Below are 70,785 nucleotides of genomic sequence, written 5' to 3' on the forward strand. Positions count from 1 at the left end.
GACATATTGGAACCAAAGCCCATGTGTCTGAGGATTCTGTCAGGGTCATCCTTACCTCCGTAGTTTCCATAAAGGCAGAAGGAGAAGGGAGGCTATCAGGAAGGTGACCATGCCAGCAATTAAAATAAAATTTGGGAAAAGTCTCTTTTCCTGGCACAAATCTAAAGCAAAACAGAATGAGGGCTGTAAGTTATCAAGATAATTTCAACATAATACTAGATCACACTCCAAACCCTGCCACCCACATTTTTTTTTTCCTTTATAAATGTCAGGGTCAGCAAATCTTGATTTTGGTGTGAAATATCCTGGAAAGAGAGATGGTGACACTGGACAGGCAAACATCAGGGAGGAGGGAGTGTAGATTTAACTCACTGCCAGGGGGTATTTGAGGATATCAGGGCTTTCTTTGGTCTATCCATATCTATCATCTATCTATCTATCTATCATCTATCTACCTATCTGTCTATCATCTATCAATCTATCATCTATCACCTATCTATTTACCTACCTACCTATCTACTTATCTATCTACGATATATATCTGTCTACCTACCTATCCATCTATCTGGCTATCTATCACCTATCATCCATCTATGTCTATCTATCTATATATGTCATCTATCTATCATCATCTATCATCTATCAATCTATCCATCTATCACCTATTTATCTATAGATCTCTCTATGCACCTGTACCTATATCCATGGAACCACATTCATAAATGACACATTATTCTTGCTATGAAATGAAAATTAGTCCAATAATGATGGAATCTAGAAGAGGAATTGCTTCCACCGTGACCTCTGGAGCAGGACTTGGGGTCATCCGTGTTTTCAGGTGCCCCATTCCACCCTCCCCCCAACGTAGGGTGCCGGACCATGTTGTGCAGCGATGCTGCGTGACATTACCTGTTAGCTTGCCCCTCTGCTGGCGTATCACCTCTGACCAGTCACTTGGGTATGTGTCAGAGCCGTAGCTGGACTCCAGCGTTTTCACTCTGGCCCGAAAGAAATAACACTTCTCAGCATCCAAACTGTCGAGCGTGACATTGCAGGTTTTTGCCTCCTTGGACTAGAGGGAAAAACAGACACGATGACCTGTGATTGACCCAGACTTTTTCATCTTCTACCAGGGATTCACACAAGATCCCTCCTGGCAGGATTTCCCTGTCTTGTTTCACTTCCTCTCTCTGCCCAGATACTTATCCTCCAAACAGCAGCAAAAACAAATGTGGCAGCACCTCTACACCTCCCTCCAAAAAGGAAAAAAAATTCGTTATGACAAACATGATGACAGACGCTTTTGAAGAATTACTAAGTTCTTTCTTTAAAAAAAAGTAATTTTTTAAAATAGAAGTATAGTTGCTGTACAGTATCATATGTTATGGGTGTACAATATAGTGGTTCACAATTTTTAAGGGTTATACTTCATTTACAGTTATTATAAAATATTGGCTATACTTCCCAAGTAACTTTTTTTATGAATATAAAAGTAATGTAGGGCTTCCCTGGTGGCGCAGTGGTTGAGAGTCCGCCTGCCGATGCAGGGGACACGGTTCGTGCCCCGGTCCGGGAAGATCCCACATGCCGCGGAGCGGCTGGGCCCGTGAGCCATGGCCGCTGAGCCTGCGCGTCCGGAGCCTGTGCTCCGCAATGGGAGAGGCCGCAACAGTGAGAGGCCCGCGTCCCGCAAAAAAAAAAAAAAAAAAAAAGTAATGTATGCTGTGGCTTCCCTGCTGGTACAGTGGTTAAGAATCCGCCTGCCAGTGCAGGGGACATGGGTTCGAGCCCTGGTCTGGGAAGATCCCACATGCCACGGAGCAACTAAGCCCGTGCGCCACAGCTACTGAGCCTGCGCTCTAGAGCCCGCAAGCCACAACTACTGAGCCCACGTGCCACAACTACTGAAACCCGTGCGCCTAGAGCCCGTGCTCCGCAACAAGAGAAGCCACCGCAATGAGAAGCCCGTGCGCTGCAACAAAGAGTAGCCTCCGCTTGCCGCAACTAGAGAAACCCCACACGCAGCAACAAAGACCCAACACAGCCCCAAAATTAATTAATTAATTAATTTAAAAAGAAAGAAAAGTAATGCATGCTTACATTTGAGACTTTAGAAAACACACACAAACACACACACACACACACACATACACACACACAAAGGCAAAATAAGACACTTAAAACCTGTCTTTATTCTAGCTCCAAAATACAATCACCATTAACAAATTGATATCATTTCTCTCCTTCCGGTGGTATGGTATTCATTGAACACAATATTTAATGTACGCATTGCTTCTTATCACTAAATATTCTTCAAAATACCTTTTGATGGCTCTTAAATATTTTATTATAAATGTACCATAATTTGTTTGACTATTCTCCTGCTGTATGCCACATAGGTGGTCCCTAAGTCCATGTATTTATTTTAGATAATGCTTCGATAGACGTCTTTGTGCGTACAGCCTCATCCACATTTTGAATTATTCCCTGAGGATTGATTTCTGCAAAGGGAATTGATTGATCACAACAAGGACAGAGGTCTTAAAGTTTCCTGGTGTTCAACATCATTAAAAATGATCACATTTTATGATCAGCTATTTAAGAGAACTCCAGTATCCCTCTATTTTTTTTTTAATTTTAATTTATTTATATTATTTATTTTTGGCTGTGTTGGGCCTTCGTTGCTACGCACGGGCTTTCTCTAGTTGCGGTGAGTGGGGGCTACTCTTTGTTGAGGTGGGCGGGCTTCTCATTGCGGTGGCTTCTCTTGTTGCAGAGCACGGGCTCTAGGCACGTGGGCTTCAGTAGATGCAGCACGTGGGCTCAGTAGTTGTGGCTCCCGGGCTTAGTTGCTCCATGGCACGTGGGATCTTCCCTGACCTGGGCTCGATCCCATGTCCCCTGCATTGGCAGGCAGATTCTTAACCACTGCGCCACCAGGGAAGCCAAGTATCCCTCTATTTTAATGTGTATTTCTTTGGCGAGCAGCGATTCTGTTCTACTGATTCCAGCCATTTGTCCATCTTCTCCCTTCTTGGATGAGTGCTCCCTGCTTCTGTCACATACACCGGGCTCCACAATCACATGACCAAGTCCTTAAAATAAATCTCAATATCTTTGTCTCTGTGTCTCTCCACCTTTCTCCACCGTTCGCATCTTGGGGATACTTACGTACACCTGGCCTGAGAAGACGTCCCTGCCCTCACCTGCCACTCGGCGTCAAAGGTACTCTTGTGCTGGATTTCATACACGAGACCTTTGTACCACAGGTCAGAGCAAGTCACTGTCACTGCTCCCTGATGCCACTGGAAGCTCAGATCACTCAGGGATCTGGGTTTCACTAAGAAGGAGAAATACCACAATGACTAACACCTCTACCAACATAAACATTCCACATCTCTGAAATTACAATGGTAACTGGGCTTGGATTCACTTTCCTCTCACTGTTCCAATCCTTCCTCTAATACCTTATGAGATGTGGGGTTTCCTTGTCTTTAGTACATTGACGATAGAACTTTTAGCCAGCTCTCCAAGGACCCTTAGGTGTCTCATGGAAAGAGCTCTCTGAAATTGCTTGAAAAACTTTTCTGTATCTGTTATGGGATGAATTGTGTCCCACCAGAAAAAGACACTTTGAAGTCCTGGACCCTAGCACCTCAGAATCTTTGGAAAGAGGATCATTACGGGTGTAATTGTTTAAGATAAGATGAGGTCATCCTGGAGTAGCGTGAGCCCTAATCCAGTATGACTGGTGTCCTTATCAGAAGAGAAGAGACACAGACACAGAGGAGAAGCCACGTGCAGAGACGGGAGGGAGGCGGCCGCAAGCCCAGGGACGCCCAAGGTTACGAGCAGCTCCCAAGAATTGAGGGAGAGCAGATTCTCCCTCAGAACTTCCAGAAGGAACCAACCCTACCCACATCTCGACTGTAGAATTTCTGGTGTCCAGAACTGGAAGATAATGTTTATTTTAAGCAACCCAATTTCTGATAATTTTTTATGGCAGCCCGAGGAGACTTATACAATGTCTATGAGGGATTGTTTTCAGTAGGGGGTCCATAGCTCTCGTGGGATTCTGAGATGGACCTGTGACATCCCATCCCTCAAAACAGGGGTGGGGGGAAAAAAGAAACTCTGCCTCACAGAAATCCAGACGAAAACATGAATCTTTGGAGAGAGGGTTTCACTACCTTTGTATGATATATCCTAATCCAAAATGGACAGTCAACCCTCAAGGTACTAAAGCACGTACGGTAACTGCTGATCCACAGACTCTTGCTAAGAAGGGAGTGTGTTCCATTCCTGATGGAAAAATATAGAACTTCATCTTTTTCTACTTCCAAGAGGCACCCGGCAGTGTAACCTTGTTGAAGGGTATACTTGGAGCATGGTCTGTATGTCTCATTACTGCTTAACCTGTGATTTAAAAAGAGAAAAATTCAGCTATGTAGCATCTTAAAAATAACAACTTAAGGGCCGTTCCTTTGCTCCATGACTCTGTCACTGACTCAGATTGGGTACCACGTCACTCACTTCAATGACCCCCTCCCCTTACAAAACTACAGCAAGACCTGTCGAAACAGAAAAGTACCCCTCTCTCAAATGATTACACCCCTTGAATGGATCTTGTAGGACTCGAATTGTGGCCCTCCAAATGGCATGCCTACGTATCTGTACTAACCCCGGAACCTGGGAACAGGACCTCATTAGGAAACAGGATCTTTGCAGATGTGATGAAGTGACGGGTCTGAGATGAGTTCCTCCTGGAGGAGGGTGGCCCTACATCCCATGACAGGGTCCTTCTAAGAGACAGAAGACGAGAGACACGGACACACAGGAGAAGAACCGGGAAGACAGAGGCAGAGACGGGAGGGACGCGGCCACAAGCCCAGGGACGCCTGGAGCCCCCAGAAGCTGGAAGAGGCGGGAAGGACCCTCCCCTGGAGCCTCTGGAGGGGGCGTGGCCCTGGGACACCTTGACCTCAGACATCTGGTCTCCAGGATGGGGGAGGATGAATTTTCCTTGTTTTAAGCTGCCCAGTTTGGGGTACTTTGTTGCGGCCGCCCTAGGAAAGTAATTGACCTGCAGAGTAACCCAGCCCTTGACTCAAAGAGGCATTTTTATTTTATATTGGAGTAGAGCTGATTAACAGTGCTGTGATAGCTTCAGGTGCACAGAGAGATGAGTCAGCCACGCACATACGTGTATCCAGTCTCCCCTCCCATCCAGGCTGCCACATAACACTGAGCAGAGTCCCCTGTATTACACAGTAGGTCCTTGTTGGTTATCCTTTTTTAAAAAATAAAATTTATTTATTTATTTTTGGCTGCGTTGGGTCTTTGTTGCTGCGCGTGGGCTTTTCTCTAGTTGCGGTGAGCGGGCTTCTCATTGCGGTGGCTTCTCTTGTTGTGGAGCACGGGCTCTAGGCACGTGGGCTTCAGTAGTTGCGGCTCACGAGCTCAGTAACTGTGGCTCGCGGGCTCTAGAGCGCAGGCTCAGTAGTTGTGGCGCACAGGCTTAGTTGCTCCGGGGGATGTGGGATCTTCCTGGACCAGGGCTCAAACCCGTGTCCCCTGCATTGGCAGGCGGATTCTTAACCACTGCACCACCAGGGAAGTCCCTGGTTATCCTTTTTAAATGTAGCAGTGTGTACATGTCAATCCCAAACTCCCTAACTATCCCTTCCAGGAGACACTTTTAATAGGGATGTCCCAAGATTGGGTATATCTTTGAGGCTTCCCTGCAATATTAAGAAGAAGCCTATAGGACCGAGTGTGAGACCAGCTTATACTCCATCCTTAAGATCTCAAACCCAAGCAGTGACGAGACGAAGAATTATCTCCTTTATGATTAAATAAATGGATACGGGACTTCCCTTGTGGTTAAGAATCTGCCTACCAATGCAGGGGACACGGGTTCGAGCCCTGGTCTGGGAAGATCCCACATGCCCCGGAGCAACTAAGCCCGTGAGCCACAACTCCTGAGCCTGCGCTCTAGAGCCCGCGAACCACAACTACTGAAGCCCACATGCCTAGAGTCCGTGCTCCGCAACAAGAGAAGCCACCGCAATGAGAAGCCCGCGCACCGCAACAAAGAGTAGCCCCTGCTCGCTGCAACTAGAGAAAGCCTGTGCGCAGCAAGGAAGACCCAACGCAGCCAAAAATAAATTAATTCATTAAAAAAAAGAAAAAAGATATAATCAAATATCTATTTAAAAAAAAAAAAGGATCTAGGTGGTTTCGAGCCTGAGTCAGTCATCACTCCGTTAGAAGGTCTGGGAGCTGTGGCTGCAGCTGTGGTGAGGCCTGAGAGCTAGAGGGCACACACATTCACACTTGCACCTTCTGATCCTTCACACGTTCACGTCCTGGGCCTCCCAGCTGTTGACATCTTAGAAGAGGAAATATTTTAGCCATAGGCATGGTTTTCCCTTCCTCAGGGCACTTACCTTTGGAGGAATGTCAAATTAGTCCCGGGGTATTCACTTGCATTCCATGTAACCTTCACAGTTTCAAAATTAAAGTTGATGATTTGAAGCTGCAATGTTTCTCCTGGGTAAAAAGACACAAATAGAGTAGACTTTGAGGCAATGCTGGAAAGAGCTTGAAATTTGTAAAATGATGTCAGCACTCATGTTATAAGAATGATATAGTGCTTTTTAAAAAAATTTGATGATATATTTTATATAACCCTATATATCCAGAATATTATCATTTCAACATGATATCTATATCTATCTATCCATCTATCTATCTACCTCTATTATCTATCTCTATTATCTATCTATGTATCTATCATCATCATCTAGCTATTATTTATCTACTATCTATTTATGTATCTATCTTCTATATCGTCTATCTACCTATCTATCATCTATCTTGTCATCATCTGTTACCTATGTCATCTATCTGTAATTATCAACAAGATATTTTATATTCTTACTATGTGTCCAGAATCTGTTATGTGTTTCATACTTATAATACAAGAATGATAGAGTGCTTTAAAGGGACAGAGAAAACCAAGATTCTCACAAACAAACCGGTCATGACTTATGTCAGTAAGAACTGCAGGATCTATGAAGGTCGGTGAGAAAACTCAATCACTTTGAGAGACAACAGTCAGTGCAAGATTACAACTGACTTTCTTCTCTCGTTGGCAAGAGGTAATGATTATCGGTTAGTGTGAAGAGTAAACAGTGAGTGCCGACTGTGTGTCCAATGGCACCATGTTTTGTGGGCACACAGAGAGGAACTGGACACTGTCCCCCATCCACCAAAGTCGCTGTCTTACTCAGAACACCACACATGACGAGTCGAGGAAAAGCTCAAGGTCAAGTGAGTCCTTCAATGTTTGCTTTAGACGCTACTTAGGCTCCACACCCGTCAGAATGGCCATCATCAAAAAGACCACAAATAATAAATGTTGGCGAGGGTGTGGAGAAAAGGGAACCCTGGTACACTGTTGGTAGGGATGCAAATTGGTGCAGCCACTGTGGAAAACACTACGGCAGTTTCTCTAAAAGATAAAAATAGAGCTGCCATAGAATCCAGCGATTCCACTCCTGGGCATTTATCACAAAAAAACAAAAACTCTAATTTGAAAAGACACATGCACGCCAATGTTCATAGCAGTACTACTTGCAATAGACAAGACACGGAAGCAACTCAAATGTCCATCAACAGAGGAATGGATAAAGAAGATGTGGTGCGTATGTACAATGGAATACTACTCAGCCATGAAAAAGAATGAAATCATGCCATTGGCAGCAACATGGATGGACCTAGAGATGATCAGACTAGGTGAAGTAAGTCAGAGAAAGACAAATATCACATGGTATCCCTTAAATGTGGGATCTAAAATATGACACAAACTAGTGAATGTAACAAAACAGAAGCAGACTCACAGATACAAAAACAAACTAGCGGTTACAAGTGGGGAGAGGGAAGGGGGCGAGTGGCAAGATAGGGGTAGAGGATTAAGAGGTACAAACTATTATGTATAAAATAAATAAGCTACAAGGATATATTGTATAACACAGGGGATATAGCCAATATTTCATAATAACTATACATGGAGTATAATCTTTAGAAAATTGTGAATCCCTATGTTGTATACCTGAAACATATATAATATTATAAGTCAACTATATCTCAATTTTAAAACTCATAATATATATTTTTTATAAATTTATTTATTTATTTGTTTGTTTTATTTATTTATTGGCTGCGTTGGGTCATCGTAGCTGCGCGCGGGCTTCCTCTAGGTGCGGCGAGTGGCAGCTACACTTGATGGCGGTGCACGGGCTTCTCATTGTGGTGACTTCTCTTGTTGCGGAGCACGGGCTCTAGGGACACAGGCTTCAGTAGTTGTGGCACGTGGGCTCAGTAGTTGTGGCTCTCAGGCTCTAGAGCACAGGCTCAGTAGTTGCGGCACACGGGCTTAGTTGCTCCACGGCATGTGGGATCTTCCTGGACCAGGGCTCAAATCCGTGTCCCCTGCACTGGCAGGTGGGTTCTTAACCACTGTGCCACCAGAGCAGGGCAGTCCCAAAACTCATTTTATATATATATATATATATTTTTTTTTTTTTTTTTTTTTGCGGTACGCGGACCTCTCACTGTTGTGGCCTCTCCCGTTGCAGAGCACAGGCTCCGGACGCGCAGGCTCAGCGGCCATGGCTCACGGGCCCAGCCGCTCCGCGGCATGTGGGATCTTCCCGGACCAGGGCACGAACCCGTGTGCCCTGCATCGGCAGGCGGACCCTCAACCACTGTGCCACCAGGGAAGCCCTCATAATACATTTTAAAAAATAAATAAATAAAATGTGTACGTTTTTTCTTCATCCCTTTGATATATATGTAGAGACTTTTAGAAGTTTGTGAGCTTTTGCCAGATTTGGGACCTAGGCATATCTTTCTCAAGGGAGCCAACTCTTTGAAGAGCAAACATAAACGGTGTGGTGCCCCATTTCCGTGAGGGGCTAAGAGTCTGGCTCCAAGTCATCAAAGCACCTTCAGTCATAAAGACAGGAGTTAATTTTTCCCTTGGAGAAAGCCAGTGATCTGACCCAGGGGGTCCCTCCAACTGGAAGGTGAGTTTAGGAAGAATTATGGTTACAAATGGTGCTGGGACGTCCTCCCGTTTGAGAAGGCGGGTGCAGTGGCTGGTGTCCACCTTGCTCTAGAAGAGGGTTTGTGTCTTGTCAACCTCTTTCTCAAAAGGCATGTGCATCAGAGCGCAGTCTTGTTCAACGCTTATTCAGTCATGAAATCGTGTCTCTCTTATCTCTACCTTGGTGGAGAAGAATTCTGGGTTGGCGAGAAATGCCAGTTTTGATTCTATTTCTCCAGTACCATCAGAAACACCTCCATCTCTCCAGAAATTACCTGCCAACCTGGGCCATCGGTGGTTAACAATCCTGGTGGCACCATTGCCACTGAGAGATACCATCTCATTCCTGTGATTTCACTGTTCCCACCTGAATGTCGGCTCCTGAACGGAAAGAACTCAGGGCCATCAGGACCCATTGTTGCTTAGAAAGTATGTGCTGATTTTATGGGATATTATGAACTTATTCGGAAATTTTAAGAGATGAAGGTGTAAATGGCAAAGTGTACCAGGACAGCCCTGGTGACAAAGGTTGTCTGTACCAAGGCAAGGGTGGGGGTGGGGTCTCTGGGTGTCGATTTCCTCGTGCTTCTTTTGACACCGGTTCACAAGGGTTCACAAGGGTTAGGCGTGTTCGGGGCAAATGTGCATTGTCACTAGCCCCAACAGAAACACAGTAGCCTTATGTGGAAATGCGACCTGAATCCCCAGTGGAGTCGTGAAGTCTGAATCTGTTGGTTCAAAATGGATCGACGGGGTGGAAATGGCCCCGGAGGGACCTCTCTGCGCAGCTCCGGAACCTCGGGTGGGATGGGGGGAGGCTTTCCTGAGACTGTGCCCAGTGGGACCGCAGGTGTTCACACACCTGTGATGATGGCCTCGGGCGAAAGAAAAGCAGGCAAACCACAAAGGTCTTTCATAAAGCAAGTTCTGCATTCTCCAGGAAGTTCCTACAAAGCCCGGCTTCACAGAGGGATGAGAACCGCCTCGGGTGGGACCCTCTGTGCATCCACAACCTTAACCCCTACTTCTGCCCACGGATGTGCTTCAAGTGGGTCAGAGTCTAGAACTGGTCTAAAGGGCTCTTTCTTCACTCAAACTCCACGTGCGCAGTGGTGGCAGGTAGAGGGGGGCTGTCAGAAGGAAGCTATGGGTCTCAAGGAATCTGTGGCCACAGGGAGCTCTGATCTCAGCCAAATCTCTCCTCCCTCTGCCTTCTGTCGCTGGCAGATGGAGTCCTCGATTCGGCCGCGTGAAAACAGAGCACCGGGCATTGCACAGAGCTAGGGAATTATGTGGGTGCCAGCCCTGGGGACACCCCACATCCAGGCTCTCTCACCCTCCTCACTGTGTCCACTTGATACCCAGTTTGCAACCCCAGGGCTGCAGCAAAGAAGGCCCCTAGGGACCCTTCCAAACCAGGTAGGCGAGAGGCCAGCTCGGACGTGGACGGTCAAGCATGGGGTGATGCCTGGGGACGGTTCAGAAGCTACATGTCCCGAGCGTGCCACCACCAGCTCCCATCCGGGCCTCCCTTGAGCTGGAAAGCAAATCGAAGCTGTCTAGTGCAAGAGGGGACCAGATACCTCCCGTCCGCCCCCTCCTGTTGCTGCCTTTTGACAAAGCTCGTAAGGTGATCATGCAGCCTGGAAAAGCCCCAGGAACCAGGCTGTGCGGACAGAGAGCGAAGGTGACGCTGATAGTCGTTCTCAGAAGGCGCGGCCAGCCGTGGGATTCAAGGGTGACCCCGCGGACAGCGGGTGACTGGGGAGGCTCTTGTCTTTCTCGGGGGCCCTGTGGCGGCATGATCTCACCACGGGAAGGGAAATGTTAATTTAAACAAAAGCCTTTCACCTCTCTGGAGGCAGACAGAACAGCAAAGCAGCCCAGATTCTCAGTTCTGCAGACAAGGGCTCTTCTATTGATTCTTTTCCATTCAGACCTAATCCTGAGCTCAGTCAAGAGTGCGTCCTGGGACTTCCCTGGTGGCGCAGTGGTTGAGAGTCCGCCTGCCGATGCAGGGGACACGGGTTCAAGCCCTGGTCTGGGAGGATCCCACATGCCGTGGAGCGGCTGGGCCCGTGAGCCACAACTACTGAGCCTGCACTCCGCAACAAGAGAGGCCGCGATAGTGAGAGGCTCACTCACCGCGATGAAGAGTGGCCCCCGCTTGCCACAACTAGAGAAAACCCTCGCACAGAAACGAAGACCCAACATAGCCATAAATTAATTAATTTTAAAAAATAATTAAAAAAAAAAAAAGAGTGGGTCCTTTGCAACAGGCAAATGGAGCTTTGCCCGAGACTCAGGAACCTGTGTAAGCCCTTGTCACTTTGACAAAGAAAACACTGCAGTTGCAAACGACACCATAAAAAGAAAAGAGCAGAGGTGTTCAAAGAAAGGGCATTTCAGGCAGACAAATGGCTACATTCACCAGCGTTGACTTACTCAGCTCCGTTTCTTCTGAAGCCATCAAATGTCCCAGCAGGAAGAGAGCTGAGGCTGCCCAGGGCAGAAAGATACGCCTCATGCCTGAAGGAGGAGACAGCAGTGAGCAGAAGGTCAGTGCGTCAGCTCCTCGTACAGAGGCCACCCCGTCTTTAAAATGTGGAAAAGAAACTCGGGAAATGACTACAGGAAACAGCCATGCTATATTTTAAAAGATGACTCTTGTCAAAAAAAAAAAAAAGTGCAGGATCATTTTTTCAGCCCCGCCGAGCACTTTTGCAGCCCCGCCGGATACATCTCACTTGAAACATTATCAGATACGATCTACACCCAGGATTCTCACCCTCTGGTGGGTCGTGAGAATCCTGCCTTTGGAGGTCGAGGTCCAAGCGCGGTCCTGCAGCCCTCATCTCGCTGAGGCTTCCTGGCTGCTCACCCAGAAGCAGGGACACTTGGTCCCCCTCCCAATGGCCTCAAGCCAAGCAGGGGACAGCATGGTATCCATAAAGGACAAAGTTTGGGGACTTGCAGAAGCCCAAGGAGAATCGTTTCCCAGATGTTACCAGGGAGATTTGTAGGTGGGCTTTTTCCCACAGAAGCAAGCCTGGAGTGATCCCCAGTAGCCAGTTTATGGCCCCCGTGTCTGCCTCCAAATGTGCCCCCGGGAGTGGGTGACTCTAACGAAACATAACATCCACCGTGATAACTGTGCTTGTAAAATCATGTCAAAACTACAAAGCCCTTTCACAGATAACCACTGACAGAATCTGTGGGCAGCGGGAGATGGGCAGAGTAAACACCAATTGCTCCATTGTGGAGTTAAGAACTCAGTTTCCCAGAAGCAGACAGTGGCCGATTGACTTCCAGTGGCGTATTGCAGGGCAAGCTGAGATTCAGGTCTTCCTGGCCCCAGATCAGGGGTGCTTCCACCGTGGGCATCCTTCCGGAGATCAGAGGTCCAACACTGCTGTCCCTGGGCTGAAATCCAGGTGTGGGCAGGGCTGGCTCCTTCTGGAGGCTCCAGGGGAGAATCTGTCTTCTTGCCTTTCCAGCTTCTAGAGGCGCCCTCAGCTCATGTCCCCACGTGACACCAACCTCTGCTTCTCTGACTCTGAACCTTCTGCTTCCTTCTTGCAAGTAAGGGCCCTTGTGCCCACCTGGATAACTCAGGACACTCTTTCCATTTCCAGATTCTATTTTTTGGCCATGCTAGGGCAGCTTGAGGGATCTTGGTTCCCTGACCAGGGATTGAACCCAGGCCCCCTGCAGTGAAAGCACAGAGTCTTAACCACTGGACCACCGGGGAAGTCCCCATCTCCAGATTCTTTTTTTTTTTTTTTTTGCGGTACACGGGCCTCTCGCTGTTGTGGCCTCTCCCGTTGCGGAGCACAGGCTCCGGACGCGCAGGCTCAGCAGCCATGGCTCACGGGCCCAGCCGCTCCGCGGCACATGGGATCTTCCCAGACGGGGGCATGAACCCGCGTCCCCTGCATCGGCAGGCGGACTCCCAACCACTGCGCCACCAGGGAAGCGCCATCTCCAGATTCTTAATCACATCTGCAAAAGGTCTTTTGTCCTGTAAGGTAACATATTTGCAGTTGCCAGGAACTAGGATGTGGACACCTTTGGGGACATTAGTCTGTCTACTACCCAGGGATTACAACATGGAAACCTTAGTGTGATAGATGATAGATTGACAGACACAGACATGCATATATACTCATGTACATTGTTGACAGATTGATGATAGATAAGTAGATAGATGATAGTGAGATAGATGGCAGGTAGATGATAGATAGATAGATAGATAGATAGATAGATAGATAGATAGATGATAGATAGATAGATAGATAGATAGATAGATAGATAGATAGATGATAGATAATTGATAGAAAGTCTCTCATGCTAGGTCAGGGCTTCTCAGCCTCAGCACTCCTGACATCTGGGGCTGGGTGGCTCTCTGATGTGAGGCATCCCGGGCCCTGTGGGGTGCGGAGCAGCTTCCCTGGTCTCCACCCACCAGGTGCCAGGAGCTCCCCTCTCCCCATCCTCCCGCCCCAAGCCAGGACAGCCAAAGGGCTCCAGGCATCCCCAAGCTTCTCTTTGGTGGGGGGGGACCCTTATCCCTTCATCTCCCCCCACTGCTCCCTCCTTCCCGCCATCCAGGGCAGCTAGAGCTTCTAGCTCTTTTCCAGAGCAGAACTTGCCCTGAAGGAACTGTTCATTTCAGAAATTTTACCTACAAAAGGAAATACTCAGGCAGACCACACGGGGAGAAAAGGCCTGGGAGGCCACTCTGAGGTCGGAGAAGAAAGCCAAGCCTCACCGTGGCGCTTCTGCAGCAGGGATGGGGATCCTGTGAGATTAGGATTTTATGGGAACAGAGATGAGTGGTCCCCGAAGATGGGTTCGCACAGCTCCCCGGGTCAATGACGTGAAAGAGTGTTTGCCCTTCGGGAGGACCAAAGAGGCACAGAGAGAGGCTCGGAATCCGCGGTGCTCTCTCGCACTCCCTGGAAAACTGTGACAGGCTGTCCCCCCATGTTTTGACGGCTCTGAGACGCTGGACCGCTCCGAGAAGGGTGACCCGGTGGGAAAAGCATGATAGCCGGGTTGTGCTACCTCGGCGAACTGCATGGGAAGGTTTTACGTTCTCTGGTCCTGCCCTTCACGGGCGCATAAACCTGGGCGGGTGGGGGGGGGGGGGGAGAAAATGGGCAGGCGAGCCGTCCCCTCCCTTCTGGATTCCAGAACGGAAACAAACTGCACGTGAATCTCGGAGGCCACGGTCATCTCTCGTGGAGATGACACATCAAACCGCATGCCGTCTCCTTCCCACTGTCCGCCCTCTGCGCTCAAAGCCACAAACGGGTACTGTGCTGTGTGTTATTCTCGGTATCAGATGTGTAGGGTGAGTCAGCAAGCGAGAAAAGCAAAGAGGAGGGAGGTTATAAAACGTGGGTGTGAACGGAGCTGAAAATGTCAGTGTTTCTGTTATTTCTTCTATTCTGCCCACTCCCCCTGCATGTGGGAATGATTTTGGTGACCTATGGATGTAGCACAAAACACCCCAAAGCTGAGAGGCATCCATGAACAGCAGCTTGTCGTGTCTCCTGATTCACAGACTGGTTGGGACTCAGATGCTCAGATGCTCCATTCGGTGTCGGCTGGATCCACTGTCAACGGGAGGATTGATTGAGTGGGAATGTTCTAGAAGCTTCGCTCACACACCTGGCCTCTGGACTGAGTAGTAGCTGACAGCTTGACCGGTCCCTTCCCTGACCGGAAGACTTGACCGCATGGAACGTTCCACAAGGTCCGGTCACTTCCGCTATCTTTGATTGGCCAAAGCAAGCCACGGGCCAGCCCAGACTCAAGCGACAACGAACCCCCTTGGCAGGAGCTGGAAAGAATTCACACCCATCCAGATTTCTCCACAGTAGCGATCTCTGCCTGATCAGGTTCCACGTGATTTCCATAAAAGACAGTTCTTTCTTACGTGAAGTCAAGATATGATGGGTTCGGAGCAATGATAATGAACCACGGCGTTGGTTCCACCAGCCTTAAATGTCAAGCTTCTGCCGAACCGAATCGTGTCAGAATGTGCCCCGTGACACGACCTCTCACCTCTCCTCCGGCACCGGTCTGTTCCTGAATCTGCCCGGCGCTGCTGGATGTAATGTCAAAAAGGCACGGGGGGGGGGGGGGGGGGCAGCCGAACGCCGTAAGCTGCGTGCTTTGCTCTCAGATTAATCTCAGCGAAAGCGTGTTGGGGTTTACTGTGTACTGAGAACTATTGCATGACAGAAGGGTTTCCCCGCTCAGCAGACAGCAGAGGCCTGGGAGCGATGAACGTAGCACAGCGGCATTTTTACAGCACAGAACCACGTGGGAAGCTCTTTGCTATTTCATTTGTTTGAGGAGAGATCTGAAGATGGGCAGCTGTACTGATCCAGAACCTTGGAAACGGAGGGACTGGCTTTGGAGGGGGCGTGAGTGGAACTCAGGGGGCCTACGCATCTGGATCTGGGAGAAGGATGCCTTGTCCGCGTGTGGTTACGTGAACAGCTCTGTCCGAGGACGGGCCAGCAGACGCCATCGGTGTAGAGCATGGACCAGTGCACAGTGCTTACTTGTATCACAAGCCAAAGGAAGCTCACTTCTTAATTGCATGGTGTGTTCTCGGCCAGAGAGTTACAACGTTGAGTCCAAGGGCCTGCCTCTGCCGGGTAACGCTCGCTTCTAAACAAGTGCGTCTTGCAAGAGCTGACGTTTTTGTAGCCCATCCCAGCCTCCTGTCTTGCCCCGCTCCATCCCACCTATCCCCAAACCCAGCCTGGCTTCGCACAGAATTACCAGGAAGGGGTGGAGGAAGTGACCAATGACATGGGCAAAAATGGGGGAACCAGAGCAGTTCTCCTGGGCTTCTCCTAGAACGAGGAAATACAATTCGGCTAAGGAAAAGGTCTTTATGTGTGATGTGATGTGATAAAGTCTCATAAATGAAATAACGAGTTCAACACTAGCTAAGTGGAGGCCGAATTAAATGTAACGTGTTGGCATAATCGTGCGATGATGATGGGCTTAGTGGGACTCTGTTGGTCTGTGTCTACACATCCCGGGTGCGTATGGTGTCCACCCTGTGTCTGACACGCGGAAAGTGTATGATCCTGAAAGCTGACAGAGGGACAAATGGAGGAACATATGGATGGATGAATGTGTGGCTGGCTGGCTGGGTGAATGGACAGATGGGTGTAGAATCATGGAAGAATCACCCAGTCTGGGTTCTCAAGGTCCCTGAAAGGTGTTATTGTGGATTGAATCTCCCCCTGAATACATATTGAAGCTCTAACCCCCAGAACCTATGCCTATGACCTTATTTGGAAATAGGGTCTTTGCAGATTTCAAGTTAAGATGAAATTTTGAGTAGGCCCTAATCCAATATGACTTGTGTCCTGCTAAAACGGGACCTTGGACATGCCAACAAACATACAAAGGGAGGAGCATGTAAAGACACAGGGAGAAGGTGGCCATCTACAAGCCAAGAAACCCCTGAGGCTCCTAGAATTAGCAGAGAGGACGTTAAAAAGATTCACCCTCACGGCCCTCAAAAGGAACCCACCCTGCTGACACTTTGATTTTGCACTTCCGGCGTCCAGAACTGTCAGACAGTAAGCCCCCCCTGCCTATCCCCCCCAACCCACCTGCCATCTGTGGTGCTTTGTTACGGTTGTACCAGGAAACTCATACAGATGTCACCCTAAGTCTGGTAGGGGCAACAAGCTTGTTATGGACAGAACATTCCATCTCGTGTCCGAATGGCTACAATGCACAGAAAGTCCACCTGTTGCCCCGACCCAGCCCGTGCTCTGACCACACAGAAAACCCATCTCTGTGTGAGCCCCGTTCAGATAACTGAGGATGGCCAACGCTACCTTGATCTCCAGGTTAAACGAGCCTCATTCTTTCATGAGCTCCTAGACGCTTCGGTAGCCAGATGTCCTGGCAATGAGCCCTCAGATTCAAGATGGTGGGTGACCCTCCATAGAGGTCATTCACGTGGCTGAACAGTAATATGGGAAAGGGAATAAATCCATCACAGGGAGGGGGACAGGAGGGGCAGGCACTAGCGGAGCACAGGGTTCTATAGGATTCTGGGCTAAGAAAGAGGATTGACTCTTACAGGGATGAAAACATCCAAGTGGGGGAAGGTGAAACTGTAGGGGAAGGGAGAAAAAAAATCTTTTTCCTCTATCCTCTTAGGTTCTGTTCCTAGGCCCCTGCAAATTAAACTGACAGAAGATAGGCGAAGAGGAAAGAAGAAAGAAGTTACACATGCAGCGTGTATACGTGGGGGAGAAACTCAATGATCAGTAACTCAAAGGGATGGTTAGAATTTGGGGTTTATATACCTAACTTAGCAGATTATGGGGAGGTGGAGAAAGGACACTTAGGGGAAAACAAACGTCTTTTGAAAAGATAAGTGGGTTTTCAGGTGAACTAACAGATCAGAAAATGTGGGATAATGTTTGTGTACACAGATATGAGTGACCTTTCCACCTCCTTCCTGGCCATAAACTCCCCTGGAGAAGGGGCTGGGGGTGGATTTTATTACATTTTCCCTTCTGGGAGTAGATCCTCCCTGAAGGGAAATTTGTGGAGCCCTATTTCTCAGAAACTGCTACTTTTGTTCAGACAGGGAAGCTCCAAGAAGAGGTTTTTTTTTTTCCCCTGCATCTGTTGAATTTCAACTGTCTTCAGGTTAAAATAATCTTGATACCAAAGTGGCCTATTTGGGGTGTGGCATGTTCAAATCTCCTTCACAGGCCTGGGTCGAGGATTCTCCAGGAAGTTTGGGAGCCCCTTTGCCTGCAGGAGCCTGGGTAAGGCATAAGGCGGAAGCAGATGTTAGGAGAAGGATGGAGACCCAGCAAGACCGAAGAATCCACACCAGCTCCTGGACCCACCAACCCAGTGTCTTGGCCTGAAGTGGGGCTGATCAGCCAGCACAGCTCGCCTGGAACACCGGAAAAAGGGAATCAGCTGTCATGCTTCCCCAAAAAGCCTGTATAAACATACTCTTTAAAAATATATATATATTTATATTATTTTTATTTTCGGCTGTGTTGAGTCTCTGTTGCTGCGTGCGGGCTTTCTCTAGTTGTGGCGAGCGGGGGCTACTCTTCATTGCGGTGCGCAGGCTTCTCATTGCGGTGGCTTCTCTCGTTGAGGAGCACGGGCTCTAGGCGCGTGGGCTTCAGTAGTTGTGGCCATGGGCTTAGTTGCTCCGCAACATGTGGGATCTTCCCAGACCAGGGCTCGAACCCGTGTTCCCTGCACTGGCAGGCGGATTCCCAACCACTGTGCCCCCAGGGAAGCCCCTGTACAGGCATAACCTTTAGAGTTCTGGGTTAGCCCAGAGAAGAACTGGCAAAGAGAAAGAGGGGCTGCAGGTGTGGAGGGGTGACTGACAAAGTCCAGGACCTTTTCTCTGGGATGCTGTCTAGATTTGGGGTTCTAAGCCTTGCCTAGGATGTGGAGTAATTCTCCAGGGATAGTAACGCATCACCCCAGTTTGCCAGAGACTGAGTGGTTAACATCCAGGGCTCTGCAATCTGGGGTCACAGTTCCCTTCTTAGTCCTTTCACCCCTCAGCCACAGGCTTAGAGACCACACTACATCTCTGACCTGTGGGCCCATCTCTGACCCTGAGCGCAAGGGTGTCATCGGGGCCGTGCCTGGCCTCGGGAGCCCTTGAAGGCTCTTCCTAGGACACCAAATACCCCTGTGCTGGCACAGTTGTTCCAAGGACGGGGCAAGGCCAGCACTTAATATCCTGGGCATCACCGACCCCATGGTCCATCTCTGTAGCACCTTTCCTGTGTTCCTAAAGGAATGGATCCTTTATAGGGCGATATTGGATGAACTAAACAGTCTGAGAGGACCAGAACCCAGGCTGGGTCCTTGGAAAGGGATCTCTACCTTCTCAGGTGTGGATGCCTCTAAACAGGATAACTTTGTCTGTGAAAAGGAGCGAAGCCCTGACACAGGCTACCACGTGGGTGGACCTTGAACACAAGATGCTCCGTGAGAGAAGCAGACCCAGAAGGACACACAGTGTGTGATTCCGTTGGTAGGAGGCGTCCAGAACGGGCCAATCCGTAGAGACAAGAAAGGAGATTCATGGTTGTCGGGGGGCTGGGGGAGGGGGAGGGGGAGTGACTTTTCATGGGGGCGGGGTCTCCTTGGGGGGATGAGAAGGTTTGATAGAGGTGATGTTTGCACAACACTGTGAACGTCCTAAAGGCTTCTGAGCTGTTTACCTGAAATGGTTAAAACGGTCAGTTTTACGTTACGTGCATTTTACACGAATGAAAACCTAAGGATATGGTGTTTTGGCTTTCTCTTTGATTTCTCCTTTCCCGGCTTCTTGGTCTAACTCTGTAACGGAGCCAAACTCGGGTCCTGTGCGCAGTAAAGCCAATCTCCTTCACCCCTGTGGCGAAGGAAAGTACAGCTTTACTGCAGGGCCCAGCAAGGAGAACAGGGCTGGTGCTCAAAAACCCGACCGCCCCGAAGGGCTTCGGCAAGGCGTTTTTAAAGGCGGAGCACGGTAGGCGTGTCCCAGGATGTGTGATCAGCTCCTGCACAGTTCTCTGATTGGCTGACGGGGAGGGACCAGGACAGGGTCCCGGGGGTTCGCGTCATCAGTCCTCAGGCGCCAGGAGGTCTGGGGGCTGCGTGTTCGTGATCACAGAGATTTAATTTAATTTATTTTTTCTTCATGGATGGCCCGTTGTCTACTACCTTCTACTGAGGCACCCGCCCTTTCCCCACCGTGTGGCCCTCTCTGCCATAAACAGAGTTTCTGTTTATGTAAGAAGGTGTTTCTGTTCTGTTAGTGTGTTTACCTATTCATAACCCTAATCTCGATATTCAGGACGGCACTCCTCTACCTCTCCCCAGTTTTTTCTTCTTAAAAATGTCTTGGGCTTCCCTGGGGACGCAGTGGTTGAGAGTCCGCCCGCCGATGCAGGGGACGCGGGTTCGTGTCCCGGTCCGGGAGGATCCCACATGCCGCAGAGCGGCTGGGTCCGTGAGCCATGGCCGCTGAGCCTGCGCGTCCGGAGCCTGTGCTCTACAACGGGAGAGGCCACAGCAGTGAGAGGCCCGCGTACCACACACACACAAAAATGTCTTAATCCTTTTTTCTGGGCTTCCCTGGTGGCACAGTGGTTAAGAATCCACCTGCCAATGCAGGGGACACGGGTTTGAGCCCTGATCCGGGAAGATCCCAGCAACTAAGCTCCCATGCGCCACAACTACTGAGCCTGCGCTCTAGAGCCCGTGCGCCACAACTACTGAAGCCCGCGCGCCACAACTACTGAAGCCCACACACCTAGAATCCATGCTCTGCAACAAGAGAAGCCACCGCAGTGAGAAGCCCGCGCACCGCAAGGAAGAGTAGACCCCGCTCGCCGCAGCTAGAGAAAGCCCACGCGCGGCAACGAAGACCCAACGCAGCCAAACATAAATAAATAAATTTAAAAAGAGAAAGTAGATGGTGGGTCCAGGAGCTGGGGGAGGGTGACGGGGAGTGAGTGTTTCATGGGGACAGAGTCTCAGTGTGGGAAGATGAACAAGTTCTGGAGACGGACGGTGGGGATGGTTACACAAGGTGAATGTATTTGGTGTCCCTGAACTGTGCATGTAAAAATGGTTAAGATGGGAAATTTTATGTTGTGTGTTTTTATCACAATTAAAAATAAATTTTTACAAGTATACGTTCTGCCTCTGAAATATAAGAGTCTTCTTTTAGAGAAAGGACCCAAGGTTGGAAGGAAGGGCCAACAGTAGGAAAAGCTGGCAACCCTAAAGTCTCTGACGTTTGTAAAACAGCGGAAAAGTGACTTTATAGGTCACGCCTGAGGTACAATTGGCCCTTATTTGGCATTGAGCTTTGTGTGACATTAAGCCACATTCAGCCACGGTATCTTTCCACTCCTACTTCTCGTGGCTCCTGCTTCCCTTTTGTAGCAAATGTCTTTTGGGATTGACCGCAGGGAGCTGGGCGGGGATGCCTTTGTGGGCGTGTGTGGGATGTGTTGACTACTTTCCAGTCACAGCCGCGTCTAACTCTGTGGTCGCTAGCCAGCCCAGTGGTGTGTCGTCTATGAATATCCCTACCACCCACGGTCCTGACTCACCGGCCCATGATGGGAGGGGCCAGGGGTCAATGGTAGCCGCGCATCTCTGTGTCAGGGCACACGCACCAGGAGCACGTGTGAAGATGCAGAGCAGCGAGCCCAGAGCCGGTCCGTGGAAAGATGCCCCAGAGCCGTACCCAGCAGCCCGTCCATCAGAGTTTCAGACCTCGTTCCCGGACGCTGGGACATTGGGGAATCTGTCAGCGTTTCGCAATGAGCCCCTGCTTGTGCCCCCTTGCTCTGTTCCAAATTCACGTTTGCTTTCCTGTCGCATGTTCACTGCTTGGACCTGCCCACCCCCCACCCCCCGCCACTGTGCAGTTTGATGCTCTAAAATGCATGAAAATTAACGTCCCTTTTCCCAGGAAATCACATCTTTTCTCCGCTGTTGTTTTGATCCTTACGTGGGTCTTTCCTTCTCCCTGACGTGGCAGCCAGCACCCATAATATTCCTCTGTCAGCTTTCAGCAGGCTCCGCGCGGCCACAGAGACGTCTCGGCCCTTTGCCTGCTTTATTAGCATTACAAGTGGGCACGCACAAAAAGAAAACCTGTAAGCTCTTCTTCCAAAACATCAGGAGACACACTTCGGAATGCATTTCAACGTTCGTGTACAGACGTGATCGACATTACAGCCGAAGATGGCAATAACTGTGAACTAAGCGTCGGCCTCCTGACACCGAAATTCTCTACCCTGAAAATGGCTGCCTTACCCCAAGAAACAGTCCTCCAGGGGATCGCCCCCGAGGCTGACTTAGTGAAACCAGCTTTTGTAACCTTTGGAAGCACACGGAGAACTTAATCGAAGGGCTCAGAAAGGGCTTTCTGGAATCCCGGGGCGGCCCTACAAACTTTTGCTCTCCTGGTTTGGAAAAGTTGGGAGGCTGTGTTCCTACTACCCACCCCCCACCCCCAACACACACACACAGCCCTCCCCAGCTTGGTCCTGGGACTGTTTGCAGGGCCCGGCAGCTGCAAGCTCCTTGGAGCTCCTTGGAGCCGACGACCCAGGTGCATCTAAGCAGGTATGAACCATGAAACGCCAACGGTTATTGACCAGAGTTAAGCGCCTAGAAAGGCTGCAGACATTACCTTGGGTTCAAGTGATCCCTTGATTCCTCAACGCGGGATTTCTAAAACCTCCGGGGGCCGTGCAATGATGCCCCGAGACTGGGGGAGAAAACGTGACCTTTGCGTTTCCAGACTGTGCCTTAGATAGGATGGCAGGTGGAAAATGGGGGCAATTACACTGAACTTGCTGCTGACGTATTTCTGCCCCCTCACCCAAAACGCCTGCAGCCCTGGTACCCACATCCCTGTGGCTTCCGGGACTTGGGCTGCCAGATCTCTTGTCCATTTCATTTACATGGAAGCACCCCGGGTGGAAAACGCAGTCAAGGTTGTGTAAAAGAACCCAATATGTGTGTCTGGCAAAGGGAGACATGGATTTCTCTGGTTTTGCCTCCTCCGATTATTATTTTTCTTTTTTAGTGAGCAAACAAAGCAGTCCCTGACATTCTCTGTCAATGCTTTGTCCACATCTCAGAAGCGTTTCACTGTCCCCCAGGAAGGACCTTGAAATCCCACAGAGCAGCCCTCTCGGGGAACACAGTAAGTGGTTAATAATCCACCACCGGGGATCCTGAAACAACAGAGTGCGTCTCTGTAACCACGTCTAGGACACAGGAATCTATCCTCCGCTTTGGTTTCACAGAAATAGAAACTCTGCAAAGAAGCTGGGCAGGAAATACAGAATTCAGGAGAGGCGAAAGCTAATTTGGGATAAGCAGAGATTCTCAAACAGTGAGGTGCGTCTGAATCACGCGGAGAGGAGGTCTGGGGAAAATGCAGGTTCCGAGCAGTGGATCTGGCTGGGACCTGAGGCTCTGCGTTTTTAACCTGCCCCGTGGGATGCTGACGCTTCTGGTCCCGGGACCCCTCGATCCCTGCTCTGCTCGTCCCCTGGAAAAGGGAGGTCCTAAAAGGTTTATGGGATGGAGGGAAAGAAGGATTGAAGGCAAAGTGAGTGGTGGTCTCTAAATTCCGCTTAGACCTCAGCACCTTGTGGAGAATACAGTTTTATCTTCCACCCACAGTGGGTGTCGGCAGCATCCCTACCCCAGGCTCTAGACCGAGGAGATTTTTCAAGCAGAGACGCTGAGTTGCTGACACACAGCCCCCCTCCCCGTAGAAAAGCTCCATCTCTCCCATCCTGGAAGTTGTCAGCAAGCCTCAGGGACTGTGGATAACTGATGGAAATTTGGGGTGAATGGGGAACCCCCGGGGTGACTGATAGAAATGTGGGGTGAGCCTGAGGGTCTCTGGGGTGAGGGATGGATATCTGAGGTGATCGGGGCGGGGGGGTGGTCTCTGGAGTAAGCCCGGGCATCGTCAGAAATCGGGTAACCCTAAAGCTGCCTGTGTCCAGCAGACGCAGGATCGAAAGTGCAAGAAGGCTGAAAATTTATCTTTGTTCCCTCTTCCGCGACAAGATTCAAAAACAAGAAACACAAGAGGAAGCCAACAACAAACACCTTATCACAGCCCAGTGATAAAACGAAGCCGCGGGTGTGTGAGCTGGGGGCGGGGCGCAGCCGGAGGGCACAGAGCGAAGGGCCACGCAGACCCCCCGACACAGCCGCGCACCTGCCGAGGCCGTCACCGCGCCTCTCAAAGCTTCGCACTCTTGAGGGGTGTGGGGCGCTCTCTCCATTGTGGACCCCTCCCCCGTCACCCCGCAATCTCTCGTGCATCTGACCTCTGCCCACGGGTTACCTGCTTTTCCAGGAACAGAAGCTCCACTCAGACACAGCCCAGGGGGCTGGGAGGGAGTTTCCGAAACTGCAGCGACAATGGAGATAAGCCCGAGAGATAAGCCTGCTGTTCTCCCATTTTAATTTAAAAAACAAAAAACCCAAAACGATTACCGAGCCTGTTATGCAGCCCCCCTGCAGGTGAGGTAGTGCCTGGTGTGGAAGAAAAAATGCAAATGAGAGAAGGAGGCCTCTTTGGTTGGGCCCGGTGGCCTCTCCCGGGCTCCAAATTTGGGCGAGAGCTTCCCTCCGGGCCCTCAGGTTGTCACATACCAGCCCCTTGCGGCGCGGTGTCTGGCTGAGGTTGGAAACCCGAAAACGGAACGGCCAACGATTTCTCTCCTGGGTTGCATCACAGGCAACCCCGGGAAAAATCGTTTCTGCATTCGAAAGAGAGTCTGGGGGCTTCTGAGAAGCCCACCGGTCCAGCATGACCCCTGTGCCCAGTGGTACCTCTCCCACGAGGGAGGGGCACTTCCCAATCCCCCACTGCTTACGCCGAGCCATCCACGATGGGGCACCACCCCTGCTTTGCCAAAGATGGGTTTCTGAGTCCCGTGACGAGGGAGGCCCCCTTCACTGCCCGCCGCTCTTCAGACCCCAGCGCGCCTGGACCGGGTTTGCAGAGAGCGCTACTGACCCCTAGTGACCAAAACTTCCCAATCAAGGCGCAAACCCCAGGACAGGATGCCACCCTGCTCCCTGGCGGGCAGCTTGACAACATTTACCATTTCTTGGGACCAAGAGCACCCTAAATATGATGGTCCTCCTGAAGGTGTTGCCCAGAGCGCCTGCCCCCAAGCTTCACCCTGAACCCCTGAGCCGTCCGTCCACAGGGACCAGGGTCTACCCATGGCGGGGTGAGTGTCATCAGAAACAGACCGATTCCCAGTAGAAGCCCAGTTCTCAGCGTCCCCTGGAAGACTTTGGGGTTGAATAATTAAGGGGTGACAGGTAAGTATTTCAAAAGATGCAACTCCCAAAAAAAACCCCTATATTTTCACTGATCCCCAAACTAGAGAGACCTTTCCAATGAGGGGAGGGCAGCAACGAGACAGTTGGGCAAGAAAGATTCAGGGGGGTCGCCCTGGGGTCTGAGCTGTCCACCCTTGCATGGAGGGGTGCAGAGGGAACACCGGACGTAAAGGTCAGCGGTGTCCTTCCACTGGAATTCTAAGACGCATCCGTACCTGAATTTGTCTCTTCTTTTAAGGATGCTGGTCCAGTCGGATGAAGGACCCACCCTAGGGGTCTCATCGCAACTCACTACATCTGCAAAAACTCTATTTCCCAGTGCTGTCAAAGTCACAGGTACCAGGGAGTCAGATTTCAGTATATCTTTGGGGGGACAATTAAACCCACACCAGGGGACATTGGCCAGAGCAGCTCTGACCACCCACCCAGCCACCGAAGCATCCAGGTGCTTCCGGCACCTTCTGACTCAGCAAATCCTGAGCTACAAGGAAGGCCTTTGCACTCGGGTCCTGCTGGGCGGAACTTGGGAGGGTAGGTCTGTGCTGAAACCTCTTTACCTTGCTGGGCTAGGAGCCCGGCTGGCTAGCATCGGGTCCTGGGGTTTGTGCTTTCGTTGGGAAGTTTTGGTCACTAGGGGTCAGTAGCGCTCTCTGCAAACCAGGTGCAGGAGAGCTGGGCTCAAAAGTGAAACTGAAGTTTGAATTGGGCATCGCGGTGGTCGGGGGTGGGAGTGGTGAGGGAGGCCGAGCTGAGAGCCTGGGGTGCACAGTCCAACAGCCGGGAGGCCCCAGGGCGAGGAGGGACGTCTGGAGCCCCGGAATGTCTCATGAGGGCAGCTCAGAGGTGGCCCAGGACCACTGTGCAGTGTCCGAGCCGTCCCCCAGGAGCGACCCCTCCAAGGGACCCAGAGTAATGGGCCAGCAGCAGATTTAAGTCCTGCCTCTCAGGAAGTTGGAGAGAAATGTAGCTCAAAGGCGGGACCTGAAAGTAAGGAGGTCACATTTTCCATCAGGCATCCTGGAGGGTGTGGGTCCCAGTTGGTTTTGTTTTGGGATTTCTGACTGTGTGTCCAGCACGTTCTCCTAACGGGCTGGGCAGGGGATGCTGTCCTCTGGGTCCTGCCCTGTCTTTCTTCGGTCCAAACTATGCGCTACGTGGTTTTGACTCTGTCTTGCCATGTTGGTTGATGTATTTTCTTGTTCTTTTCATCTCTGGTGAGCGTTTTCAGCTCTTTCTGTAAAATAGGGCAGAAGGCTGGGATGAAGAGTCTTAACGTTTTTAAGAACGGGTCTTGCTTATGTCTACCGACCTTAAACTTTATATATATATATTTTTTCAGATTATTTTCCATTATAGGTTATTGCAAGATATGAATAGTTCCCTGTGCTATATGGTAATTCCTTTTTTTAAATATTTTATATAAGATATTGAGTAGAGTTCCCCATGGTATACAGTAGGTCCTGTTGTTTATCTATTTTATGTACAGTGGTGTGTATCTGTTAATCCCAAACTCCTAATTCATCCCTCCCCTCCCTTTCCCCTTTGGTACCCATAAGTTTGTGTTCTAGGTCTGGGAGTGTGTTTCTGTTTTGTAGATAAGTTCCTTTGTATCATTTTCTTTAGAGTCCGTGTATAAGTGATATCGTATGCTATTTGTCTGTGTCTGACTTCACTTAGTATGATCACCTCTAGGTCCATCCGTGTCGCTGCCGATGACATCATTGCATTCTTTTTCATGGCTGAGTAATATTCCCTTGTATATACGTACCGCATCTTCTTTATCCATTTGTCTGTCGATGGACATTGAGGTTGCTTCTGAGGGTGGGTCTTTAATCCAGTATAACCGGTGTCATTATAAGAAGAGAAGACACAGAGACACTCATAGGAGAAGCCATGTGATGATGGAGCAGCGATGTGCTCCCAGGACACTGGTCAGCTGATCTTCAAGGTGCAGGAGATGCTATGGGGGTTTGCTGGCTGCTGGCCTGAGGAGCAAGTGTAACGGCAGAGGCCCACCACGCTCCGTGGGGTGAGGGCAGAAGGAAAGGATTCTGTGTGCTCTGTGCAATCTGACATGTTCTGTGTCTTGGGTGCATCTTCCAGGGAGAGGAAGAAGCTTCTCCTTGCTTCAGCACACCTGAGAAGAGACCAAGGCACGGAAGAATCTTGGTCGAGAGGTAAACAGGGGCCGGAGATGCAAGTGAGGCCCCAGGGTTCTTCCAGTGCATTGGTCCTGGCAGAATCCTCCTTTGCCTTGCTGGTCAGGGCAGGGCGGAAGTTTCCAGAACACCTTAATCGGTGTCACCTTTGTATCTGTCATCTAGAAAGCCAAGGAGATGGTGGACACCATGTTCATTCCTTCAGGGAAAACCTCAGGGACTCATCCTACAATTTTATTTCTTCTCTGATCAAGTCTCGCCTTCCAGGTAGAACCCTAGTTTACATGAGGAGACACATAAAGTTGTCTGCCAATTCCTGAAGCCGGGTTAGTGATGGGTGCTCTCTGCTCCTGGGGTGGCCCGATTTACCTCCATAAGGAAAAGCAGTTGCAAAAGCTTAAGGTCCACACACACCCCAATGTTCATTGTAGCATTATTTACAATAGCCAAGACATGGAAACAACCCATCGACAGAGGAGTGGATAAAGAAGATGTGATACGTATACACAATGGAATATTACTCAGTCATGAAAAAGTATGAAATAATGCCATTTGCAGCAACATGGGTGGACCTAGAGATGATCATACTGAGTGAAGTAAGTCAGAAAGAGAAAGACAAATACCCTATGATATCACTTATATGTGGAATCTGAAAAATAGTACAAATGAATTTATTTACGAAACAGAAATACTCCTAGCCACAGAAAACACACTTACGGTTACCAAAGGCGAAAGGGGGTGGGGGAGGGATAAATCAGGAGTTTGGGATTAGCAGATACACACCGCTATATATAAAATAGACAACCAACAAGGACCTACTGGAGAGCACAGGGAACTCTACTCAATATCCTGTAATAACCTATAATGAAAATGAATCTGAAAAAAAATACGTATGTATAACCGAATCACTTTGCTCTACACCTGAAACTCATACAATATTGGTAGTCAACTATACTTCAATTAAAAAAAAATAATAAAATAGGGGCTTCCCCGGTAGTCTAGCGGTTAGGACTCCGCACTTCCACTGCAGGGGGCACGGGTTCGATCCCTTGTCAGGGAACTAGGATCTCACATGCCACGTGTCAAAATTCATCACAATAATAAAATAAATAAAACTAAAATAAAAACTAAACAACACAAGCCTAGGCGTTTAAGAAGAGCAGCCCAGGGCTTCCCCGGTGGCGCAGCGGTTGAGAGTCCGCCCGCCGATGCAGGGGACGCGGGTTCGTGCCCCGGTCCGGGAGGATCCCACACGCCGCGGAGCGGCTGGGCCCGTGAGCCATGGCCGCTGAGCCTGCGCGTCCGGAGCCTAAAAAAAAAAAAGAAAAGCAGCCCAGCCCAGCCTTCTTGTGGCCTGAAGACACTCCTTCTGGAAGTTCGGACGAGGTGGAGCTATTTGGAAATGTGTCTCCAAGTACCTGCTTCCATTTCTGGGAACAGAGATGCTACAACTTGCCGGGCTACACCCTCCCCAGAAAGTTCACTCACAGAGGTCCTGCTTCTAAGTAGCTCCTGCCCTCACGTCTGTTTTTCTCTGGAAGAGTGGCTGACTTGCTTTTCCCACCCCCCCTTTCTCTGCCCAGGAGGAGAGTCTGGGGAAGCAGGAAAAGCGTGACTCTGGGGGGGGGGGGCGGGGCAGGTGTCGGCAAAGGGATAGACTCACCCAGCACCTGGGGCGCGCTTCTCAGCCTCACCCCACGGGCATATGCGGCGGGAGGACTCTCTGATGTGGGGCGTCCTGGGCACTGCGGGGTGTGCAGCCGCTTCCCACCACGTGCCAGGAGCACCTCCTCTCCCAGCTGTGACAACCAGAAATGTCCCCAGACATCACCAAGTGTCCCCTGGGGGTAGGAAAGCAAAATTCCCACCCCCCCATTGGGAACGTCAGCAAACCTGTCTAAAGAGCACATTCCACGGGACGTGGGGCGTGAGGGCAGGTCTGGTGTGAAATAGCGTAAAGCAGAATTTAATCCTGCAGGAAGGCAGGTTTGACGTGGAAAAGGAAGACGGAAGACGGGTCCTCACCCGTCTGCCGTCACGACTGTGATCTCCGGCTCTGTGTATCAGCAACTGGGCTTTAGACGCGGGAAGCTCTTTGCGAGCTGGGGGCCCCATGAAGCTCCCCAATGTCGGCGGGGGGAAGGGGAGCGTCCACACTGGGTGGTAAGTACACCCCCAGCATCCGTCCCTGTTGAAGGCACACCGTGGGATCCTGTTGCCAGGTGATGCGATGGACACAGGCTCCCCACCAGCGCCTGGCACATCAATGTTCTTATAGGGGGAGCGTCAGGCTTCAGTGGGTGTGGGTGTCTCACAGCCAGGGCGTGGGCAGAACTGGCTGCAGGCCCGTGCGTCACCGCCGTGGCCCTGTTGGTTAACCAGTGTCAGGGGAACTGCTGCAGGGAGTGACGCCAGTAAAAACCATCCCAACGTAGACACTCAGCGCGTCATCATTTCTGTTACAGCTGTGACTTCCAGACTGGCTGCCCCAAACGTGCTTTAGGAAAAGCTGCTTTGCGGGGCGGTGTTTTCTTTGATTTTTTTTTTTTTTTTTTTTTTTCGGTACGCGGGCCTCTCACTGCTGTGGCCTCTCCCGTTGCGGAGCACAGGCTCTGGACGCGCGTACCCAGCGGCCATGGCTCACGGGCCCAGCCGCTCTGTGGCACGTGGGATCTTCCCGGACCGGGGCACGAACCCGCGTCCCCTGCATCAGCAGGCGGACTCCCAACCACTGCGCCACCAGGGAAGCCCTCCCCGAAGCCCGTTTACAAGAGCGTCCAAAAGAACAAAGGACATCCGTTTTCACTGATGAGTAATTTTACCCATAAACACATAAATAAGGTCAGTTTAACCAAAGAGTGCAAGATCTATACCCTGAAACCTGCGAAGCTTTGCTGAAAGGGACGAGAAGACCCAAATAAATAGAAAGATATCCTGTGTTCCATCAGAAGCCTTAGTCTTCTTAAGACACTCTGAAATTGTACACGTGGTCTTCAGATTTAATGCAATCCCTTTAAAAAGCCCAGTTGCCTTGTTTTGCAGAAATTGACCAGCTAATCCTAAAATTCACACAGAAATGCAAGGGATCCAGAAGACCCAAAATATTCTCGAAAAACAGAAGGAGTGAGGGCGTGGTCTGCTTCCTTGGCGCCAGTGATGGCTGCTGAGTCCCCAGCCTTGGTGGCCTGTCCCCGGGCCCTGGGGTGCTTCCAACCCACCCCATCCTGATGCCTGGAGCAGTACTGGACCGGAGGGCTGGAGCTGTTGGGAACAGTTTAACCTTTCCTCCTCCTTTGTGAGCTCCTGGAAGGCTGGAGTGTGCCCATCCAGGTCCACATTCAGCTCTCAGAATGTGACCTATGACAAAGGTTACACTTACCTTTTAATAAAGGGTAAAATGTACTGTGTCAGAATAAAACAAAACAAAACACCCAAGCCCCAAACAGAGAAAGTGAAAACGAGAACACACAGTGCATCGTGCTAAAGTGACAGTCTAATGGTGAGAAGCCCTGCGAAGTTGGTGGTCGCTAGAGAGGACTCTGGCGCCCACACCCCCGCCCCACCCTGCATGCTCTCCCCAGGCTGTCCCAGAAGGACCCTTACAAGACACCCAAGACCAGGCAGCATCTCCTTTACTCTCCTTCCCCTTGTCCACGCCCTGGTGGAAACTCTGAGCGAATCTGAAAAAGCCAGGGAAAAGCACAGAAGATGAAAACCAGACCGAGAGAGTGTCGTACAGAGTGAACTAAGAAAGAGAAACACAGATAGGTGGAGTCTAGAAAGATGATACGGGTGAACTTAACTGGCAAAGCAGAAATAGAGACACAGACGTAGAGAACAGATGTATGCATACCAAGGGGGAGAGGTGGATGCGATGAACTGGGAGATTGGGATGGACATCTGTACACTACTATGTATAAAACAGATAACTAATGAGAACCTACTGTATAGTGCAGGGAACTCTACGTGATCCGTGGTGACCTAAATGGGAAGGAAATCCAAAAAAGAGGGGATATATGTATACGTACAGCTGATGCACTTTGCTGTACAGTACAAACTAACACAACAGTGTAAAGCAACTATACTCTAATAAAAATTAATTTAAAAAAAAGATGAACACCAGGGGGTCCCGAGAAACATCACGGTGTCGCTTGTCCAGACCTTTAGTTATTCACCTTCTCTTGTGTGTGTCATGCTTGACCAGACATAGCGGCCTGTACGAGGGTAAACAGGTAGTGTGTCGGGGTCCCTGAGAGCACCCTCGGGTTCTACGATTCACTAGAAGGACCTACGGAAATCAGCAAGACCGTTATATACACAGCTCTGGTTTCATACGGCAAAGGGATACAGACTGAAATCATCAAAGGCAAAAGATGCAGGGAGCAGGGTCCAGGAGGGACTAGGCTTCTCAGTGTCGGCTCCCTGTGGGCTTGTCTGGACAGGGCTTACTTCTCCCAGCAGTGACGCCTGATGACAGGCATGGGGTATTGGTCAATGGGAAAGTTCAGCCAGCCTTGGCGTCCAGGCTTTTTATTGGGGTCGGTCACATAGCACGGAGCGTCCACGGCTCGGGTGGGACGCCTTCGTGGAGCTGTGTGTCCTGCAGAGCGGGTGGCCTGCCCAGGTTACAGGTGCTGACCTGAGTTACTCAGCCCCTCCCGAGGTCTGGATACGGCGCGACCCACAGTCCCATCATAACTTACACTGGAGCACAGACCACTGGGTGTGACCCAAGACTCTCGGCGAACAAGGCAGGATGTGCCAGGGCTTCACAGGTGACCTGCCAGGAACTGGTCAAAGGTCAGACCTTTCTTTGCAGTGGGCCGGGTGTGGACCACCCAGGGCTGCTGAGGTAACCCTTTACTACCCAAGTATGTTCATTCTGGAGCCACTCAAATCCTGTAAGAATCAGGAAGAGGAGTCCTGCCCGGAAGGAAGCTCAGATTTTCAGATCTCTCCCTTGAGGCCGAGCCCTACATCCAACTCCCTGATGGACGCCTCCCCCTCGGGGCTCATCAGGGAAGCCACTTAAACATGGCAGGACTGAGCCTTCCCCCAGCTCCATCCTCTCTGCCAGTACCTCCTCTTGCCCTAACTCTGATTAATACCAGCATTCCTGCATTTCTGAAGCCCCGGAGCCCCAGTGAGCTTGGGAGACATCATCTCTCCCTCACACCCAGGATGTAGTCCCCATGAAACCCCACACCCACTCTTGTCCACCACCTCATGTGACGGACCCTCCTTGGGGACATCCGGTGCTGCATTTGTGTCCCCAGCCCCCATGACCCTTCTGTTCAGCCTTGCCTCGTCATGAGCTGGAAGGCCACTTCCTACCCCCTCTGGCTGGTTTTAAATCCCTGGGATACTCAGGAAGGTTCCGATGAATTGAATTGAACAGAACTGGGTTGGTTGTGGATGTGAGCAAGGAGGTGTTCTCCACCGAAGACGTGAAGACCCACCATGGTGTCCACTCTGAGAAGACCTGGTGATCTATCTGGCCCAACTCTTAGGAGGATGACCTTCTCCACGTCCATGATGAAAATGGGCAGTGACACGAGAGGCCCACCTGGTAGCTGGTCTGGGCAGCCTCATGAGCCACCTGCTTGGACTTTAAGGAGGGTGACCTTCTCTGTATCTATGGTGAAGGGGGGCAACTCCACCACGAAGGTTTCCCAATTCCTTGTAATGAGAAACACCACAGATGGGGGAGGAAATCAAGGAGGAAAAAAAAAAAAAGGAAGATATTGAGCTGAAATGTTCTTGTCGCGCAATCTGGGCACTTGCTTTCGGACGAGGAAGAGACTTAGTTGTCAGATCGGCCAGATGTGGGAGCGTCAGGCAGCAGCATGGAGGAACACAGGTTGGCAGGGGCGAGCGTGGTACGGTGGGCTAGTCCGGTCCCCTTGATCCTGGGGTCCTCCAAAGTGTCAAGTCACCAGGGGACCTTTTCCTGCCTCTGTTGCTGCTCCGGGCAGCTGGCACTCCAGGTGGGCGAGAACTTGAGGGTGGGCAATAAAAACTGCTGGTGAAGGGCACCCAGGTGAAGATGGTTATTGGTGATGGGTGCGTCTCGTAGCACGTGAAGCTGCATTTTAAGGTCTGAATGAGTCCCAGGGACCCAGCCAGCTTGCAGTGGGAGTGTGTGGAGTTCTTTGTACAAGCCTGTGCTTGGGACGTGGCTTGGATTTAGTCCAAAGGCTCGGGTGGGACGCCTTCGTGGAGCTGTGTGTCCTGCAGAGCGGGTGGCCTGCCCAGGTTGCAGGTGCTGTTGAAGAGGGTGGCATTGCATTCTGTGTCTGTGGGTTGCCCGATCACAGTGATACGTGGCACCCCCGGAACCACAGCAAGATCAGAATGCCAGCTTGTGCCAGGGTCCCCCACGGACCCACGCCCCTGCAAGGTGTTTCCTGTGTGCCTTGAATTTGAGAGATGTTGTTCTGAGACAAGGTCTCAGCACCTTCTTTCCAGCTGACATCTGTGTAAAGCTGAAATCTTTCAAAGAGGAAAGAAAACCCAGCCTGGTGAAAACCAGAAGAAGAGGGAAAGTGGGTACAAAAGGCAAAATATGGCACGATTCCATTTATAGGAAACAACCAGAGGGGCAAATCCACAGAGACAGAAAGTGGGTTCACGGTGTCTGGGGGCTGGGGGCGTGGACTGGGGAGTGACAGCTCATGCAGACAGGGTCTCCTTCTGGAGGGATGAGAAGGTTCTGGAACCAGATAGAGGTGGTGGGATACACAACATGATGAATGTCCTAAGTGCTGCTGAGCTGTACGTTTTAAAGGGCGAATTTTATACCATGAGAATTTTGCCGCGACTTTAAAAACAATCAAGGCAACAAATAAAGTAAAAGAATGAGATTTCACTGGGCTTTGGTCTTCCGGCCACTTCTGTGAAGGTACCGGGAGCTGCCTCGTAGGACGGGGGTGAGAATTGAACCAGGCTCTGTCTGCACACGATACATCATAGCACTGATTATCTCATGCTCTGCGTTAACTGTCCTCTGGAGGTTTCTCACCACCCTCGACCAAGACCCAGGGGCTGCGATGAACTGCTGATTTAAAGCAGCAACCTTTGGGCGGATTTCTGTGTCCCTTTGTGGTGTGTGAGAACTTGGCTGTTTTTTTCTAAGTCAAGTTTACAGAAGTTTCTGGTTTTGCCCCATCACAGTGAGCAAGAAGCCAAGGCAGTTTCGTTTCAGAGGAAGCTGAATGGGGAACTGCGCTGTAGGGTGTCGATCAGTCTAAGATAGTGTGTATCCTTGGGTACCCGCTGCGTGTCCACCCCCCTTCCCGAGGCGGGTACGATGCGAGGCACTAAAGAGGAGAAAAGTGCGCCCAGGAAGCTGATGGGACAGAGGGCCAAGTGATGAGCGCAGGTGCTGTAACCGCTGAGGACTAAGGTGCTCCGGTCTGTGGCCCTTCCGCGGCCCATCCCCCGCCCTGTTAAGTGAGGCTCAGCTCAAACCGCAAGGGCAGTGCGCAAATTGCGGATGTGAAAATCAAGGCGAGAGGCGCTGCGGGCGTGCACTGACCCAGGAAGGTCCTCTCCCAGAGCCTCTGCGGTGCAGCCGGAGGGTGCCCCGGCCCCAGCACAGAGGACCGGGGACAAGACCCAGAGGAAAGCTGGGTGGTCCGGGGTCCCGTTCGCAGGTGGAGGAAGCTGGGTGCTTTCCCATCGTGGGAGAAGGGCAGGAGATGTCAGGCGGGTGGGGAAGTTGGAACAGGTGGGCTCTGTGGTTTTTATTTCCTCTCTGATAGCAAGTGAGGTCCCAGGGGGCGGGGGGGAGTTGGGGGCAGGAATCTGAGGCTGGGTGCTTGTCTCCAGGTGTGTGGTGGCCCAGGTATGCACACCTGAAAAAGGGAGTGGGTGGGGTCCTCCATTGTTGGGACCCAGCCAGGAGGAGATGGCGAAGGTTCAGGGAATCTATTTCCTTTCTCCCTCCTCCCTTCCTTCCCTCCTCCCTCCCTTCCTTCCTTTCTTCCTTCCTTCCTTCCTTCCTTCCCGGCTCCAATAGATGAGCCAGTCCAGCCTTCGACAGAGGAGGTGGGAAAGGAGGCGCGTTCATGGAAACAGCGAATTAAACGCAGGAGGTGGTGGCGGCTTCTTAGCAGAGGCAGCTGGGGTGTGAGGAGAGGGTGTCCGGTGCCTGTGGAGGGCCAGCAGGCTCGGGACACTCCTGAACACGTCTCCGGTGGGGGGGGGGGGGGCGTCCAGGTGATAACGGGCCAGGGGGACTGGGCGTGTGAAGGCAGCTGGGGTGAAGGGGAGGGTCTTTGCTGGTGGAGATGGCTCACGGAAGTCGGGAGGTCCCCCTTGTACAATAGATGCCAAAGTCACCCAGGGTGACACAGGCCACGGAGGAGCTGGGCCAGCGGTCTGCTGATGGCGGGTCCTGGAGGTCCGAGAGCCTTGGTGGAAGATGGAGGAGCCCCCTTGGTGGGGCTGGAGCCCAGGAGGGAGATACGAGAATGTGGAGAAGGAGGTCCAAGGGGTCGGCGTGCTGGGCATAGTGGGAGGGACCTCCAAAAAGCAGAGGCAGGACAGGATTGGATAGAGAAGGAATGAATTAGGGAAATGCCAGGAGGAGGGAAGGAAGGCTGGGAGGGAGGGAGAGGGGGAGGAAGGAAAGAAAACTTGTGGTCATTTCTTAGGGCAGCCCCCAGTCAACTAAAACACCAAGAGACAGAGGCTGCATTTAGACCAACAGACTCCATAAATCCAAGGAAATTACAGAAAATATGATCCCGCACCATAAAATGCTGAAAGAGAGGGCCCTCAAGGAAAAGGTGAAGCATTAAAAGGACGGGATTCTGGGAGCGCAGAGAGGTGAGGTGCGCCCTGGCAGAACTTAGCGCCAGAGAAGGAAAGGCCACATTCCAAGTCACAGCAACACCAAAAAACGAATCACCACAACCAAAGATACTATTGGGGAAATGGTGAGCAGAGTCGCAGATGCCACCCCAAACCCAGCCGGAAGACCAGGGGTTTTCCGTGGAGTGTGGCTTTACCGGAATAGATCATGGTGCTTTTGCAGTACTATTTATTGGTAATGCTAATTGACTTTGTGTAAGGCAGTTGTAGTTTACAGAAACATCAGGTATAGGGGATTCCTACGTACCCACTTCCCCTACAGAGAGTTCCCGTGACGGACACCATTCGTCAGTGTGGCACAGGTCTTACAATTGATGGAGCAAGTCGGACGCATGACTCTTGACTCAGGTTCATAATTTGCATCCGGGGTCAGTCTCGGTGCTGCATATTTTATGGGTGTGGACAAATGCATGATGACCTGTATCCATCACTCTATATAGTGTCATACAGAGTAGCTTCGTTGCCCTAGAAATCCCCTGTGCTCCACTTCTTCATCCCTCTTCCTCTCTTAACCCCTGGCGACCACTGATGCTTTTACTGTCGGCACAGTTTTGCTTTGTGCGGACTGTCACAGAGCTGGAATCACGCGCTACAAGCCCTTTTCCGATTCGTTCTTTTACTCAGTCACATGCACTGAAGGTTCCTCCGTGTCGCTCTGTGTACTGACTGCTTCTGTTTTGTTCCTAATGACGCTTTTTAATTGTTGCAAAACTCAAGTTTTACAAAATATTTTAAGATCTCAAAAAATGTGTTAATGTCATAAAGGAAACCTGAACACGCATTTCTTGTTCCACTCTCCCCAGATCCAGTCTGATTAGTAAGAGAGAGTCAGAGCAATGAGACACAAAGCAAAGGGGCTGTAATTTTCCCCAAAGCATCTTTTTTGTAGAAAAATTAAATAAATTTATTTATTTATTTTTGGCTGCATTGGGGCTTCGTTGCTGCGCACGGGCTTTCTCTAATTGTCGCGAGCGGGGGCTACTCTTCGTTGCGGTGAGATTTCTCATTGCTGGGACTTCTCTTGTTGCGGAGCACGGGCTCTAGGCGCGCGGGCTTCAGTAGTTGTGGCTCGCAGGCTCTAGAGCGCAGGCTCAGTAGTTGTGGCTCACAGGCTCAGTAGTTGTGGCTTGTGGGCTCTAGAGCGCAGACTCAGTAGTTGTGGCTCACAGGCTCAGTAGTTGTGGCTCGTGGGCTCTAGAGCGCAGACTCAGTAGTTGTGGCGCACGGGCTTAGTTGCTCTGCGGCATGTGGGATCTCTCGGACCAGGGATGGAACCCACTTCCCCTGCATTGATGGGCCGATTCTTAACCACTGCGCCACCAGGGAAGCCCCCCAAAGCATCTTATAATCACCGTGATGTGGCAGCCATGGATTCATGGGTCACCTGAGCCACGAATTCCAAGTCCTGGTCCCCGTATGGTCGACAGAAAACGTCCCCCGAAACACCCATGTCCTAATCCCTAGAAACTTTGATATGTTACCTTACACGACAGACAGGACTAAGTGAAAAGCATTGAGATGGCGGATTATTCTGGATTATCTGGTTGAGCTCAGTGTCATCACAAGTGTCCTTATAAGAGAGAGGCAGTGCTGTGATGATGAAGAGGCTGGAGTAATGCACTTTGAAGATGGAGGGGGACCATGCACCCAGGAAGGAGGTGGCTTCCGGAAGCTGGAAGAGCCAAGGAAACGCGTTCCCCTGTGGAGTTTTCGCAGGGAAGCAGCTCTCTGCCAATTCCTTGATTTTACCCCAAAGGGACCGTGTCAGACTTCTGATCTGCAGCACTGCAAGAGATGAAGTGCGGAGTTTTTAAAACGCCAAGTCTGGGGCTTCCCTGGCGGCGCAGTGGTTAAGAATCCGCCCGCCAATGCAGGGGACGCGGGTTCGAGCCCTGGTCCGGGAAGCTCCCACATGCCGCGGAGCAACTAAACGGGCTGTGCGCCACAACTCCTGAAGCCCACGCACCTAGAGCCCGAGCTCCGCCACAAGAGAAGCCACCGCAGTGAGAAGCCCGCGCACCACAACGAAGAGTAGCCCCCGCTCGCTGCAACTAGAGAAAAGCCCGCGTGCAGCAACGAAGACCCAACGCAGCCAAAAATAATAAATAAATAAAAAGAAATTTATTAAAAAATAAAATGCCAAGTTTGTGGGAATTTGTTACAGGAGCACAAGGAAAGTAACACAGTTTTCTTGGGGGGCAGGAAAAGCTCCCCGGTTTCCACGCTCTGTGGGGAACTGTACATCCACGTCAGGCTCAGCCCCTACAAACTCATGACATCTGTCTGATTTTGTCTTTCTGCTCATTTATCAACTTCCCTCATCGGGTGTGAATAACGAAGGGATCAAAGTGTGAAGCAAGCTTGTCAGAGAGAGAGTCTCCTAGCGTAAAGATAATATGAGTAAGTCACAGAATGTCCTTATGTGTCAATGTTACTGACAAAGTTGTTCATATTCATACAAACATGGATTATTTCTATATAATTCACATTACATTTACAATTTTATATGAAGATATCCATTACAAATGAAGAGATAGATTTTATAATTAGTACATACGGGAATTATATAATAATGTATATAAATGGCTTATATTTTCTTTACATAGTCCATCCCTGCTATTCTGTTCCCAACTTCAGCAGCTGCTCCAGGGGCTATACCTGCTTTTAGCACAGTCTGCTCTGGAGAAATAATCCACTCAATTTGTAAAATGTGTATCCAGCGCCCTGATACCCATATGCTGGGGATGCATTTCTGGGGATAGAGAAACAGCTATGGCTGGGGGCTTACAGTCTCTTAGGGCAGAGAGAAAGACACTGCCCAGAGGGATTCCCATCCACAGTCTCTGATAACCACGTTGGAGACTCAGGGTTTGGGTTTCCCCAAATGCACTGCATGGAGGGACCCTCATCCTCAGGCTCTGGAGAAAGGATGCTGAAGGGTCAGGTGGAGGGTCTCCCAAGGGTCTCCCACTGGATGAAGGAGCCCCATCCTTGGGCACGGTACATGGCCTTTCATTGCCTTTGACTTGGGAGTTATCCCCCAACCCCCCAACCCCTGCCACCATGTTACAGACCAGGCAGGTGGGCAACTTGCCCAAAGTGATTCAGACGGTAACAGGGAAGACTGGACCTGGTGCTCAGGCTTGAGGACAGGCTCTTGGTTCTGGGGCCATCTCTGAGGCTTACTGAAGCCTGAGGACCCTCTGTAGCCAACAGTGACCCAGGCTGGCCAGGTCACCATGCTGACCATCACCCTGGAGAGAGTCCTGTGTTTTTTGCCTGGACACCCCCCCAGGGAAACACCACTGGTCTCCATGTCCAGACCCCCATGAAAGCTGATTTTCTCTTCCCCCAGCACTTTCACATCCCTCGGTCAACCCCCTGTGTGCCCTGGCGATGGCCGTTCTACTCTCCATGCTGCTGGTACCCTCACTCTTCCTGAACCAGGACCAATGGGATAAACGTATGAATGTGTTTCCCCTCTCCCCATTGCTCCCATTCCCATGACCCTGGGTTCTGGGGGAAACATCCCAATGCCTGCATCTAATTTCATTTTATCCTCATATGCAACGGTCAACCGGCATCACACCTCCTGTTGTGCTCCCCACTGCTGGTGATGTGAATTCCCCCCACCCATTCTGCAGACACAGGTGATGGTGGCCGACTCCCTTTACTATGGCAGGATCTGGATAAATAGCCTTTGCTGTTTCCTGTCTTCGTTTATTTCCACAGTGGACATCTCCCCTTGTAGAAAGGGCAGGAAGGAGAGGTGGGAAAGGGGTAGGGGGTGATGAGGATGTGTGAGAGGGGTAGGGGCACAGTGATTCCCAGCCCTGATCTCTGCTCACAAGATGTGAGATACATTGGTTAAGGGAGAATGGAGACGGGAGAAGAAGAGTAGTTTCTGACTCCTGAGGCTGTATGTTTCAGATCTTCCAACCGTGGAACAGAACTCCAGTCTAAACGTGAAGTTTGACCCAAAGACGACAAAATTAACTTGGGACTGCCAGGAAAACGCTACCTACGGGGAATGCGTGTTGATTCACAAGGAGAAGGGACAGATTAAAAAAAAGGTAAGATGGATTGGATGTGCTCGATCACTGTTCTTTGTAGAGCTCTCGTCAAGCAGGACAAATAAAAAACATACACGTGACACGGGGACACATCACAGACTCATGGCTCGAAGTGCACCAGGAAACTGCTGCTGTGTCCAAGATGTGTCCAGAGGGCTGATTCCCTGAGAGGACCCCATTCCTCTCTCAGGCATCCCTATTCCAATTAGCCTGGGGGCTCCTGGCTGCCTGCAATGGCAGCCTTTTGCTTAGTTGGTCCACCTGCAAGACTTAATCCTGAGAGAGAAATAACATTAGCTCTGCCTGTTCAATGGAAATAAAGTAAACAGACTGACTTGGATACAATGTAAACGTGACATCTGTGAGAGAACGGTGGATATGAGATAGGACAAGAAAAGTCAATCCCGTAGAAGAGGGTGTGAAGTTCCCATACAGTTTAAAGGGATGAGGGCTCTCATATTAAAAGGTGAGCTCTGGGACTTCCCCTGGTGGCACAGCGGTTAAGGATCCGCCTGCCAATGCAGGGGACATGGGTTCGATCCCTGGTCCAGGAAGATCCCACATGCCACAGAGCAACTAAGCCCGTGCGCCACAGCTACTGAGCCTGCATGCCACAACTGCTGAAGCCCTCGCTCCTAGGGCCTGTGCTCCACAACAAGAGAAGCCACTGCCATGAAAAGCCCACACACCACAATGAAGAGTAGCCCCCGCTCGCTGCAACTACAGAAAGCTTGCACACGGCAACGAAGACCCAACGCGGCCAAACATAAATAAATAAAAGAAAAGAAAAAGAAAAGGCGAGCTCTATTCTGACCTTCTGAAGGCTGCTAGTTGGCGTCTTGCCAAAGAAGGTACCTGGGGGAGATGTCACAGAGGGAGGTGGATGTCATCACAGGGTCAGGGTAGGAGCAAACAACCAGGATGTAATGAAAGAAGACTGGTTCTTAATTCACTGACTGGTGACATCTTTTCAGGTCAAAGACAAGGAATGTCAGTGCACCTTTCAGGACTGTTCTCTCCATGGGGGAGTCACGCTCACTGTCGAAGTAAATATCAACCAAAGACGAATTTCAGAAACACTGGTCTACCTGAACCCAGGTAGGGAAACCATGGTGGTGATTCCTCTCCTTCCCACATGAGCATCAGGGTACATTCCCCCACTTTTTTCTGCTATATGGAGATAGAATTGACACATAGGAATTGCATATGTTTAAGAGGTACATTTGGTGGGGTTTTTTTTTTTATCTTTTTGGCCATGCTGCGCAGCTTGTGGGATCTTAGTTCCCAAACCAGGGATTGAACCTGGGCCCTCAGGAGTGAGAGCACAGAGTCCTAACCACTGGACCCCCAGACAATTCCCACATTTGGTGTTTTGATGTACGTATACTTTGTGAAATGATGATCACAATTGAGCTATTAACGTATCCATCCTGTCAAGTAGTTATTTTGTTTGTTTGTTTGTTTTGTGGTGAAAACCCTGGAGATCTACCCTCTTAGTGAATTTCAACTGAACAATCCAGTATTTTAACTATAGTCACTATGTCGTGCGTTAGATCCCTGGAACTTACTCATCTTATAGCTGGATATTTCTACCTTTTGACGAACATCTCCCCATTTCCGCCACCCTCCCTAGCCCCTGGAACCCCCGTTCTATTCTGTGTTTCTATGAGTTTTCGTTAGATTCCACATGTAAGTGAATCATATAGTATTTGTCTCTCTCTGTCGGATTTATTTCACTTAGCGTAATACTCCCCAGGTCCATCCATGTTGTTGCAAACGGCAGAATTTCCTCCCTTTCGTGGCTGACTAATATTCCTCTGTGTGCGTGCGTGCGTGCGTGTGTGTGTGCGTGCGTGGGTGTGTGTGCGTGCGTGCGTGTGTGTGCGTGTGCGTGCGTGCGTGGGTGTGTGTGCGTGCATGTGCGCGTGTGTGTGTGCGTGTGCGTGCGTGTGTGCGTGTGTGTGTGTGTGCGTGTGTGTGTGCGTGCGTGTGTGTGTGTCACATCTTCTTTATTCATTCATGTGTCCACACAGACACTTAGTTTATTTCCATATCTTGGCTTCTGTGAATAATTCTGCAGTGAACATGGGGGTGCAGGTATCTCTTCGAGATCCAGATTTTATTTCCATGGAATATACACTGATAAAAAGGATCGCTGGAGGGCTTCCCTGGTGGCGCAGTGGTTGACAGTCCGCCTGCCGATGCAGGGGACCCGGGTTCGTGCCCCGGTCCGGGAAGATCCCACGTGCCACGGAGCGGCTGGGCCCTTGAGCCACAGCCGCTGAGCCTGCGCGTCCGGAGCCTGTGCTCCGTAACGGGAGAGGCCACAACAGTGAGAGGCCCGCGTACCGGAAAAAAAAAAAAAAAGGATCACTGGATCATATGACAGGTCCATTTTTAATTTTGGGGGGAATCGCCACACTGTTTCCCATAGTGGCTGCACCAATTTACATCCCCACCAACAGGGCACGAGGGTTCCCTTTTCTCCACATCCTTGCCAACACTTGTTATTTCTTGTCTTTTTGATGAGAGCCGTTCTGACAGGTGCGAGGTGATACCTCATTGTGGTTTTAATTTGCATTTCCCTGACAATTAGTGATGTTGAGCATCTTTTTAGGTACCTGTTGGACATTTGGATGTCTTCTTTGGAAAAACGTCTATTCAGATCCTTTGACTGTTTTTAATCAGATTATTTGTTTTTAAAAAATTTGTTTTTTGCTCTTGGGTTGCTTGAACTCTTTATATATTTTGGATATTAACCCCTTATCAGATACATCTGGTTTGCAAATATTTTCTCCCATTCCATAGGTTGGCTTTCCGCTGTGTTGATTGTTTCCTTTGCTGTGCAGAAGTGTTTAGTTTGATCCAATTCTAGTTTTCTACTTTTGTTTTTGTTGCCTGTGCTTTTGGTGTTAAATCCAAAAAATCATTGCCGGGACCAGTGTCAAGATGTTCTTTCCCTATGCTTTCTTCTAGGAGTTTTACAGTTTCAGGTCTTATATATAAGTCTTTAATCCATTTTGACTTGATTTCTGTATGTGGTGTGGGATAAGGACCCAATTTCATTCTTCTGCATGTGGATATGCAGTTGTCCCATCATCATTTAGTAAAGACACTAATCCTTTCTCCCTGGTGTGTTCTTGGCAGGTTTATCAAATATCAGTACACCATAAGTGTGGGGATTTATTTCTGGGCTCTCTAATCTGTTTCAGTTATCTCTATGTCTACTTTTATGCCGTCATAGTACAGTTTTAATTACTGTAGCTTTGTAATATATCTTGGGATGAGGCAACATGAAGCTTCCAGCTTTGTTCTTCTTGCTCAAGATGGTTTTCACTATTTGGAGTCTTGTGGTTCCATACGAATTTTAGGACTGTTTTTTCTTTTTCTTTAAAGAATGTCATTGGGGTTTTGATAGGGGTCACATTGATCTATAGATCACTTTGGGTAGTATGGACATTTTAACACTATTAATTCTTTCAGTCCATTAACACAGGGTGCCTTTCCATTTATCTGTGTCTTTTTTCATTTCCCTCATCAATGTCTTGCAACATTGAACTTACAAGCCTTTCACCTCCTTGGTTAAGTGTATTCCTAGGTACTTTACTCTTTTTGTTGCTATTGTAAATGAGATTTTTTTTTCTTAATTTCTGTTTCAGCTATGTCATTGTTACTGTGTGGAACTGCCAATGATTTGTGTATGTTGATTTTGTATCCTGCAACTTTACTAAATGTATTAGTTTCAATATTTTTTTTTTGTTTAGTCTTAGGGTTTTCTACGTATATGATCATATCATCTGCAAACAGAGATCATCTTACTTCTTTCTTTCTGATTTGAATAACTTTATTTCTTTTTCTTGTCTAATTGCTCTGGCTAGGACTTCAGGTACTATGTTAAATAGGAGTGGTGAGAGTGGGCATCCTTGTCTTGTACAGGACCTTAGAGGAAACACTTTCAGTTTTTCTCCATTGAGTATGACATTAGCTGTGGGATTTTCACATTTGGCCTTCATTGTGCTGAAGTAAATCCTTTTTATACCTATTTTGTTGAGAGTTTTTATCCTGAATGGATGTTGAATTTTGTCAAACACTTTTTCTGCATCTATTGAGATGATTATGCGGTTTATCTCTTTCACTCTGTTAACGTGGTGCATCACGTTGATTGATTTGCATATGGTGAATCGTTCTTACATCCAAGGGATAAATTTGACTTTTAACATGCTGTTGGATGTGGTTTGCTAGCATTTTGTTGGGGATTTTTACATCTGTGCTTATTAGGGATATTGGCCTGTAATTTTCTTTTCTTGTGTCTTTGTCTGGCTTTGGTATCACAGTGATGAGTGATGCTGACCTCAGAAGATGAGTTTAGAAGTGTTCCCTCTTCTTCTCTTTTTGGGGAGAGTTTGAGAAGAATTGGTATTGATTCTTCTTTGAACCATGAAGCCATCTGGTCCATCCCCCTTTAAACTCCATGTACAAATTATTTTGTTTCTGTCTCTTCCCAGGTGGGGAGGGCACAGCTGCCCGAAACTTCTCCTGTCTTATCTACAATGCGGATTTCATGAACTGCACCTGGGCCAAGGGCCAAGCAGCACCCAATGACGTTCAATATTTTTTGTATATAAGAGACTCCAAGTAAGTGTTGACCTCATGTAGACAGCCCTGAGAAATACAGTGAAGAAAGAAATATGCCTGGATTGTTCTCTGAACACTTTGGAATCTTACAGGAAAAAAATAGAAAGAGAATGCCCTCATTACCTAAAAGACTCGGGAACACACGTGGGATGTCACCTCCAAGACCTCTCGGGATTAACTTCGTACAGTTACTTCCTGGTTAACGGTACCAGCCAAGAAGGAGGAATCCAGTTCTTCGATTCGGTTTTGCTGTTAAAAGAAATAGGTGAGAGCAACCACCTGTGATTTAACCACTGCCTAGTAGGTCCGACAGAATTTGCGTTGAAATCTGTGTAAGTTTCCTGGAGATGCTGTAACAAAGGACCACAAACTGGGAGGCTTAAAACAAAGGAAATGTATTCTCTTGCAGTTCTGGAGGCCAGAAATCCAAAATCAAGGCATTGGCAGGGTTGGTTCCTTCTGGACTGTCTGAAAGAACTTCTGCTCCCATGCCTCTTTCCTAGCTTCTGGTGATGGCCAGGAGTCCTTGGCTTATGGATGCATCATTTCAATCTCTGTCCACATGTCCATCTTCTTGGTATATCATAAATCTCCCTTCCTTCCTTTTATACAGACACGAGTCATTGGAGTTAGAGCTCATCTTATCCAGAATGACCTCATCTCAAGATCCTTAATTACTCAGTCAAACATGTCCACAAATTAGAGAGACAGCCACCCGAGAAGAGCAGGCATGGTAGCTCCACACCCTTTGCCCATGCCTTGCCCTATGCATCTCTTCTGTCTGGCTGCTCCTGAGTTATGTCCTTTTATTGTAAAATAGTGATCTAGTAAGTAAAATGTTTCCTGAGTTCTGTGAGCTTCTCTTGCAAATTAATCAAACCCACGGAGGAGGTCAGGGGAATCTTTGATCTATAGCAGGTCAGTTGGAAGCACAGGTGATGACCTGGACTTGGGATTGACATTTGAAGTGGGAGGACTAAGCCCTTCACCTGTGGAATCTGATGCTACCTTCAGGTAGATAGTGTCAGAATTGAGTTGAATTGTAAGACACCCAGCTGGTGTCAGAGACTTGCTTGGTGGTGTTGAGGGTCGGAGGGAAGCCCCACACATTAGAACTGGGTGCATAATCCTAAGTCCAGATCACAACGATAGGCCAGAGGAGTTACATCCCTTACTTTTTTCTGAGCTGGAAAATCCAGTGTAAGTATCCTAGGGATAGAGCATCTCACCTTTAAAGTTAAAGACGATCAGATCTACTCAGTGTGGAAGTGGAGTCCATGAGATTCACAGTCACAAGAGAAACTTCACACAGCCAAGCTGTCCAAACAGACCTTCAAAGGTTCCAACAACAGAATTGAGTCTCAGCTTCTAGAATGGAACAGATGCCCATCAAAATGCAGTCAGATACAGAACTCCCATCCTGTTGATTGCTGGCATGCACCGTCATGGCGTCACTGTTTGGATATCTGTTCAACGGTGAAGGACACTGAAGTTCCTTGACCTTTACAAACATGCATCAACTCCCCCATTTGGAAGCCATGACTTTGCTAGCTCCATGTGGACCCGGTTCCTCCAAGCCCCCGTCTTTCCCTCCTTCCCTCCCTTTGGGTAACCTGCTACAAGGACAAGTGTACACCCAGTTGAACCTACCCAGATGCCACCTCCTCTTTCTCTCCTTAGAATGTGACAGTCCAAGCCCCTCCACCCATCCTGGACCATTGTGAATTCACTTCTTCTTCTTCTTCTTCTTCTTTTTGCCAGCTCTTTCTCTTCTTTCTAGTGCTCTGCTCCAGGCTGGTCTCTTGAAGATACTCCCGTATGCCAAACAATGTCTTCTCTTGAACGCCAGCCCCTCTTTCTACCTGCAGGCTCTCTGATCCCATAGGATAGTCCAGGCCTCTTAAGGCTAAAGTCATTTCAAACCAGCCTCTCTCCTGCCCTCCAAACCCATCACCACCTACCTCCCCAGGTCTTCTCTTTTTTTTAATTTTATTTATTTTTGGCTGCGTTGGGTCTTGGTTGCTGCGCGCAGGCTTTCTCTAGTTGTGAGGGCTACTCTTTGTTATGGCACACGGGCTTCTCATTGTGGTGGCTTCTCTTGTTGTGGAGCACGGGCTCTAGGCGTGCACGCTTCAGTAGTTGTGGTGCATGGGCTTCAGCAGTTGTGGCTCACAGGCTCAGTAATTGTGGCTCACTGGCTTAGTTGCTGTGCGGCATGTGGGATCTTCCCAGACCAGGGCTCGAACCCATGTCCCCTGCATCAGCAGGTGGATTCTTAACCACTGCACCACCAGGGAAGTCTCCCCAGGTCTTGTTGAACCCAAACTTCCTCCCTTCTGCACATGGCGGCCTGATGATTGTTATCTTCCCCAAGAGACAACACTCAGACCCACCCCTGCCTCCCGGTGACCTTGGTGAGCTACCATCAATGTTGCGAAGGCAGAACTGGGTCTCCTCTCTGTGGTCCAGGGGAAGCATTCTGGGTTAGAGGTGTCTGCTGGGTTCTCATTACAGAGCAATACAACCCACCCAACAATATCACCGTGCACTGCAATGAATCACACTGCTTCATCCAGTGGGAAAAGCCCAGGACCCGAAAAACACTGTCCATCAGGGAGTTCCAGTACCAGCTGGACATCCAGAGACAGGTGAGTGGACACTGCTCCAAGCAGGGCACCACACCTCAAGAAGCTTGGCAGCCACCCCCATGACCCACCGTGAGAACCTGGGGCACATGAGGTGGGCTCAGAATGGGTGAACATCTGGGAAAATTCAAGGTCTGCTCCAAGCCCACCTGGACCCAGTGTAGACAAGGAGGAACCCTCTCCCTATGTCCACCTGGACCCAGTGCAGACAAGGAGGAACCTCTGCTCCAAGCCCACCTGAGTTCTTATTAGGATCCATATCCAGCTGAGGTTCTAGAAGGAGCCATGAACAGGGGCACCCTCCCTCCTGTGGGCATGTTCCATCCTTCTATTTGGGGGCCACTGCAGGTTGGGGGGACAGTAGGAGCTCAACACTTTGTTGGACCCTGACTGTTTCGGGTTTTCCTGACTGCGCTCAGAGGGGGAGATTGGATGAGACCCATGAAAAACCTTCAAAATGGAGAGAAATAAACATTCTATTTTGGTTTGGGTTTTTTTTTTTTTTTCCTAGAGTGATACCGGAAGCAGTAGAAATCAACTGGTGAGTTACAACTCTGACCCAAAATATCACCCTTGTAGCTTAAGCGTACGATGTTGGGCAACGGACACATGCCAACTGCAAACTTCGTCCAGCGGTGGCCAGGATGGGGACGGGGTAAAAACCAGAGGATGGAGGTTTCCTAGAGTACCGTCCAGTCAGTGATATAGGGGCACCCCCCCAGTAGGCCCCTGGATGGGCTCTCCCTCTTCTATCCGTGTTGGTCAAGGAGATGATGTCTTCTTCCAAAATTCCTCTCGAGGTTGATCATCAAAGTAATTTTTGTTGATCTTTTCTAAGTTTCACCGCCACTCTGACCTCAGTATCCTCCTCTGTCCGATGAGGAAGTCGAACTTGGTCCTCTTAACATCCTTTACAGGGACATTATCCATCCATAGGTTGGTTCATACCCACTGTAGCTCTTGAATCATTTCTGCATCTGTACTTACGATCCTAGCAACCCCAGGAGTGGTTACTCGGAAAATGGCAGAATCACTCATTGTCATTATTCCCTTAAGCTTTCCTCCCAAGTTCTCAGGACGTAAAATACCACATTCATGCCCAGATTGGGAGAGTGTGGCTTTGAATCTTTCACTGCAGTTGGGCAATTGAAACGACACCCTCATTCTGTTTCTCAACACAGGCAACAACTCTGTCTAACTTTCTGTTTTCTCCAAAGATTGTGGTGTCTGGTGACACGGGGAATAAATACAGCTTTCCGAGACCGGGGCTCAGAGCCAAACATACTGTGAAGATCAGGACGGCAGATGCCCGGAAAGCCCACTGGGGTGCCTGGAGTCAGCCAGCTGAGTTTGGTACGTGTCCCAAGATCATCACCAGACAGATCCTGGCATCCTGAATTCATCTCTGAGCCATTCTGGGAGGGGTTCCTGTCCACCGGCCCCTGCAACACTGTTCCCCTGGCAACAGCAAGGGCTCGTGAGAGGGACCCTTTAAGAATAACTAAGAGCCTTCCTAAGCCTCCGCCCCACCAGGAAATGACCCATCCCTCGTGGTCACGCCAAACAGCCGTCACGGTCCACCTCTGATCAGGATACAGCTCACATCCAAACTGGCTCTGTTTCTTTCTAATCGGGGGAGGGCTAACCTGACAGATTTTGGTCTTGTTCTGTTTTTTTTGCGGTATACGGGCCTCTCACTGTTGTGGCCCCTCCCCTTGCGGAGCACAGGCTCCGGACGCGCAGGCTCAGTGGCCATGGCTCACGGGCCCAGCCGCTCCGCGGCATGTGGGATCTTCCCGGACCGGGGCACGAACCCGTGTCCCCTGCATCGGCAGGCGGACTCGCAACCACTGCACTACCAGGGAAGCCCTAGCCTGACAGATTTTACTACCTTCCTCCTTCTAACTTTGATCAGCTGGCAAGACTATAATGGTTTGGCCCTAAAGCCAATCTGATACTTAAGAGTCTACCTTCCCTTCCATCCAGTCTCTAACACCTTCAGTGTTTTAGCAAGCATAGTATGCATACGTTTTTGTTGTTGTTGTTGTTTTCTGATCCAAGATCAATGCCTTTGATACCTGCCGGTGTAGGATTTATGAAATGAAATAAGGATTCAGCAAAATTTCATAAGCTGGAAGCGACAGCTGAGCAGAGTAAGGAATTGATTTGCCGTCTTGCATGTGTCAGTGGGTTCTTAGCCGTGACACCAAAAGCAGGAATGATGAAAGCAACAAATTGGTAAAGCGGACTTCATCAAAAATGAAAACTCTTGTGCATCAAAGGACACGCTCAAGACAGTGAAAAGACAACCCATGAAAGGGGAGAAAATATTTCAAATCATTTGATAAGGGCCAAGCCTCCAAAGCATATAAAGTATTCTGAGACGCCAAGAACAAAAACACTGACAACCCACTTTACAAATGGGTTTAAAATATGCCCCCCACCACCAAAAAAATAAGAATAGACTTTCCCCGGGAACAGAGTTCTAAACTGACTTGGCTGACATCCGTGTGGCTTTTTCTGGTTTCATTTCCCCTCCGGAATACGCACTTTTGACAATTAACATATTCGCTTAAAATAAACAACAACAGCTTTGTGTAATAGGTCACATTTTATCTGTTCCTATTGAAAAATCTCACAATGGCGGCCCCTCCATCAGGTTACGAGGATCCTGGTAGAATTGGGATTTCTCATTGGATTTTTAAATATTCACAGACGAAATGTGCCTCATTAGAAAAGTAATGTACTGTAAAGAGCACTTATCCTAAATGACATGCGAAATGAAAGCTTAAGAATAGATGGGATGCAATTTTGTTTAAAACCGCATGCCTGGAAATGTGTATTCATCCTTTTTTGGTCCGTTTTTAAATTGCATTCTTGGTCTTTGGGTTGCTGTGTCTTAAAATCGCTTTATGTGTTTTGGACATGATCCCGGGGTCGTGTTGTCCCACGAATATCTTTTTGTGAAAGTTGCAGGACTGGGTCCTTTCCTTAGATGGCCGTCCTGCTCTGGGCATGTTTCCTCCTCCGTGAGCTAGTGAGGACATAAGCTGGCTGAGTGGTGATCGCTCATGTCCCGGCCCCCCGCGTACTTGGCGTGTTCCCCTCTCTCTCCCCAGGCTCTGCGGAACCAGAATCCAGCCTGGTGCACGTCTACCTGCTGGTGGTCCTGGGGACCTTCGTCTGTGGCCTGACCATCAGCTGCCTTTTCAAAAGGTAACCTCAGGTCGTCCTAGGTGGGCATCCCCGTGGTCAGCGGAGGGGGCCGGTGTTTATTCCAAAGACAGCCCCAGTCGGCTGGCAAAAAAGAGAGGGCAGCCTGCAAACATCCCAGGCAGTCCTAGCAGCCAATTGGCGTGTGGGTTTTCTGGAGGGAAACTTGTCTGGAAAAAGGGAAGGAAGTTGGAGAGATGGAAAAACACACAGGAGAGAAACAGCTCTGATGCTGCATCTGTCAGTGGCAGGAGAGCTGGCAACCAACAAGGGTCTTTCCTGCCCCCAGACTCCTGCCGGGCAACCCTCACAGCCCTGCTGTGCTCAGAGCTCTGCCTTCCTTCAGCCCCTTGGAGCTTCTGGAGTTCTCAGAATGTCTCTCCTCCTCTGACTTTCATTTCCCCCAGCACAAGTCATTCAGCCCCAGCTCCCAGACCACTGCAGTCAGCCTGTCCACGGGCACCTCCGCAGTCATCTTTCCTGTGTGTGACCCAGGCATCACACAGGGTCTGTGGCCACCGGGCAAATGCTTCGCAACGAAGCATGAACAACACAGACTAAAGTTGCACGCGCACGGCATGACGCACTCTGCAAAGCATGGAGAGATTTTGCACCTGGAGACCCTCCTGCAGGATGTGGGGACGCTGTGGGCGTCCACCTGCGGCCCCTGTCCTGATGCCCCTGTCCTGGTTGGGCGTCCTGTGCTAAATGTCCCCCAGGACCAGGCGAGACACTGGTCTGCCCTGTGAAAGCAACTGCGAGGCACCCCTGTTCCCAGGGACACTGGACCTGGGAGCAAAGAGGCGTTTGGGCAGCCCGGCCACTGGCTGTGGTGACAGGGACAGATCTCGTGCCTTACACAGAAGACTTATCTTAAAGAAAAGCTGTGTGAGTTTCCTGTAGCTGCCGGAACCAGTGACCACAAGCCAGAGGCTTAAAGCCACAGGCATCCATCCTCCCCCATCCTGGAGAGCAGACCTCTGAGCTCAAGGTGTCTCAGGGTCACGCTCACTCCAGAGGCTCCAGGGGAGGGTCCTTCCCGCCTCTTCCAGCTTCTGGGGGCTCCAGGCATCCCTGGGCTCGTGGCCGCCTCCCTCTCGTCTCTGGCTCTGTCTTCCTGGGGTTTCTCCTCTGTGTCTGTGTCTCTCCTCTTCTGTGTCTTGGATGTAGGGCCGTCATTGGACGTAGGGCCACCCTCATCCAGGGGGACCTCATCTCAAACCCTTCACTACATCACATCTGCAAAGACCCCGTTTCCACATAAACTCCCAGGTTTCAGGGGTCAGGAGTTGAATATATCTTTGGAGGCTACCTTTCAACTCAGTACAACCTCTCCTGATGATGTCACAGGATTGGAGGTACCATTCGTGTGGTGAGAAAGAAATGCCCCCGTGAACATGCAGCAGGACTGGGGTGCTGCGGGGCCATGGAATATGCTGGTTAAGAGACAGCACTGAAAAGGCATGACATCCAATCTGGAACCGTGGGCTTCAAGGTTGGATAAGCCTCCTGGTCTTTACACACCAGAGACCCCAGACTCCTCCAAGCTGCCGGAGACTGGACATGTCCCCCACTCCCATCCCTGTGTCCAAGGGAGTGAGTGAAGGTTCTAGAAGGACCCTCACAGAGTCTATCATTTTCTCCATGGTCTAAGCCTGGAGTTGGTCCTTCTGTGATTCTTAAAGGAAATTGTTCTGAAGAAATGAGCCTGCATGACGTGTTTGCACGTGACATGACAACATGTCCCCTTTGGGTGCAAGAAGGAAATTGGGCATCTAGGTCTTTTCTTCACACATTTCTTGTCTCACCAGGTTCCTAGGGATGCACAGGTTATTCCCGCCAATTCCACGGATCAAAGATAAATTGAATGATAGCCATCAAACCGACCACCAGGTACATATGGGGTGGGGGGCAAACCAGGATGGAGAAGAGGGGACAGTGACCCCAGAATCTCAACTGTGTCCACCCAAAGGGGTCCACAGGGTGTGGCTGCCATCCCGTGTCCTGCTCCCTGGCCTTCTTCAGGGGTCAGGGACTGGGGTTTTACCTGCGAGCTGTGTCTGGGGAAATTGCGTGTGGGGAGAAGGAGAGAAGGAAGACGGGGAGGGAGAAAGAGAGAGGTAGAGACAGAGTGAAAGGGGTCTGACCATATCTCCGGGAGCGGACGACTCCCAGAGAGGATGAAAAAGGACAAGGGACAAGTGAGACCCCCATACGTGACACCCCCCTTGGGTGCACCCATCACATCTGCCTCTCCGCGGGGTGGGGGCTACGTCTACCTACTCCGCTGTCTGGCATCATATCCCCCAGCTGTCAGCTTGCTCACCTCCATGCTTGAGCTGGGCATCTCTCCTCTCAGGAGCACTGACCCACACCCTCTCCACGTCCCTGGGACCTCCAGGGGCCCGCCCACCCCAGGGGGCCAGCATGAGCCACGTCCCGCTACCCCTGAGCTCCGGGTGGCCCTAGCGTGTGTGGTACCCTAGGCTCAGATGTCCCTCCCACAAGCTCATCTGCCAGCTACAAGATCTGACGCAGAGAGCCGTCTCGGATTTCTCGATAAACCCCCCATGGCCACTGCTCGTGGGCCTCCTGACACCCCCATCCTTCTCCCCAGCAGACCCTCTGGGAGAAATTTGCACATGACGTGGGAAAAGGTGACAAGGAAGAGGTCTTAGCCGTGGAAGAAGTCGCAGAAGCCCCAGCGAATGCGTGAATTCCAGTTGTCCTCATCCCCAGCGCTTTCTGGAAGTTGCTGGATTTTTTTTTACAATTCTTTTAATGTTTTTTCAATGTTTTGCTTAATTATTGTGAATGTAGCTTTTTTAAATTGTTTTGAGCATTTTTCTAGCTTTCTGTTCTGTTCTGGTTTGTTTTGTCTTGTTTTTTTACTCTAAAAAATAATGTGATGTTTTGCAAAGATGCTTTGTAGTGGGAGGGACGTTTCGAGGCCCGTGGATCCTGACCACGTAACGCGCCTTCCAGCTGCTCCAGGGAAACACCACCCCTTCCTCACAGGGAGGGGTCGGAGCTGCTGCTGGCCGCTGGGGCTGGGATGAGGGTCTGTGCCGCCGCCCGCTTCCACTGGCAGAAGATTCACATCCTCCTTTTTTCTCTACTGGCTGCAGTTTAGAAAGGAATGACTTTCCAGTGGCTGCTCTAACAGGACCACAATTACTGAGCCGACACAGCGGGCGCCTACCCGTTAGAGCTTGTAAGCCCTCCTGCCTGCTCCTTATAGGGATACTTGTGGATTATGTCACACCCACCTGGTAATCCAGGACCATGTCTCCATCTCGAGATCGACATCTGGGACTTAATGACATCTGTAAAGTCCCTTCTGTCAGAAGGCAACATTTTTATAGGGTCCAGGTATTAGGATGTGGACCTCTCTGGGGACATTTTTCTGTCCACCCCACGGAGCCCAAGGAGGGAAGCTTGGTTGAGCGGCAGTGATGGGCGAGCTCAGAGCCGCCCTCACTCCTCCAAATTCGCACCTGACCCACTGGGCTCTGTGCCCCTTCCCCATACCTGCCCTGTGCATCCCTCCCGTCTGACTTGGATCCTAAGTCAAAACCAGCTGAGTTACATGCTTTATCTTGAGCCAGCAAAGTCTTTGTTTTCAATTCCCGTCTCTACCTGAGTCCCGTGAGCAGTTTTAGAAAATTATCAACCCTGAGGAGGCGGGTCATGGGAAGCCCTGATTTATAGCCAGTCGGTCCGAAGTCCGGGCTGCCCGGGACTCCCACCTGGGGGTCTGAAGGGAGTGAGGTCTGGAGTCTTGGGCAGCCGGTTGTAGGTGTTGGAAAATGGCCCAGCAGACCTCACACACCCGCATGAAAGGCAGAGCAGCTGAGCGTTTTACTGTACGATGTCACATCTCAAGAGAAATGAGTTATTTATGTCTGTGAGTCTGTTTCTGCTTTGTATATAAATTCATTTATTTTTTAGATTCCAAAGTGATGATTACCAAAGGAGAAAGGAAGTGGGGGAGGGGATAAATTAGGAGTTTGGGATTAAGAGATACAAACTACTCTACATAAAATCGATAAGCAACAATGATTTACTTTGTAACACAGGGAACAATATTCAATATCTTGTAATAACTTGGAGTGGAAAATAATCTGAAAATATATATATATATATATAAAACTGAATCACTTTGTCGTACACCTGAAACCAACACAACATTGTAAATCAACTAGACTCCCACATAAAATAAAAATTTAAAAAGACACTAAGGTCATTCTAATGGAAAAAAATGAGTTCTTGGACTGATGCCCCAGGCACTCAGGACCTAATGCCCCTGTATCCTCTGTGGCCCCGGCGGTGACCGGCTGCAGCGTCCCAGCCCATCCTCTCCCCCGACGCTCAGGCTGCAGGTGCCTGCTCGTCTCTGCCACCCGGGAGGCCCGGCCTGGACCCTCCCGGTGACTGTGTGGTTTGCACAATGGTACCCCTGTGCTCACACGCGGGGTCAGCGGCTGCAGAGGCAGACTTTCAGGAACTTGCAGGCCACAGCATTGCCCACCAGGATGTGTGAGGCCGGCACAGCTGGGGTGGTGGGATGGGTCCCAGCGACACCAGCCGTGTCCCCGGCATCCTCTCCCCGTGGGAGGGCAGAGGGTGAGCATGTGCTTCCTGGGGACCCCTCTCCGGGCAGCTGTGTGGCTGCCTAAGTTGCATCCTTAAATAGAGAGTTAAGGCACTGGGTCAGCAGAGACTGGCCGGGCACAGGTCCACGCACCGGGCGGTGTCCTAGGATCACGGGGTGCCGAGGGGCACTGGAAGGGGGAGACAGAAGAAAAGTCCCGCCCCGATGGAGCTCTCCTCCTGCTGAGGCAGCCGACCATTGGACAGCAGGGAAGGACGTGGACGGCGTGTGAGTGACATGTTCCGGGGGCACAGGACTCGGAAACACCTCGTAGTTGACGGTGAGCTCTCAGCCCCGTGCTGGGGGGAAAGGGTTCTCCCAGGAAAAACTAAAGCTGAGCAAGTGCTGGCTCTCGTGGAGGCTGGAGAGGGGATTCCGGGCGGGGCGAGGGGTCTCCACACTGCCAGGGAGCAGGGGCAGCGATGGCTGGGTGGGGGGAAATGGGGACCTTTGGAGGAGAATCTGGGTCTGGATGTACAGGCGGGAGGGCCGGGGTTGAGGGGAAGCAGCAAATGACGCAGACCGGGGGGCTAAACACCACAGGCATCCATCCTCCCCCAGTCCTGGGGACCAGACGTCTGAGGTCAAGGTGTCCCAGGGCCGTGCCCCCTCCAGAGGCTCCAGGGGAGGGTCCTTCCCGCCTCTTCCAGCTTCTGGGGCTCCAGGCGTCCCTGGGCTCGTGGCCACGTCCCTCCCGTCTCTGCCTCCATCTTCACGGGGCTCCTCCTCTGTGTCTGGGTCTCTCCTCTTCTGTGTCTTAGAAGGACACTGTCATTGGATGTAGGGCCACCCTCATCCAGGAGGACCTCATCTCAGACCCTTCACTACATCACCTCTGCAGAGTCCCTGTTTCCAAATTAAGTCACATTCTGAGGTTCTGGGGGGTCCGGAGGTGGACTTACCACTTTGGAAGGAACACAGTTCTGCCCACACACCCCTCTAAAGAGGCTCCTTCCCGACTGTGTGCACCCCTAACCCCCAGCCCTGCCCCAAAGTGCCCCCAACCTGCACCCACAGCCCTACCTCCATCCACGTCCCCCAAGCGTCCGCAAACGTTCGCTCCTGGGAAAACCAGACACTTCAGGCTCCGCAGGCCACGCGCATCTGTCAACCAGATCCGGTCTCTTTTTTTTTTTTTTTAACAACCCTTTAAAAATGTAACAATTTATTCTTAGCTCACAGGCCCTCCAAACACAGGCCGCTTTTGGCCGGTAACCCCAGTGCATGCCCTCTTTGAGGTGAAGGCCAGGTAAAGGAGATTTGTAAGGACAGACAAATTAAAATTAAGGAAAATAATTTTATTTATTTTTAAAATTAATTTTTACTGGAGTAGAGTTGCTTTACATTGTTGTGTGAGTTTCTGCTGTACAGCTAAGTGTATCAGTTATACATACACACCTATCCCCTCCTTTTTGGATGTCCTTCCCATTCGGGTCACCGCAGAGCACTGAGTACAGTCCCCTGTGCTCTACAGCAGGTTCTCCTTAGTTACCTATTTTATACGTAGTACTGTGTATAGATGTCCATCCCAACCGCCCAGTTCATCCCACCCCCCCAACCCCCCCTTGGTAACCATACGTTTGTTCTCTACATCTTGTGACTCTGTTTTTACTTTGCAAATAAGTTCATCTGTACCATTTTTCTAAATTCAACATGTAAGTGATATTATATGATATTTGTTTTTCTTTATTTACAGAGAAACACACACCACAGACAGAGTGTGGGCCATCTCAGAAGGTGGGAGGCCAAGAAAGATCATTTAAACTCTCTCTTCTGTGACATCAGGGCAAGTACGACCTCGCTCCAAGTTGCAAACGTACCTACTGGCACTAAAGCTGGGAGACGTGTGTTTTTTTTCTCCGGAGAGAGGCAACTGGTTAACGTAGATGGGGCCCCGATAAACTGGGGGGTCTCGGACAAACCCTGCGCGGCCCACGGGGCAGCCAAGACCTGTGGCTTCAGGAAATAGTGATAGCTTATCCCGACAACGAGGCTGGGGCTGGTCGTCCCCTCCGGGCTGTGCGAGAAGGTGGGACTTTTCTGGTCCCTGCCGGGTCTCAGCCTGTGATGGGCGTCCCTTCCTGGTTTTGGGCTCCTTCAGTGATAAAACTGTGTTCTTCCCCTCCGGTCATTGTGGGAAGGTTTCCTGGGTTCGCAGGAGGCTTGGGGTTAATTATGTTTCCCCAACAGCGTGAGGTGTTGCTCACTACGGCATCGCGCTACGTGGATCCCCCAATGTCATAAATGACCTCCACCCAGTTCTGGGGACCCCTCTGCACATCCCCACGGGCCCTGAGTGACTGGGCCATACCCGCCCTGCAGGGTCTTTGGGCGTTTGCCGTACCTGCTCAGAGAGCAATGCTTTCTTTGTTTCGCTGAGTGTCAACTCGGAACTCCAGGCAAGAGTCCCCAAGTGCACACAGGGGATATGCCGTCAAGGCTGTGTGACTCTGGGCAGGCTGCTTGCCCTCTCTGGGCCACATCTGTGAAATGGGATTGAAGACAGTGCTTGCTCCACTGGGTTGTGGGAATTCCAGGGAGGCCCACAAAGTCCCCGAGGCGTGGGGAGGGGAGGGGAGGGGTGGAAGGGGAGGGGCTTGTGCTGAGAGTTTTGTCTGTACTGGGTCTGGAGGGGCTAGGATGGGGTGGGGAGGGAAGAGCCCGGAATAAAGCCAGGATTCTCCTGACTTTCTTAGAGCCCTGAGGATGCACTTTCCTGCCTCACCCCAGCTCACTGATTCCTCCTCAGGGCTGCACCGGGGACCCCAGTGCTCTGGGGGCTGAGGCCTCCCTGGGATGGAGAAGCTGGGGTGCTGTGGGAAGGCCACCCACAGGAGGAGGGGCCCAGTAGTCTCCGGGACCAGGCATCCCCCCCCCGCCCCCACACAGGGACACAGGGGTCCAGCCCTACAAGACAAGACCTGTCAGGGCATCTCACATGGGGAGAGGGTGTCCAGGACCAGGGACCCATGACCACCCACCTGGACTCAGGGAGCAAACCCAGAAACCCCTTCCCCACCCCGCCAGCTCAAATCCTCAAGTCCAGCCCGGCCGCCCAGATCAGACAAACGGACCCTCCTCTGTCACCAGCACAGTCACTGCTCAAAAACCACAAAACACCAGATGGTTGTAAAACCCCCTAAGGAAGGAACACAGCTAAGTTCATTAATAAAGGGTCCCACTTCTTGCTGAAACAGAAAAAGAAATTCATAGATGGGTTGGGGGTGCCGGAAGGAGGGCAAGGAAAGCGGGGATGAGGGTAGAGTCTGGAGCCCAAACCTCTCCCCATGGCAGCTGCAACTTCTCTGTTTCCTATGTGGAAAAAAAGAAATAGAAAAGTGGGTTCTGGGGCTTTGGAAGCCCTGGTTCAGACAGGGAACCGGTTCTGTGTGGCTACACTACATCCCGCTACGAACAATGTTATCAGCATCAACGTATCCATGGTAACAGATGCACCACCCAACGGAGGATATTCCATAATAGGAGGGTAACAGGGGAAACTGGGAGAGGGTGGGAGAGGGGTCCATGGGAACTCCGTGCCTTCCGCTGAGCGTCTCCGAAAAGCAAAACCTGCTGAAAAAATTGTCCGTTAGTAACAAGGATGATAATAGTATTAAAGGGCCAGGGGGGAGAGGCTAGGGGAACAGCAGGAAAATAAAAGGCGAATATCTGCAAAGCGTATCAGGGTCTCTGGAAGGAAAACCGTGCCTCGGCAGACTCTCTCTTTTAGGTGACGAAACACGGAAGGAACACAGAATAGTGACAGTTCAGGAAATGTCATTTGCGGACAGACCGCAGTACAAACTGAGTCACCGCCAACTTGCACTATTTCCGGCGGTGTCTCTCTGTCTCTGTCTTTCTCAGTGGAGTCCCCAGCGGGCAGTGGCTGACCTGCAGGACCTGAGGGTCCCGGGGAGGCCCCCCCTCTCATTGAGACACAGGGGACAGACCCCGGCCGTGGGTGAAGCCTGCTGCCTCTGGGGTCCACGCCAGGGACCCCGGTCCATCGTGGGCGGCCAGGTCAGAGGGGGAAACGGGAAGTGGACTCATTGACTCACTCACTGACCCACATGCCATCCTGCAGGGGCAGGGCCTGTCTCTCCCCAGGGTGCCCTCAAGGTGTTCCATCCCTGAGCTTTCAGGGCGATGCAGCCCTCAGGGTCCCTGGGACCAGCCAGCCCGTGGGGTTAGTACTCTGCGTGGTGACACTGTGCACCGGGTCTTTCCCACCCCGCATCACCCTGTGCGGTCCTAAAAGTTCAGGGCAGCCGGGGACCCCATTGCTGAGGGTGGCACAAACATCTACCAGGGTTGGGATCTCCTTCTCTAATCCTGGGAGGGGGGTGGTGAGTGAGGAGGGGGCAGTCACATCTCTCCTAATTCAACATCTCCTAGCTAACAACTCTAAGGTCTTCTGGAAAATCTGCCGGCTGGAGGGATGATTTGAACATCCTTAGTGCAGCCTCGTGAGGTTTAGCAAGTGGACAAACCCGTGTCACAAGCACGATGTGGAACGCTTCCCTCTGGATTCCCTGTCCCTCCCTCAGCCACGGGACACCCCAGCCCCTGTAGATGAGACGCACCATCTCCCAAGTTTCCTAGAGAGGGAAGCCCACGGTATGCATTCTGTTGTCTGGCTTTCTTTTAGCTCAGCGTGTTTTTGAGATTGGTCCACATCCTTGAGTATACGGGTAGCTCGGTGCTTTTCATGGATGAGTGTCACTCCAACCCAGCGCGTGTCTACGTCATACTTGCTAGGTGCATTTTCCCACTGATGGGCGTTTTGGTCATTCCCAGTTTGGGGTGACAAAAAAAATCAAGCCGCTGTATGACATTTGGGTTCAAGTCCTTCTGTGGAAGGCAGTCTTCCTTTATTTGGGGTAAATACCTGAGAGTGAAATTCCTGAGCCACATAGGAACTGTATGTCTGACTTTATAAGGTCCAAGAACTGCCTGCTTTTTGCTGTGCCCTCCCCCAAATTTATATGCTGAAGCTCTGACCCCCAATGGGATGGTGTTAGGAGGTGAGGCTTTTGGGAGGTGATTAACTAGGGTTAGATGAGGTCACGAGGGTGGGGCCCCCATGATGAGATTAGTGTCCTTAAAAGAGAAGAAGATGCACCAGAGCCCCTCTCTCCATCACGTGAGGTCCCAGTGAGAAGTTGGCTGTCTGAAAGACAAGAAGAAGGTTTTCTCCAGAAAACCAGCCATGCCAGCACCTTAGACATTCAGCCCCAGAACTGTGGGCAATAAGTGTCTGTGGCTTAAACCCCTCGACTAATGGTATTTGCTATGGCAGCTCGAGCAGGTTAATGGCAGACCGTTCTCCAAGGCAGCTGCACTGTTGTAGATCCCCACAAACAGCGCTTGAGGGTTCTGGGTCCTCAGCATCCTTAGCAGCTCTTGTTATGATCTTTTTCATAACCTTCCCGCTGCTTGTTTCTACATATGTATGAGCTTTGATAGACTGCCTGCCCTTAGATATCAAAACGTCTGCGTGATTCCAAAAAGTAGCTTTATCTATTGAGGCCGCACTGCATGGCTTGCAGGATCTCAGTTCCCCGACCGGGGATGGAACCTGCGCCCCCTGCAGTGGAAGCACAGAGCCCTAACCACTGCACCGCCAGGGAAGTCCCTGTCAGTAGCTTTTAGCTGAAAAGAAAGAATGATTTCTCTGCTCAGTGATACCATCTTATGGGCTCTTCCCTCCCTGGGAATTTGGTTACAACTTTGCTGGTTTAATTTATAACAATAACCTTTTTGAACCCTATACCATACCTGTGGGCGAAGTTAAATTTTCATAACACCCTAAACATCCCCTACCCCGCAAAATCATCTTGCCATACCTTCAGTGTGTTCATCAAGTGCGTCTAAAACCTATAGCAGATGGTACCCCGTAACGAACGTCGTTCAAGCTCTCTGATGAAGGTGCAGATTTGACAAGAGTTCTTGTGACCCCCAAAGAGGTTTTGTTTTCTTATCTTGTCACTGACGACGAATAGACATACAGTGAATTACACATGAGGCCTCGCTGGGGTCTTCACCTTAAATGCTGTCCCACAGTCCAGAAATGTTTCCTCAAGGCCCCGGGGGGGTGGGGGCACTGGTCTAAAATGTCCAAACGTCCAGGAAGAAAACACCCATCTCCTTCATCTGGCTAGTGGCTCTAGGCTCTAAAATCCTCCTCTGGTCTGAAAGTGTCAGGAAATTAGCAACTTTATCTTTGTTTTTTGTTTTTTTTGGGGTTTTTTTTTTGCGGTACGGGCCTCTCACTGTTGTGGCCTCTCCCGTTGCAGAGCACAGGCTCCGGACGCGCAGGCTCAGCGGCCATGGCTCACGGGCCCAGCCGCTCCGCGGCATGTGGGATCTTCCCGGACCGGGGCACGAACCCGCGTCCCCTGCATCGGCAGGTGGACTCTCAACCACTGCGCCACCAGGGAAGCCCTGCTCATTCCTTTTTGAAGACGTTCACTTATCTTGTTTTCTTTTGTCATTGAAAGACAAAAGACATAGTAGTACCTAGCAAACTGGTTTGCCTCGCCCGAAGTTGTAAAGATTCCGCTTTTTTTTGATTCTGAGGGGTTTGTACTTTTAGCTCTTACCTTTAGGGTTTTCATCCACATTTGCTTTCTTCGGAAAGCAAGTTCCCTCAGAGCAGGGGCCCTGTCAAAAAAGGCAAGGTTTATTCTATCTGTACGGAGTGCACAAAAGAACTCACTTTTAAATAGCTGAACCTAAGAACTTTTCTTCCTAAACGAATAGGGGAAAGGAAAGAAGGGAGAAGAGGCTTCAATGGGAAAAAAAAAAAAATGGGATTCTTTCAAACCCGGGTCCACGGCAGTGAAAGAAAGCGCACTGGCCCGCCAGGGAATTTCCTACAGATGGGTATCTTTAGGAAAGGGTTTCTAGGAGAACAAATGGTGCATAAGAAAGTCTGTGATAATGTTTGTTTATGCCAGTACAGTGGTACTTTCTTCAAGGCCATAAAACTTCCCTGGAGACAGAATTTATGATGGTTTCAACTCTTTCCTGGGAGTGAAGTGTCCCCGGAGGGAATTTATGGCATGCTTCACTCCCAGAAGTTTTTGCTTTCGGTTTGATAAGAGAAACTCTGAGAAGCCTTTTTTTTCCTGCATCAGTTGAATCCCAAATATCTTTTTTTTTTTTTTTTTGCGGTACGCGGGCCTCTCACTGTTGTGGCCTCTCCCGCCGCGGAGCACAGGCTCCGGACGCGCAGGCTCAGCGGCCATGGCTCACGGGCCCAGCCGCTCCGCGGCATGTGGGATCTTCCCGGACCGGGGCACGAACCCGCGTCCCCTGCATCAGCAGGCAGGCGGACTCTCAATCACTGCACAACCTGGGAAGCCCCCAAATATCTTCTGCTTAAAATAATTTCATACCCATCCTGGGGTTCCGAGGGGGTTCCCACATTTGCAGACAAGGCTGAGAAGAGAGCCGCTTACCACCTTTCCTTTGTTCTGTCTTTACAGGGCAGCTTCTCTAAGAGAGACCCCGTAAGTACCCCTTCCTTTCTCTGCAGCCTCCCTGCTTGGGTCTTAGATGCTCATAGTTGAGCCCTCAGCGGGCAGCCGGCACAGCTCAGCCCCGGGTCCCACTGAGCCCCTTTAGGGGTCACCGGGCTTTGTCTCCGATAGTGAAGCTCTGATTTCCCGAATGCCTCTGACTCAGCTCAAGGAACCCGTTGTCACCCACCCTGAGGAGAGAGCAACGTCCTTATTCCCAATGGAGCTTCTGACACCTTCTCAGTACACAGTGTAGCGACCTGAAAGCGTCCCCCTAAAAGTCATGTCCACCCAGAACCACAGAATGGGACTTCATTTGGAAGCAGGGCCTTTGCAGATGTGATGAAGTGAAGGATCTGTCCTCTGTGTAGAATCAGAATAACCCCAACCTCACTTCCCAAGGGCGTGGGGACCCTGCCCGAGATGTGGGCACAGACGGACAGCTGTGAGACCCAGGTGCAAGAGAGCAAAGCCCCTTAGGGCCCTGCCATTGCGGGGAGGGAGGGGAATATGGACCGAGGAAGCAGGTCCCAGGTGTCCGCCCGGTGTCTGGATGCTCTCCTGCGATGTGCACACGCTCTGCCTTCTCCCTGTTCCCAGCCTGGCGTTTGTCACCAAAGTCCATCACAAGATCCTCTTTTCTTTTAAAGGTTTTCCAAAGAGGAGGTGATAAAAATGAGTAGTGAATGCCCGATTCTGCCGTGATGGGAGAGCACACCACCCACATGCAGGTGAAACGCGTGTCCTATAAAATCCGGAGTAAATGGAGCTCCACGCAGCACTTCGGTGAGTCTCCCGGGAACACCGAGGCCACCGATGCCTGGCCAGGGGGGAGGGAAGCAGGGGCCCTTCCTTTGAATCCTACTGCTTGACCCTCTTTCTTTTTTGGGGGGGCAGTTTCTCTTTTATTTCAAATAGTTTCACCTTCGTTAAGAGCTTACAAAACAGTCAGGTATATGCATTATCTCATTTAATCTCCATTTTGCAAGGAGGTAACTGTAAGTGCAACTTTAATGTTTGTTCTATAAATTAAAAACTTGCACATTAATAATCGAACTGGTAAAGGATTATGTGTTCCTGGAAACCATTCTCCTATAGAAGGGTAACAGTACCGAGGCTGGTTGGTAGGAAAGAATCTTCTGTCTCTTAGAAGGACTCTGTCATTGGATCTAGGGCCACCCTCATCCAGGAGGACCTCATCACAGATCCTTCACTGCATCACATCTGCAAAGACTCTCTTTCCAAATAAGGTCCCATTCTCAGGGTATAGGATGGGGACACATCTTTACGGGGGTCCACTGAGCCAACTGCAGGGCCCCTCCCAGCAGAGGGGCCCCAGGGTGGGTCCCGCAAGCTCTCTGACCTGCAGCCTGTCCCGCGGCCCTACGCACCCTCCCATGTTTCTGGGGTCACCCTATGGGGAGGGCCCCGCCCCCGCCCCCGCCCCCGCCCAGTTGCAGCCACAAGGACACAAGCTGCTCTGGGTCACTCCTGCCTCGGTCTCACTGGGATGTCTCTGAGGCTCCGGCTGCCGGTCACCCCGCACCCCAGGGATGTCACCCTCGGGGGGTCAGCCAGGGTGTCCCCGCTTCTCTCCCCACATGAGGGGGCTCTGACCTCCAGAGTGCCTCCCTCCTTCAGGGGGCTGGGAGGGGTATCACAAAGTGAGTTGCCTGAAAATCTGACAGCTGCCATCTGTCAGCACGGCTGGCTTGGCTCCTGGCAGGAAATGCCAAGGGTTGGCCCCGTAAGCTCAAGGTTGGCAGACCCACAGGGCACCTCATGCAAACTCATGCCTGCCCTGTAGGACCAGCAGAAAACCCACAAGGTCGGGATCCACCCAGTCCCTCCCTCCAGGGCTCCCTCGGGATTCATTAGCAGCCAACAGGGCATGAGCTCTAAGTATGCACCTGCTGAATGCCTAGAAGACATACAGGCTGCCCCACCCCTTCCCCAGAGAGGAGCTACCAAATCCGTGTTTGAGCCTCCTTCCCCATAGGCAGTAGGTTCATGGCTTGCAGAAGGGGTCCAGGCTACACGAGTCAAGTCAGAGTTCCCCCAGAAAAGCCTCATTTGCAATTAAAATGAAAACAACACACACACACACACACACACACACACACACACACCCCTTTCTCTCATCCTTGACATTTCACAATTACACATTCATTCCTTTGGTTATGTAGTGCAGTATTGAAAGTTAATATCCATTGAGAAGGAAGGCATTGTGTGGTATTAGCTGTGCCCTCGTGGAAATGTAATTGGTGGGTCCTCTCTTGTGAGCAGCAGGGTGGGAAATATGGGGACAGTGAAAAGGGGTGTGGTGGGGTGGGACAGGATCCCAGAAGAATCAATTCTTCACTGCCAAGATTCCCACCTCCCTCAGGCCCCTGTGTCTGGAAGTTCTCTCCTCCTCTGCTCAGCCCTGCTTCCCCCTCCCCATAGTCTGATAACGGGTTGGCAGCCGATGTGTGCAAACCTGACCACCCGGTCACTCCTGACCCTCTACACCTCTGCCCCATCAGGTTTCCCAGAGAAGAACTTCCTTGTGGTCCTGATCGGGCTGGTGGTGAGGGCAGCGGTTTTGTCCAGCATGGGCCTGAAATTCCTCTGTAAAAGGCAACACCTGCCCCCACCTCCCAAAAATCCTCTAGAACACCATGACGGAGGCCACACACAGAAGGGCCCACGCCTGTCACCCCGTGCACGCAGAATGGCCAGAAACCCAGATTCAAAAAGCAGATTTGAGGTTGCTTAGGGCGGAGGGAGGGGAATGAGGGCAGGGGGCAGCTGCTAAAGGGATGTCCCGTCTGCTGCCTGAGCCCCATACGTGGCCCAATGTCCGCACTGGTTCTCTCCTGATGGCCCGGTCGGGGGGAGTTTGACTTTCCCGTGTGCTTGCGGGCTTTATGCTTCCCGCAAAAGGCAGTCATTATTTTGTGCCCCAAAGAATAAACTTTAAAAAGAGATTAGGATTGACATAAATACGCTACCATGGGTAACAGGTAGCCAGTGGGAACCTGCGGTATAGCACAGGGAGCTCAGCTCCGGTGCTCTCTGATGACCTAGGTGGGTGGGATGGGGGAGGGGGACGGAAGGAAGGTCCAAGAGGGAGGGGATATAGGTATACATAGAGCTGAATCACTTCATTGTACAGCAGAAACTAACACACCATGGTAAGGCAATTATATGCCAATAAAAAATGAATAAATTAGTTTATTGATTATAAAGAAGAGGCTTTCAAGAAAGAGGCAAAGCCAGGGGTCTCTGCAGAGAGCACACGCGTGTCTGGAAGACAGGTCCTGAGGACGCGGCCGGGCAAAGCGACTGTGAGCTCAGTACCGGTTAGGGGCTGTCCCTGGTGTCACAATTCGGAACCACCTGCTGGGTGACCGTCCAGGCACAGGCGGTGGAGGCCGGCTATGGTCACAGCCACCACACGGGGGCAGTGGTGAGCAACCCGCCCATCTCCCGGCCCCAGTTTCTCAGCTTCCCAGGCCCAGAGGGGGGCGGTGTCTGGCCCGAGGGGTCGACTCAGGGTGGTGGCCTCAGCCCTGGCTGCGGATGCCGGCTCTGTCCCCTTTGCCGGCTGGCTCGCCACACCTGTGCAGGATGTGTTGAATGCCAGGTGACCACCTGGAGTGCCTGGAGCGTGGGCATCCCTAGGAGACCACCCAGGCAGGGGGCTGCGGGCGTGTGGAGGAAGGTGGGGGCGTCCCATGTCCGCTGCGGACGTCTGAGGACCATTGCATACACAAGGACCAAAATCACTGATGGAGCGTCTTGGGGTTCTCCTATAGCATGCAGCCCTGGGGGACATCTGGAGAGACTTGGGGAGTCCTGGGGGGGCTTGGGAACGTGTGGGGCCCCCAGGGCCTCCGTTTGGGGGGATGAGAGTGCTTTGGAACCAGACAGAGGTGATGGTTGCCCAGCACTGTGAATGTGCACTTAGCGTGAATTCTGCAGCTTGTGAGTTAAACGTCAATAAAGCTGTTTTTAAAAAAGAAAAGAACGAACACATCGCGGGCATCTTCATCTCCGAGATGCCTGCAATCCAGGTGGAGGGACGGGTTTTCGCCGTCTCTGGGGGGGCAGACAGACAGACAGCCCCATCCTACCACGTGCAGACTTTGGAGCTGGCCTCTGTGCTCCACCCTGACCCTCCCCTGTCCGGGTGTGACCTCTCTCCCTTTCAGGGAAAACCGTTTATAATAAGTAAAGAAAACGAAAAATCGCCTGGATGTTTATTCACGGACTTGTATGAATGCAATGGTGTGGGCTGTGTAGAAATTGTAAGGAGACGTAGATTCATTTCTGTGCCTAAGGAAAGATATTCGTGGTGTATTTTTAGTAAAATTAAAAAGTGACAGGACTTCCCTGGTGGCGCAGTGGTTAAGAATCTGCCTGCCAATGAAGGGGACGTGGGTTCGAGTCCTGGTCCAGGAAGATCCCACATGTGGCGGAGCAACTAAGCCCGTGCGCCGCAACTACTAAAGCCCGCGCCTAGAGCCCGTGCTCCGCAACAAGAGAAGCCACCGCAGTGAGAAGCCCACGCACCGCAACGAAGAGCAGCCCCCGCTCGCCGCAACTAGAGAAAGCCCGCGCGCAGCAACGAAGACCCAACGCAGACGAAAATAAATAAATAAATATATTTTTTAAAAAAAAAGAAAGAAAGAATGAGCGAAGGCATTGAGGAAAATAATCACAAACTTCCCCCCTAGGTGGCCAAAATGGGGCATCCCCAAAACTCGATATGAACAACAAAGACACCTATCTCCCTGCCCATCTTCCAGCCACGGGGGGAAGAAGGACAAAGGGAGTATAGGCAGGACGAGGATGGAAAATGCCCGGCTGAGGACAGTTCTCTTCCGTGGCGTGTCTCTACAACCCCACATTAAACATCCGGGCTGGGTTCCGTCCACACCCAGAAGAGACTCATCTCCCAGGCGGGGCTCGCTCAGGCTGTCGGCCACGATTTCCTGGGACGCCCTGAGCCCAACCGAAGACAACACTACGAAGAAACGGGTGTTTCACGAAAGGCCGCAGCCGCTGATAAGGAAGATTTCATTTAGAAACTTCCATGTTTGGGGTTGGGCCAGAGCTAAGAAGCCGCCTCTTTCGAAAGACATGCGGTGCTTCAGAGAAAACAGAAAAGATGAGGTCTAAGTGGAGGAAACACTCGCTATCGCTGTGGCCGAGGAACCCGTGACCCCGAGATACCCTGTGTCATCACCCCAGAGAGCCTCTGGCCACAGCGCCACCTGAGACAACCTGGACCTGGAAAGATGGGCTTCTCGTGGGAGCATCAGCTCCGGCTACGGATGGGCTTGGCCCCGGCACACTCTTATTTACATGGATGGGTTTATGATAAAAATCAGAACCTGGCAAGTCAGCCCAAGCCTGGGCTGGCCACCGGCAGGTTCCAGAGCAGCCCTGTGCACCGGTGGGACAGGCACCCTATGGGAAGGGCGAGTTTGCTCCCTGGCATGGGGCTGGGGACCCGGGCATGTTTCAGGAGGCCAGAGGGAGGGGGTAGTGGTGCATGGTGAGAGAAAAAGAGTGTTATTTTTTATAGCAGAGTCGAGGGTGGCTCTAACAACCACAGACTGCGGGCCTAAAACCACAGGCATCCATCCTACCCCGAGTCCTGGAGACCAGACGTCTGAGGTCAAGGGGTCCCAGGACCGAGCTCCCTCCAGAGGCTCCAGGGGAGGGTCCCTCCCGCCTCTTCCAGCTTCTGGGGGCTCCAGGCGTCCCTGGGCTTGTGGCCGCGTCCCTCCCGTCTCTGCCTCTGTCTTCACGGGGCTTCTCCTCTGTGTCTGGGTCTCTCGCCTTCTGTGTCTTAGAAGGACTCTGTCATTGGATGTAGGGCCACCCTCCTCCAGGAGGATCTCAGCTCAGATCTTTGACTTTATCCCATCTGCAAAGACCCTGTTTCCTAATAAGGTCCCATTCTGAGGCTCTAAGGGATGTGAATTTGGAGAGTTATTAAAAAGTGCGGCAAAGATCCCCACCCCCAGCGGACAGGGAGCTGGTGATCCCTAAGTGCCGGGGCCCCCAGAAGCAGCAGCTGGGAGGACAGGTCTGCAGGTTCCCCGAGAACGCAGAGGGCACAGCTCACCCGCGCCGTGTCCGGAGCGCCAGGCCTGGAATCTTACAGCAAGGCGTGTCCCCTCCTCCAGGAAGACGCTCCGCCACCACGGCCGGAAGTGCTTTTGCTGGGAAAGGTCATGAGGGCAGCCCCTCCCCTCGGGAGAATCCCGGAGACCAGCCTGGCCTGACCCCGAGGGCACGGCCCAGCCTTGTGCCGGGAAGTGGCCCTGGAGGGTCTCTGGGGACCTCAGAGCGCACGGGGTACCCTGTATCTCAGCCTGCGAATTTCTTTATTTTTCTTTCTTTTTTAAGAAAATATTTATTTATTTGGCTGCGTCGGGTCTTAGTTGCGGCACGCGTGTGGGATCTTAGTTCCCTGACCAGGGATCGAACCGGGGCCCCCTGCATGGAGAGCGTGGAGTCTTAGCCACTGGATGGCCAGGTAAGTTCCCTTAGCCTGTGATGTTCACTTCTCGCTCTTGCCCTGGGCTCTCAGACCGGCAGGACTGCAGGTCTCGACGTGCACCCCAGCACGCCCGTCTGCAGCTTTGCAGAGCTCGGCATCGGCCAGCGAGGGAGGTGCAGCGACAGCTCAGGGGGGCGGGGTGGGCCCTAGCCCCAGGCCATGAGCTGCGGTTTGGAGCCTCCTGCCTGAGACACAGCCCCCGCTCCCCCCGCCACTCCCCGCCCAGAGCTGTGTTCTCAGCTCACATCCCGACCCTGGCTTACCCGAAACACGTGCAAAATCGAGGGACTTCCGGTTTAGAGGCCGAGCGGGCGGGGGGGGGGGGGGCGGGGGGGGGACTCCCTGGAGACAAGAATTTCTCTCTGCACGTTTTTTCTGGGCGGAAGACTAGATATAAGTCTCCCCGTGAGAGAGAGGTTCCTGAAACGCTTCAGAGCAGGAGTGGGTGTTGGCGTCTAAACCAGAGTAGATTTGAAGTGGGTCCGGGGCCCCCCAGGGGGTGGGGATGGTGGCCCCAGGAAGGTCAGGTTCTGCCCTCAGGACGGACCCGCTGGACCCAACAGGGTGTGTGAGACGCAGGCCCCAGGGAGACGGGGTGAACCCCGCCGGAAACACGCGTGTGTCTATAGCGAAAGACAAACAGACGGAACGTTTTCCCTTAAATAAATAAACACACATTTAATATTTAATGTATACGAATGTACGTATACACCAAGGTTAATTAATAGACATGAATGCTATGTAACATTGATGCAAACATTAATATACACCATGTAAGTCATACATTAATGTACCTGTATGATTATAATAATATACTATATACATGTAGTCTTTTATTTAGTTGTTATTTACTTTTTTAAAAAAAATATTTATTTATTTATTTTTGGCTGCGTTGGGTCTTCGTTGCTGCGCGCGGGCTTTCTCTAGTTGCGGCGAGCGGGGGCTGCTCTTCTTTGCGGTACGCGGGCTTCTCACTGCGGTGGCTTCTCTTGTCGCAGAGCTCGGGCTCTAGGCGCGCGAGCTTCAGTAGCTGTGGCTCAAGAGCTCTAGAGCGCAGGCTCAGTAGTTGTGGCGCACGGGCTTAGTTGCTCCGCGGCATGTGGGATCTTCCTGGACCAGGGCTCGAACCCGTGTCCCCTGCACTGGCAGGCGGATTCTCAACCACTGCGCCACCAAGGAAGTCCCTATTATTCACTTTTAAACTTTTTATTTTATATTGGAGTATAGTTGATTACCAGTGTTGTGTTAGTTTTAGGTATGCAGCAAAGTGATTCAGTTACACACATATATTCTTTTCCAGATTCGTTTCCTATTACAAGATATTGAATAGGGTTCCCTGTGCTACACGGTAGGTCCTTGTCGGTTATCCATCCTATATATAGCACTGTGTCCATAT

At 50.9% G+C, this 70,785-nt stretch overlaps 2 protein-coding genes across 2 annotated transcripts in view; one reads left to right on the plus strand and one right to left on the minus strand.

Moving 5' to 3' along the window:
* The window catches only part of CRLF2 (cytokine receptor like factor 2), a 16,575-nt gene extending 4,936 nt beyond the window's left edge, over positions 1-11,639 (minus strand). The window contains exons 1-6 of the mRNA XM_065901010.1: positions 11,558-11,639; positions 6,450-6,552; positions 4,253-4,416; positions 3,207-3,340; positions 910-1,072; positions 56-161 (exon numbers count right to left, since the gene is read on the minus strand). Coding sequence (XP_065757082.1) covers positions 56-161; positions 910-1,072; positions 3,207-3,340; positions 4,253-4,416; positions 6,450-6,552; positions 11,558-11,639 — 752 coding nt within the window. The remainder of the gene's footprint in view (positions 1-55; positions 162-909; positions 1,073-3,206; positions 3,341-4,252; positions 4,417-6,449; positions 6,553-11,557) is intronic.
* Positions 11,640-39,483: 27,844 nt separating this feature from the next.
* Positions 39,484-53,369, plus strand: CSF2RA (colony stimulating factor 2 receptor subunit alpha). The gene is made up of 10 exons (XM_065901011.1): positions 39,484-39,550; positions 40,018-40,160; positions 41,135-41,258; positions 44,666-44,795; positions 44,888-45,060; positions 47,310-47,443; positions 48,658-48,793; positions 50,560-50,656; positions 52,465-52,546; positions 53,274-53,369. Exons 1-10 carry the CDS (start codon positions 39,484-39,486, stop codon positions 53,367-53,369), a joined length of 1,182 nt encoding a protein of 393 aa, XP_065757083.1.
* The last annotated feature ends 17,416 nt before the right edge of the window (positions 53,370-70,785 follow it).

This window comes from Phocoena phocoena, chromosome X (genome assembly GCF_963924675.1).
Source record: "Phocoena phocoena chromosome X, mPhoPho1.1, whole genome shotgun sequence".
NCBI lineage: Eukaryota > Metazoa > Chordata > Mammalia > Artiodactyla > Phocoenidae > Phocoena > Phocoena phocoena.

Bases quoted from the DNA above. Each gene is read 5' to 3' on its own strand.
- CSF2RA (XM_065901011.1), top strand. From the start codon at position 39,484: ATGGCCGTTCTACTCTCCATGCTGCTGGTACCCTCACTCTTCCTGAAC. The intron at 41,259-44,665 runs GTAGGGAAACCA...GTCTCTTCCCAG, and splicing joins ACTGGTCTACCTGAACCCAG to GTGGGGAGGGCACAGCTGCC. The intron at 47,444-48,657 runs GTGAGTGGACAC...TTTTCTCCAAAG, and splicing joins AGCTGGACATCCAGAGACAG to ATTGTGGTGTCTGGTGACAC.